Source organism: Gallinula chloropus, assembly GCF_964237585.1.
Source record: "Gallinula chloropus genome assembly, chromosome: 24".
NCBI classification, from domain to species: Eukaryota; Metazoa; Chordata; class Aves; order Gruiformes; family Rallidae; genus Gallinula; species Gallinula chloropus.
The window spans coordinates 6,740,819-6,810,107 of record NC_140109.1 but is presented as its reverse complement, the minus strand read 5'-3'; the positions used below and the strand labels follow the sequence as shown (position 1 = coordinate 6,810,107).

The window sequence follows — 69,289 nt, the reverse complement described above, 5'->3', positions numbered from 1 at the left end:
GGTTGCAGGGCCAAGCTCACCCCATGGCCATCACCACCACCAGCATGTGGAACAGGCTGCCCAGAGAGGTAGTGGATTCCCCGTCCCTGGAGGTGTTCAAGGCCAGGTTGGCTGGGGCCCTGGGCAGCCTTGTGTAGCTCCAGGCCTGGAGGTTGGTGTCCCTGCCTGTGGCAGGGGGTTGGAGCTCTGTGACCCTTGGGGTCCCTTCCAACCCAGACCATTCTATGATTCTATGATTCTATGTGCCAGGAGACAAAGCTGGCCGTCTGGTGAGGAGGAAGAGCCTGTCTGTGAGTGCCAAGGGGAAGAGCCCTTCGCTGACCCGCTCCGCTCGCCGCTGTTCGCGCAGCCCAGAGCCAGAAGGTGTCTGGGTCTTGGCAGCCATCTGGAAGGGAGCTGTAGGAGATGTGCCCCCCCTGCTCACCTTTGCTTTGTGTGTGGGGAAACTGAGGCAGGGCGGTCCCAGAGGTGGGGCACCACCTCCCCAAAGGGCTGCGTGCTGGCAGAGAGCAGAGGGGGTTAGAGGAATTAAGGAATTTCCATCCTGACTGAAATTCGGGTTCGGCTTTAAGTTCAGAAGCTCGTGAATATTTCCTCCCAGGTGAAATTCTAAGAGGAAATACTTCCCTCTGGCTTCACAAATAAGACAGAACCCAAGGGAGGAGTAAGGGCATGGCACAGGGTACTAACCCTCCTGCAACACGATGCTCCCATACCCCTGCAGAGGTGTTTGAAACACGCCTGCAAAACGCTGTCTGGCAAAACTCAGCTGGAAAAACACTGCCTAGCTCGCTCCCTCTCCAAGTTATCTCTCTAGACCTCATACAGAGTCTGATTTACTCTCCCTTTTCAGGTGGTCTCTGCTTCTCCATCTCTAGGTGTCCACAAATCATGATGCCTCTGGTGCTGGATGAGACCTCACGGGCTTTTCCCTTTCATTCTCGTTGCTCCTGTCCCATCTGGAGTTTGGTTCTTCCCCCTGAGCTTCTTTTCTTCTTTGGCACCTAAGATGCAAATGAAATTATTCAGCCCCAGCACAGGACACTGAGCAATCTCTGAATTTATCAGCACCCAGGTAGGGGTGTGCTGGTAAAAAGCAGCTCTGGGGCTGCAGCCCTGAGATGATGTCTGTAAGGCTCTGGGCAGGAGATTCACCCAGGAGGTATGATGGAGATGGGGCTGTGCAAGGGAGCAGCTCCCTGCCTCCCGTCCTGGGACATGGGGGCAGCTGTTTGGGACCTCTCTGCTTCAGTCCCTGTCTCCAGTGCTATTTCTGGCTGTCTTGGTACCCAGGGAAAGCAGGGGTCAGGAGAAGCCACGTCCCTTTTCCAGTGTGACCAGAGGGCTGGCTGAGGGATAAAGAGGTTTTTCAGAGTTTAACTGGGCTCACTGGAAGCCCAGGTCTGACTTTCTCACGGGAAGAGCAGACTTGGTCCCTCTGAAGGGGTCCAGGCCTCCAAATTACCCCCTGCCTGTGTGTGTTTGTCCTGTTTCCCTGATGCCTCTTCCCCCATGGCAGTGCTGGCTCTGGCTGTCCATCCCCCTGGCCTTGGGTACCACAGGTTACTCTGTGGTGGATCATTAGAGGAGGAGCTCCAACAGCACACTGGAGGCCTGGAGATTTCTCATTTCCCTTTCAAGGCTGAGGCTTCTTGCTCCATCAGCAGTGGGGTGAAACCAGTAGCTCCCACAAGCCAGTTGGTGGCTCAACTGGAAATAGATGCAGCCCCCATCCTACCCCCTGCCCCTCCCAACCGCGGTGTTGTTAGCAGGCGTCTTCAGAGGCCTCCAGTTGGGTCTGTGGAGGGCACAAGCAAAGGCAAATCTCACCTGAACAAATACAATGGGCTGTTGCCAACAGCTCCAATGCCCCAACAAGGGATTCACAGGGCCAGCCATTATCCCACGCTGGGTAACTGGTTTGACTGGTGGGTCAGAAGGACCTGAATCTTTGGTGGGTGTTTGCAGATGACACCAAGCTGAGTGGTGTGGGTGATACAATAGAAGGAAAGGAGACATCCAGAGCTGGGGCCCCAGGACAAGAGAGATGTGGGACTGGTGGAGAGGGGTCAGAGGAGCCACGGAGGGGATCAGAGGGCTGGAGCAGCTCCCCTACGGAGAGAGGCTGAGGGAGCTGGGCTGGCTCAGCCTGGAGAAGAGAAGGCTGTGGGGGGACCTCACTGCAGCCTCCCAGTCCCTGAAGGGAGCAGAGGAACAGGAGGGGAATCAGCTTGTTCAAGGGCAGAGACTGGCAGGACAAGGGGGCTGGAGTGAAGCTGGAGGAGGGAAGGGTGAGAGGAGAGATTAGGGGGAAGTTCTTTGCAGAGAGAGTGGTGAGGGGCTGGAAGGGGCTGCCCAGAGAGGGGGTGGGTGCCCCATCCCTGGGGGTGTTCAAGGCCAGGTTGGCTGGGGCCCTGGGCACCCTTGTGTAGCTCCAGGCCTGGAGGTTGGTGTCCCTGCCTGTGGCAGGGGGTTGGAGCTCTGTGACCCTTGGGGTCCCTTCCAACCCAGACCATTTTATGACTCCATGATTCAGGGGATAGTGCATCTTTCCTCCTTCTCCCAGCTCTCCCATCTGGGTGCTGGCATTGGGCTGGTCCAGGCATTACCCTTCTCCAGGGAAGGGGACTGCTACAGTCTCCTGTACACCCTCAGGAGAGCGAAGAAGTATGACACACATCACCTTTAAGGTGACATTGCAAAACCATTCATTAAAATAACTTGTGCCACCCAGAGCAGAAGAACCTTCAGGGAAGGATGTAGGTTTTCCCAGTGCTGGTATCTTCTGTCTTGACCAGGTACCAGGGCACAGGCTTTTGCTTCTTCCTGTGTGATATGAACATCACCAGTCTGGGTTGGGACCATCTCCACCACGGCACCAAGGATGCCTGTCATTTTCTAAGTCATCTTCACCTTTCTGGGTACCTCCTGGCACTGAGAGATGGAGGGGAGCAAGAAAGGCCATAAAGTGACTTAAATTGTGAGTAATTTTTCCTCCTTTAAGCTGCAGTGCCTCGTGCAGCACATGTCCCCATCGGTGCAAGGAAACGGCATTCCCAGCCCTCTTTTACTGCTCTCTCCCTGTTTGGTGATTAAGAAAATGGGTGGGGGGAGGGCTGGGGGCACTCATTCCTGACCCTGGGGAAAGCAGAAGGCTTGTAAAAACTCCAAGTGCTGCAGGAATTACGAGGCAATTAAAAAAACAAGGGGAAAAAATCAGGCCAGAGCTGAGAGCACGTCAATAAAACCCGAGAGGAACTGATGTCAGCGCCGTGCGGGATGCAGGGACCGATGCCTCTGCCCAGCAGAACTGGGTAGTGAAGGGATGCAGAGGCATCCCACACCTCTGGTTTAGGGTGTGAGCTCTAAGGAGGGACAGTGTTTATGCTCCACACTGACTTGTAAGATTTAAATCCGGGGAAGCTGGGTTTTCTTTAGCTAGAATTTTATCAAGACTCAGCTTGGGTTTCCTGACCTGATAAGGATGAGAAGAGGGAAAGCAAACCAAAATCATTTGGGATCAGTGGGAATCAGGATGCAGTGCTTTCCTGTCTCTTGTTGCAGCGTCGATCCCTTTTGGATCTGAGTCTTTCCAAGACCAGGCACTAATGTCCTCAGAGCAGGCTCAGCATGGTCAGGCTGGTGTTGGAACGTTTCTCTTCAGCCTAAGTGACTTCTCATGCAAACCACTCGAGTTTAAGTGCGTGGTGATGGGAGGCAATGCCTGTTCTCAGCTTCCTCTTAGGAAAGTCCCAGAGAACCATCGTCCCGCTCTTCGGCCGCGGTGAGAGCGTTTGCCAATATCCCTCTGACCAGTTTAAAATCAGGAGGAGGCAAAAAAAAAAACCCCACCCCAGAGGTCTGGCTTTCTGTCTGCATTTGCTAACCCCCTGCTCAGCAGGTTTGCTTAGCCTTAGTCATTTGTTTGCTTGTGTATGCTGGAGTGCTGGCTGGGCTGGAGCTATGTGAGAGTTATTTCTTCAGGGGCTTGGAATAAAGTCTGAACGTCTGAAGAGCATCCTGGGGGGAGTGGGGGGGGTGGGTGCAGTGTGAACCCTCCTGGGTTTAGGCTGGGTTCAGCCACACACTGCTCAGCAGCTGCCTCTGTAGTGTTTTATCTCTTTCTCTGGGGAGAAGGAAGTGGATTCACTTCACATGGAGGGGAATAACCTGGGAGTGAAGTGCTTGCTCAGGCTGCCATAGGAATACTTTCCTGTGAACTTCCTATTAAAGTACATAGGAAAGTACTAGGACCATTCCCTGGAAAAGGAAAGCTAGGAGCCCCAGGCTCAGGGGGACTGCTTGTGGGCTCCATAGGGAGGTTTCAGGCCAGCTATGTCTGTCAGTCCTGGCTCCTTTGGGTTGGGAGCTATTGCTGGACGTTTGGCATGTTTTGAATTGAAGGCTGCTCCAGTTGAGAGAATCACCTAGAGAGGTATTAGGAGGGTTCCCTGGCAAAGGAAAGGCTTGAGCCCCAGGGTCAGAAGGGCTGCTTGTGGGCTCCATGGGCAGGTTTCAGGCCAGGTATGTCTTTCAGTCCTGGCTCCTTTGGTTTGGGAGCTATTGCTGGACGTTTAGTGTGTTCTTAACTGAATGCAGGTAGAGCCTGTTACAGTCCATAGGGAAGTATTAAGACTGTTTTCTGGCAAAGGAAAGCCCTGAGCCCCAGGGTCAGAGGGGCTGCTTGTGGGCTACATGGGGCAGTTTCAGGCCAGGTATGTCTTTCACTCCTTGATGCTTTGGTTTGGGAGCTACTGCTGGACCTTAAGCATGTTCTTAACTGAATGCTGGTGAGTTCTGCCAGGAGAAACGCAGAATCACAGAGCTCTTAGGGACAGGGTTGTCTCAGAAGCAAAATGCCTTGTGAATGTGATTAGAAAGTCAGCTGTTAGGAGGAGCAGGGTGCCCCAAGACCAGAAGCAGACCGAACAGTCAAGCTGAGAACTCACACAACTCGTTGCATCCAGCGCTCCTGCTTTCCAAAGGGAGGGAAGGAGGAGGGCAGGTCCTGGGGGACACCAGCCTGATGCTGAGGGCCCACATAAGCTGTGTGTGGACATAACTGGAGTTACCCCAGCAGGAAGCGAGCGTGCAGGACACTTGGACCCCTCTGTGCTCAGCCAGCCCGGCTACAACGTCACAGGAGCAAAGCTCTCATTGAGGTCTGGTGTTCGCCGTGTCCCATGACCCTGCTGATTCCTGGCTGTGGAAATGAAATGCCTGGAGCAAATGGTCTCCTCTGAGGTCCTGCACAGGCTGGTTCAGAGAGGGGGAGGGATGGGAAATGCAGGCTTGCTGTCAGGTTGCTCCCTCTGCGGCTGCTGCAGCGAGCGATGCTTCAAAGCCCAGACTCTTGCTTGGCTTGTGTGTGCCTGCTGGGAGAGGCTGTCCTCCCACCTCCTGTGGGGGACAGCAGGGTGACCATGACCAGCTCTGTGCCCTCGTGGCTAGGAAGGCTGATGGCATCCTGGGGTGTATTAGAAGGGTGTGGTTAGTAGGTCAAGAGAGGTCCTTCTCCCCCACTGCTCTGCCCTGGTGAGACCCCACCTGGTATATCGTGGCCAGTTCTGGGCCCCTCAGGTCAGGAAGGACACAGAACTCCTTGGAAGAGCCCAGCACAGGGACACCAAGGTGATGGAGGGAGTGGAACCCCTTCCTTGTGAGGAGAGGCTGAGGGAGCTGGGCCTCTTCAGCCTGGAGAAGAGCAGACTGAGGGGTGACCTCATGAATGTCCATCAATATGTAAAGGGAGAGTCAGGAGGCCAGAGCCAGGCTCTGCTCAGCGATGGCAGCGACAGGACAAGGGGCAGCGGGTGCAGCTGGAGCAGAGGAAGCTCCATGGGAATAGAAGGAGGAACTTTGTCCCTGTGAGGGTGGCAGAGCCCTGGGACAGGCTGCCCAGAGAGGCTGGGGAGTCTCCTTCTCTGGAGACATTCACACCCTCCTGGATGTGTCCCTGTGGGGTTTAGTCTGGGTGATCCTGCTCTGGCACAGGAGGGGTTGGACTGGATGATCTTTGGAGGTCCCTCCCAACTCCTAACGCTCTGGGATTCTATATTTCCCCCAGCAGAAGCTCTGCTGCCTGAGACAGTGGCTGGGACAGAGGGTGGCACAATACAGACCCTGAAAGCACCCAACCAGCCCCAAACAGGACCACATAGACTGTCCTGTGCCTGGGGTCTGGCACCTCATGAGCCCAGCACAGCAGCCTTGGTTAGCAGACCCCCGCGCTGCCGGGGCTGCGTGGGCACCGGTCCCTCACCTGGGGTTAACCTTGCCTTTTGTAGCTGTGTTTTGTGGGCAGTGAGGCCCAGAGCAGCTCGTTACCTTCCCTGCTTGCTCAGTTTGGATTTGCTGGCTTTTCCCCTCCCTGGGAAACACGACTGTGCAAACGCAGGCGTGCGCTGAGGGAGCGGGTTAGAGGGGGAATGACCGTGGCAGGGTGGCTTTGCCACCTCTCCTGCAAAGACAGCAAAGCTCTCCCTGCCCTCACTTAGCCCAGCACAGGGTCCCCATCCTAGGACAGGGGTGTTATGTGGGGTCCCAGCACGGAGGGGACCATACCAGGGAGCAGAGAGCTCTTTTTGCGCACCGAGGAACGCTGTGTCTGGGTTACCCACATCTCCAAACAGGGTGATGGTTTTGAGATAAAACTCAAGGAGCTCTTTTGGCAGGAAGGGTTTGCTGCGTGTGCCTGGTTTGGAGGTGGAGAAGTTGAGGTGTGAAGCTGAGAGGGGATGCCTCTGCTGTCCTCTAAGGTGCAGGGAGGAGGATGAGGAGTTTATCCTGTGCACTTTAATGTCCCTGAGCCCTTCCTGCTCTTCCGTGAGTTGTTTGCCTTGGTTTAGGTGAGATTCTATGCATGTGTTCATAAGGAGATACCCACTTAACCAGACACCTGAAGGAAATACTGCTGCAGAGGTCAATGGAGAACAGCAGCTTGGGGTTTTTTAAACTGAAACAGAGGATGCTCTGAAGCCCCCTTATATCCCTGCTGTCCCCAAATCACCCAGAGATCTGCTACACCCCCCGGTACCCCGAGCCTGGTAGGTGCAGGAGATGGGGGTACCCAGGGGAGGGTTGTCGAAGCGGCTCCAGAGGAAGAGCCAGATCCTGCATCACACCCACAGGAGCGACGCTCCTGTCTGTGAACCCGTTGCAGCTGCTTGTCTCTACCTTGTGATGAATCCCAGATGGTTTCTCAGCCTGAACTGCACAGTCACTCGTGTTAGATTATAAACTGGAACTTTTACAGGCTGTATGTGGGGTTTGTGGCTTCCTTTCCCTCTCTCCGTCTCCAAAGTCCACGATTCTTAATAAATCATCCTCTAGCCAGAGCTGAGTCTAGCTGTTTTAAGTTTAACTAGCTTATGTTTTTGCTGATAAGCCAGACTTTGAATTCTTCCCAAGATCACGGGTTGGGGCCAGTAATATCACCAAGGAGAGACAGTCAATCACGATATATCATGTGCCAGTGGGAACAGCGTCGAGCGCTCCCTGCGAGCAGCGCGTTTGCCTTGTATCAGCATTTACAGGCAGAGCACTTGTATCTTGCAGAGCTGGTGGGAGGGAAGAGTCAGGGCTCCCACCAGATATAAATGAGGTTTCTTAGGGGAGCCAGCTCACCAGAATGGCAGGGCAGAGCTCTAAGTTGTGTGCAAGGGGTAAGGGGGAAATGGAGGCTGAGGGCAGGAAGATGTTGTAGTGTGCACCTATTTCTTAGCTTGAGCTCCAGGCTTTGAGACTGATTTCTCTCCAAATTCCTGCTCTTGCACAGTCTTCAGACTAAAGAGACCCAAACCCATCCAAGGGTTGGACCAAAACACAGAGAGAACCTGCTGCACCCTCTTGTTCTTTCTCTTATTCTACTTTGCCACCACCCTGTCAGCAAATAAATTGCTTTTCCTTGACAGCCCCAGGCAAACATGGTGCATTTTCAGATCCATCACAGCCTGACCCTCATTCTGGCCAGTGACTGAGCTCCTCTCCCAGTATCTCTGTTGACTTTGGCCAACTGCTCCAATGGCTGTGCTGCTCTGTGCACGTGTCTGCTCAACCCTCATCCTCCGAGCCCAGACCAGCTCCCATCCCATTGAGACTCAGATCTCAAAGTACCTTAAGTCCCTTCCACCCCGATCTGCCTTTGGGTTGGCTGTGAAGCCCCAGCCTGACTTACCCTCCCAGCTCATCCAAAACCCCATCCCCCCATCCCTTCAGTCCCAGCATCCCCCAGAGAAGCCCCTTGGTGCCGGGTGGCGACGGCACATCTTTTATCTCCCTTGGCCCAGCAGGCTGCACATTCCTGCTCCTTTGCCATGGGGGTAGGGGTGAGGGAGGGAGCATCTTGCTCGGTGCCCCTCTGCTCAGGAGGCAACTCCCCATGTCACACAGAGCAGCGGGTTTGTTGCTGTGGAAGATGTTTTGCTGCTCACCCAGCTGGGGGCTGGAGATCAGCCAGGCAGTGTTCGTGGGAAGGCGAGATGGGAAGACCCGGTGAAGGCACGCTCGGGGCTTTGCTGCCTTCGTGGGAATTCATCTCCCTTTCCCTTTCCTTTCCCTTTCCCCCCCCCCCCCCCCTCCCTTTTGGGGGATATTTTAAACCACAAGGATGCCATTTTTGTTTTTTCTACAGATCAGGAAGGTCAGCAGCTGTGTGAGCCGATGGCATCTGGTCCCATCCTCCTTGCCTTCTAGCCAAAGCTACCGGCCCGTACGGCACCACCACCACCACCTTCCCCTGGGTGATGTTTTGCAGCAGAAGACCAGTTTGGCTCCAAAGGCTTGGGACCACCTCAGAGTGGGGCTGTGCTCTTTGATGAATCACATTGGCAGGGATGTTGGCACGTTGGCAGCATCCTCTGGGGCTCCATGGAATGCACGACAGGTAAGCGCCAACGTCTCTCCCTCCCACCTCGCTTACAGCCACCACTTTGCAGTTGAACTCCCCAGGTGAATCCCTCAGAGAGGGGGAGAGCTTCACCTCCCATCTGCTGATGGATGGGTACGTGTTTACCTTGGCCATTCCCCACCAATGGGGATGGTTATCTGAGTGATGAATTCAGCCACGCAGGGACCCCCCCCCAAATCACAGGGGCAGAGGGGAAGCATCTATTAGAGTGGTTTGGCACAAGGGAGAAGGAATAACAGAGAGGAGACGGCTGGTGGTTGCACATCAAAGCCAGGCTGCTGCTTTCCTCCCCTATCTCCCAGATTTCACCCAGCCGTGGCGAAACCGCAGGCACAAGCCAGCGGCCTTGTGTGTGAGAGGTTGGTGTGTCTGTCCGCAGGGAGAGAAGGGAGTTTCTCAATTCAGGCTGTGCTGGGTGCTGTATTTCTTCCTTGCCTACCCTGCCAGGGATGGGTTTGTTGACGGGGTGGAGAGCCTTGCTGCAATTGCTGCTGCAGGGGGTGATGTGACTGGGTGCTTCGGCGTTGGGACCTGCATCATGTGTGGTGCCCAAGCAGGAGTGTCATCCCCTGCTTCCTCCACCTCACAGGGAGCCAGGAGGTCCCAGCTCCTGTGCTGCATGCCAGCTGCTGCTGAGCTCACACGTTCCAGCAGTGAGGAGAGAGGAAAGAGCTGGGACCCAAGGCTCCATCCCCAGCACCTTCTGGTGCTTGTCCCTGGAACAAGCTGCCCAGGGAGGGGGTTGAGTCACCTTCCCTGGATGTGTTCAAAAAAAGGGTTGATGAGGTACTTAGGGATCTGGTTTAGCATAGGATGGGAATGGTTGGACTTGATGATCTTCAAAGGTCTCTTCCAACCTTGTGATTCTGTGATTGTGCCAGTGTGGGATGGTCTTGGGGGCTTGCACGGGTCGGATGGCAGGGCAGTGTGGAGAAAAAGCTCTAAAACCCCCATGAGAGAGTCTCCTGTGAGGTTTCCTTCTGATGGACACGGGGAAGTTAGCTTGGACCTGGGTCCTTCTTCCCTTAAACCACCCAGGACACGCTGCCCTCTCAGGGCTGCAAATCCTTTTGCAGAGTCAAGAGTCCCAGCCTAAACCTTGAGATTCAAGGTGTGGGGCTCATGGGATTTACATCCTGCTGCAAGGGTCAGTACGGCACCAGCAGCTGGGAGGATGCAGAGGCAGTAACCTTCCTGGCAACTGAAACCCAAATCCCCCTTAGCAACAGGTTTTGAGGTGGCTTTGGCTCAGAAGAACTGTGTGGAATGAGCCCAGAAAAGGGGTGCAGGGCCACAAGGTCCCAAAGGTGTGGGTAGATGTGTAGAGCCATTTGCAACGATAACCAGACCCCCTGTCTCTGGGTGAGCACTTGTTTTGACCCCTTTTTTTTTGTACCTAAAGCCAAGAAACCCCAAAGTATGTCAGGATCCCAAGCAGTCTGACAGAGGAGGTATAGGGAACTGCCTCAGTTTCTCCCAATTACATCCCCAGGGTGGGTTGTCAAAGGGGTAAAAAAGGGGGTGGATTATTTTTCCTTCTTCCTTCCCCACGTCCTCACAGCTTTCAAAGCCTTCCCCACAAAAGGAGCCCTTTTGCCAGCGTTGCACAACGCTGGCTTGTGTTTTCCTTGAACTTTAGTCCTCTCTCAGTCTCTGCCACTGTAACCTCCAGGGAGAAAGAGCGTTGCTGCTTCCCCATTTCAGCCGCCGTCAGAAACCTTTCAGTTCCATCCCAGGCTGTTGTTCTGTGTCCCATCACCCACGTCATCCCTGGGGTAGGGAAGGAGAGGGTGAGGACAACTGCATAAGGTGGATCAGTGAGTGGTTCTCCATCAGATCCAACATTCCCACTGCCCATCCTCACAGGCTCCCAGCAAAGGGAGTCATAAGAAACCTCAGCGTCGTGCCCCCATCGCTCGTGGGCCCATGAAAAAGCCGTGTGGAACTTCACAGATAATCTGTTTGTTCACTTGTTTTGGCAGGAGGATAAAGGGCCAGGCTTACGTTTGGGGGGTAAAGGTGTCCCTCATCCTTCACCTCATGTGGTGGCTCTGCCTGTTCCCCTGCATCCCTGAGGTGGTTAACGAGGGGCAGGCTGCTGGGGCGGCGAAAGGCGTAGGCCGCACGTGGAGCTGCCGCAGTTATTGATAGCCTGGCTCCTGGGCAGCGTTTCTGGGCAGCACTGGATCCAGGAATCGTGTTTTTAGGGGGGTGGAGCACGTGTTAGCTCACCTGGCTAACTTAGGGGGGTGAGGGGTTGGGAGGTGTCTGCTTTTGGGGCGCAGGCCCCAAAAAGGCCCTGTTTCTGCCGCTGATGGTGGCTCCGCCAGCGACTCCGTTCTTGGGGGGTGTGGAGCTGGAGGAGAGCAGAAGCCCGTGGTGGAAACTTTCTGCCTTTTTTTGGAAAACTGGGAGCAGGAAAGGGGTTCACACAGATGAGGAGGGTGTTTGTGCAGCCATCCAGACCCAATTCCCCCTCCCTCCACCCCCAGCCAGCCTTCCCAGGCCCTTTTCACTGGAAACTACGCCTCAGCTGCCTCTTTCCTGGAAGAAGCCTTTGCCGTCCCACCCTCCCGCTGCCCTTCCCCACCCCAGATTGCTTCTTCCAGGGACGCCTCCAGCCCTGCCAGCTCTTCCAAAAACCTCTAAAGATCATCTGTTTCATATGAGGCCAGTTGCCTGCTGCCTGGCATCCTTCTCAGCTGGGGCGGGATGGTTTTGAGGGGAAGGGGATGTGATACTGGGTATTAGGACTGGGGTCCAGTTGGGGGTTTTTTCCCCCCCCTCCCTTAGTTGTTTTTGGGGTTTTTGGGTTTTTTTTTTTTTCTCCATCCAGATTTATTAACCCCCACAGGGTCAAGCCTCATGGATGGGATTCAAGCTGTGTTTGCATTTGAGTTGAAGGGCACAGAAGCAGCCGAGGATGACAAGCACTCTACTTAAGGACCTTAATTCAACTGCCAGGACAGATCTACACACAGGTACAGGTTCTCTGGGAGCATCTTTGAGTGGTGGTGGGGGATAAAACAGTTTCTGCTTTGTCTCCAAAGCTTGAAGGCAAACCCACAGTTTTTAAACTCCTTTAAAACACCTGCAGATGAGGAGAAGTCATCTAAGTGAGGCAAAACCATCCAAATGATGCAAAGGCCCTTTCCAAACTTGGTCCTTGGTTGGATAAATCCTGATTCCTGTCACTGGTCTTGGATCCTACAGATGCCCTAGGAGAAATTTGATCCCATAAATCCACCAGGACCAGGTTTTGGTGGGTTTACGTATTCAGACTCAGTATTTGTGTGTTGCACGTCAAACCAGGGTGTTTTGTGTCCCTCAGGCTTGACCAGGAAAGTGGGAATTCAGCCTGGAGGAAAGTATTGACACAAATAACAGCAGAAAATAGGAGATGCCTACAACCTCCCCCCCTATATGTCCTGAATTAACACGTGCATCCCCTTTCTGACCCAACCACAGCCACCCTCTGCAGAGCAGAACACCCACCACAGTGTGGTACCACCATCCTGCCCAAGGCTGGGGGTGACCATCACAGTCCAGACAATGGTCACAGAGCATGAATGGAAAATGATCTCCTGTGTTGGGCTGACAACTGGGGCTCTGTTCCCTGGGCAAGCTCTCTGCTGCTGGGCAAAGGGAGCGCTCCTACCTCAGGCAATCCCTGCTGGGGTCCTTCCTGCTGGCTGTATTGCTTTTTCTTCCCTGAATAATTCTCTGTGTTAAACAAAAATGCAAATAGAGGAGAGGAAAAATACTCTTTTACCACCTTATTTACTGGTTCCTCTTCAGGACTCCCCTGTAAAGCCTGATTAGATGAGCACAGGGAGGAAGGGAAGCTCTCTGGTATCCCCAGGCTGCCAGGTGATGCTTCCACAAGACTCACATTGACCTGAAACCATCTCAGCCAATTCTTACAGCAGTTGGGAGCCCAAATGCACCTTGGATGTGTAGAGGACAGCAGGCTTTAGCATCTTGATGTGCCACCTCTTGCACGTTTTTCGGGGCTATATGTGTGTTGGGGACCATATGTAAGTCTGGGCGATCGGGATGAGGTGTTTTCTCCTACCCCCAAATTGTTACAGACTCTCTCCCCTTCTTGCCCAGCCTGCAAATGCCAATTCACAGAGTCATAAGGTTGGGAAAAGACCTTTAAGATCATCAAGTCCAAACAATCCCATCCTAAGCTGAACCAGCTCCCTGAGCACCTCATCTCCCCTCTGTTAAACACACCCAGGGGCAGGGACTCAGCCCCCTCCCTGGGCAGCCTGGGCCAGGCCCTGACAACTCTGCCAGGGAAGAATTCTCTCCTCACAGCTGCTCTGACCCTGCCCTGGCGCAGCTTGAGCCCATTGCCCCTTGTCCCAGCTCCTGGCCCCTGGCTGAAGAGACCAGCGCCCACCTCTCTGCACCCTCCTGGCAGGGCAGGGGAGGTGGGGAGAAGGGCTCCCCTCAGCCTCCTCTTCTCCAGGCTCAACACCCCCAGCTCCCTCAGCCGCTCCTCAGAGGATTTGCCCTCCAGCCCCTTCCCCAGCCTGGTTGCCCTTCTCTGGACACGCTCCAGGACCTCCATGTCCTTCTGATGCTGAGGAGCCCAGAACTGGACCCAGCACTCCAGCTGCAGCCTCCCCAGTGCCCAGCCCAGGGGCACAATCCCCTCCCTGGGCCTGCTGGCCACGCTGGGGCTGACACAAGCCAGGATGCCCTTGGCCTTCCTGGCCCCCTGGGCACACTGCTGGCTCGTGTTCAGTTGCAGTCACCCAACACCCAGTCTCCCCCAATTGTGCCCAGCTCTCCCTGCATCCTGGAGTAGGGCAGAAAACAACTGTGGCAGAGTAGTTTGGGGGAAGGCAGGATTTTTGCATGACAAAACATTTGAATAATGGCCAGACCCCCTTTTCTCATTATTTCTACTTCTTAAATTTTTTTTTAATTAAAAAAAGCACTTTTGAGAAACATAAAAAAAAAATCTTCATCCCAAAAGGAACTTTATCCAAAAAATTTATGAGCAGCTTGAAAAGAAAAGGCATGAGAAGAAACCAATAGCCAGGTGCAGCTTTAGATGGCTTTTAGTTTAGTTTCCACTTCTGCAGGGGCTCTAACTGGGAACCCTGGGATTTCTACAGTGCCTGTAACTGGGTATTGAGGCAACTGTGAACTTTTATTCGTTTATTCCCTGGTCTTCTGCCCGTCTCTGAAAGGCAGTGTCTGACTGTCTCATTAAAATCTTCATTTTAGGTGCTGGTGTGAGAAAAAGAGCAGCAGGAACCAGCAGAAATGCTGTCAAATTCAGGCTTTGGGAGCCATGAAACACCCCAAGAGTCACAGAGACCTGTTTCTCTTCAAGACACATGCTGGGGACTCAGCTCTGGGGAAAGAAATTGTTCAAATGAAACAGGTAAGTAATGTCTTAGAGGCTGGACTGAGGTGGTCACATCTTCTTGGCTCAGCATCCTCTGCTGCCCCTTCTCTTCTGCTTTGTAGAGGAATGGAGACTCTCCTGGAGAGAGTCCAGAGGAGGCTACGAAGGGGATGAAGGGCCTGGAGCATCTCCCCTGGGAGGAAAGGCTGAGTGAGCTGGGGCTGTTCAGCCTGGAGAGAAGCAGCCTGAGAGGGGATCTGATCAATGGGTATAAAGATCTGAAGGGTGGGACACAGGGGGACATGGGCAGCCTCTGCTCAGTGTCTGTGGGGACAGGACAAGGGGCGATGGGCTCAAGTTGGAGCACAGGGAGTTCCCCCCCAATGTGGGGAAGAACTTCTTCCCAGTGAGGGTGAGGGAGCCCTGGGACAGGCTGCCCAGGGGGTGTGGAGTCTCCTTCTCTGGAGAGATTCCAGGCCCGTCTGGATGCCAACCTGTGTGCCCTGTCCTAGGGACCCTGCTTTGGCAGGGGGTTGGACCCCATGAGCTCTGGAGGTCCCTTCCTACCCCTATGGTTCTGTGACTCTGTGATTCTGGATGTGACAGCTGGTGGTATTGCTGCTGGGGGGGGTCACAGGGATGCAGGTTGTGCACAAACTGGGGTGAGAGCAGCCTCCTCCTCTCTCCCCTGCCCTGTACACTGAAGCAGCACCAGGGCCTGTTGCTCCCCAGTGTGTTTAACTTCACCCCAGGTTTGGCCAGAGCCTGTTATTAAGAAATAAGTCCTTTTGTTAATCATTCCTCTGAGCATCTGCCTGATGTCATTCTGTCCGGCAGCTGAGTGATCAAACAGCAGCTCCCCTGGGAGAAATTTCTCAAACAAACAGCCAGCAAGACAAAAAAAACCCACACACACCCACCCCAAAAAACCACCCCATTAAATATAATAAAATGCACAAACTGCAGCATCTCCCTGATAAAGGAATGGGCAGCATAACCAAGGCTCCGAGCGCAGAGATTCACCTCCTGTCGTTCACCAAGGGACAGATCATCCAGAGTAGGGACGTGCTGTGTCCTGAACTTACCCACTTTTTATCCTTAAGCAAAGTTGTTTCAGAGCCTGAGATCACAAAGCTCAAGCCCAGCATCTCACAGCACCACATTTCAGCCAGCAGCACCGGCTAGCATCGCTCCTGCCTTTGCCAGTCAGGCTGGGACCTGCTGATCAAACAGGTTCAGCTCTTAGTGTTTTTCAAGCAGGTTGCTGAGGTGGGATTTAGTCTCTTTCCCCTGTATAAGGCAAAGAATTCGCCTGTAAAGCAGATTCTGGCTCTGCTCCTCCATGCTGATTCTTCCTTGCGGGTTGCAAGGGTGACAAACACCCTGTCTCTCTCCCCAGCGAGGCCCTGGGATGTGTGTTGATCTGCTTGAGGGCAGGGAGGCTCTTCAAAGAGACCTGAACAGGCTGGATCCCTGGGCTGAGACCAGTGGGATGAGGTTTAACAAGGCCAAGTGCAGCATCTTGCACCTGGGACAGAACAACCCCCAGGAGCTACAGGCTGAGGGCAGAGTGGCTGGAGAGCTGATGGGATATGGGTTAGGGTAGTGTCAGGGGTCACAGCAAGCTCAGGGCACACCTCTACCATTTCCCAGGGTGGGAAAAAACCTTTGGAAATTCCCAGGAAATGTCTTTATTTTATATTTCTTCTTCCCTTGCTGTTGGAAGCCAGTTTCCTTCCTTGCAGATTGCAGGGTCCCAAGGCAGCATCATGCATCCCCTGCCACCAGCTATTTCCTTTGCAGGGAGAGGGGGAAACTGAGGCATGGAGCTGACCTTGTCCTTTGCAGGAGACCTTCTCTGGGCTTCTTGCAGCAATCCAAAGAGATGGGGCAAATTACCCCCGTGTGCCAGGGAGGGATTTCACTGCCCTTACATGGCCAGGATCAGGATACAGACCAGCCTGGCCACAATCAGAGTGACAAAGAGGTAGATGCAGATCAAGCTAAACCAGCCCGTGCAGAGAAGTGCAGGTGAATGATGACTGGGACACACTTCTGGTTGCTCGTTGCTGCCTCAGTTTCCCCTGGAATCGAGCTTTTTCTCTGTCTCCTTCCTCTGCTGTGGGATCCTACACAAATCTCCATTAGCTGCAAGGTTTTCCAATCATCTGTTCATGATAGGAAAGCAAGTTCTTTATTCCCTCTCTTCCCCAGTCTTGGCAGGCGAGGCGGAATGCGGCTCGCGAGAGGAGCAGCCACCTTTCAGGCCAACAGCTGCTTTGGGGGATGGGGTAGATAAATGCACAAGGATTTCTACCCAGCCCTACACATCCCAGCCAGAAGACATCACCGGAGCACGGGTTTTTGGGGGAATAGCTGACTCTGGTAACGCCCCACTCATCTCCGGTGATCCCGGCTGGCGAGTCCGCCGCAGAGACATCGGGGTCAGAGCTGAGAACGCAGCAGGAATCGCCTCTGAGACATCTAGTGCTGCTTAGGGATGCTGAGGGGCTGTCCCTGCAGGAGGAACCAGCCCTGCTTCCAGGCACGGAGAGACCCAGGTGTGTTTTTGGGGTGGGGTTCCCTTCCCACCTCCCCCAGCCCTTGTGAAAGGGGAGCAGAGGTACAGCAGGGCTGCGGCCCCAGCTTGTGCAGGGAGGATGCAGCGGGCTCAGGGACTACATTTTCCAGGTGTTTTCCCATCAACCTGATGCTGCTCCCTGCTTGGCCAGCCACCCGCTTTCCATGGCGACGATGGAGACACCCGGGCAGCAGTGGGGCCACTTCGACGCCTCAGTCAGAAGGAGGTGGCACCCAGGGAAGGAGGATTGGCAGCCCTGGGTGAGCTGGAGAAGCAGCGTGTCTCTGGACAGACAGACAGGCTCTGCTCCTCTCCTAAGCAGCACAGAACCATCTCCAAATGACTTTCCATCCACCAGCCGTGTCGCCGGGGCGCTTCCGCACGCCCCAGGCGCTGCGCAGCGAGGTGACACCGCTTCACGGGTGGAGAACCTCACACATCGAGCAGAGACCTTGGGGGAAGTTTGGATTTCTTCTTCTTTCTCCCTCCTACCCTCTCCCCAACCCCCCACCCTCATCTCCTCTTCCCTCCAGCCGCCCCCTCCCCACTTCCCACCCACCTGCCCGACTTCACGTGCAGTGGGAAAGGAAACAGCTCCGGGGAAACACGCCGGGCTGAATTTCCATCTGGGCACGGTATAAAACAGCCCCAGGAATGGCCAGGCACGCTATGATCTTCCACTCTCTCCAAAAATCAAAGCAAGGCAAAAAGCTGTCTCTCCTATTTTTTTTCCCCCCTCCTCTTGCCAAGGGCTAGAAATCTCACCGAGATCCGAAGCGCGGCATTCCAGGAGAGATTTATATCAGGGGAAGGGGCAGATTTGGTCATTTCATGATTGGGTTGGGGATTATTTGGGGGGGGGGGGGGGGTTTGGGGGGGGTTGTTTTTCTTTAAAGTCAATAATATCCCCCTTTTCTCCTTCCCTCTACAGCACAAATTCCCCTTTCCAACACACGCACGAGAGCGGAGCTGAGCCGTTCGCGCAGCAAACAGGTGATAAATCACGGGGCAAATTGATTCAAACCATTCCTGGGAATGGGAAACACATGGACTGGGCTCTCTAATTAACTGTTTGATACGGCTGCGGTGAGTTTGGGTGTAGCTTCCAATGTTTTTACATTTGGCTTGGCTCAGCCCTCTCCATGGTAACTCCAGTTGACTGGGGAAGTGAGAAAATCCTGTGTTCAAGAGAGCTAAAAGCGGCTTGGTGCGGTCCAGCCTGACCACAATAAAATAAAAATAACAATAAAAATAATAAAAGAGAAAGTAAATATGGTGTTTCCTCTGAGGGAACGTTCCCTTCTCTTTCTCTTTCCAGCTGGAAAAACAAAACAAGAGGTCCTTCTGCTTTATCTGGAACCCTTCGCTTTCAGGAGGGTTCCAGAGCACCTCCAAGGCAGATGCTGAGAGGTTTGCAGGTTGGGGTGAAGTTCCTCTGCCAACCCTCCCACCCAAGGCACCCAAACTGTCTGTCTGTCCCCTCTTCTGACTCCAGCTGCCCACCAAGAGATCAAAGAAGTGTCAGCTGGTGGATGTGGGACCCCTTGCTGCATCACTCCATGGGGCTCACGCAAGACACATCTTTAGGGTTTGGCTTTTTTTGTATCTGTAGGGTGGCATCTTGCACCCAGGTGTCACCGTGAAGGACCATCCTTGGGAGGCATCCGACCACCTGGAAGGAGAGGTGCTTTGGTGAGACCCCCCCACGGTGCCAGAATCGGGATGGAGCTGGGCTGGAGGAGTTAGAGGTGATGCAGGGTGAAAGGACTGGGTGCTGTGATAGTGGGTGAAAGGGGTTTGCAAGTAACTGGAGGATGGGGAAGGGTGGGCTGGGCAGGATGGGAATCTGGGCAGGATGGGGATGTGGGCAGGATGGGGATCTGGGTAGGATGGGGATCTGGGCAGCATGGGGATCTGGGCAGGATGGGGATCTGGACAGGAAGGGGATCTGGGCAGGATGGGGATCTGGGCAGCATGGGGATCTGGGCAGGATGGGGATCTGGGTAGGATGGGGATCTGGGCAGGATGGGGATCTGGGCAGGAAGGGGATCTGGGCAGGATGGGGATCTGGGCAGGATGGGGATCTGGGCAGGAAGGGGATCTGGGCAGGATGGGGATCTGGGCAGCATGGGGATCTGGGCAGGATGGGGATCTGGGCAGGATGGGGATCTGGGCAGCATGGGGATCTGGGCAGGATGGGGATCTGGGTAGGATGGGGATCTGGGCAGGATGGGGATCTGGGCAGGAAGGGGATCTGGACAGCATGGGGATCTGGGCAGCATGGGGATCTGGGCAGCATGGGGATCTGCCAAAGCCACCTGCATCCCTCCGGGACAGTCTCAGCAAGATGCCATGGGGACATTCACCCCAAAGAACCCTCAGCACATCCTGCTGACATCTCCTGAGTAGCCAGTGGGGTGAAATGTACTTTTAAGAGGAATAAAGCTTTAATCCCTCTGTGTTTGCAAACAGCCTTTTCCCACATCCTGCTTTCAGCACGGCCTCCCAGCTGGGGCATTGCACCTCGCTCCCTGACACAGGCACAGATGCTGTGGCCAGGGAGGGGAGCAGCAAACGAGGTTGGGGATGCCAATATTATTTTTTTTATTGGCTTTTTTTGGTTGTTTTTTTAAAAAATTTTTATTTTTATTCCCCCTCCCTGTTTTACCCTTTCTGCACCACGACTCCCTGGGGACCTGGTGAAACATCTGGCCAAGCCACTTCTGGTTCCATTTATTGGTGGGTAATTTATTGGTGGATCAGCCAGGGGGGTGGAAGGGAGAGGGGGAAGCAACCCAACCATTTGCTGGAGGCACAGTGGTTGACCCTGTGGTGATGCTCACTTCAACCCGGGTTCGTTAGGTGTTTTGGGGGCCTGATCCAGACCCAAGGAAGTCAAAGGCAGATCTCTCCTTTAAGATCCAGGGCTGTTAGATCTCAGTCCAAAAACACTAAGGGGAAATTAGTCAAATAAATGCTCTGTGAGTATTATTACATATTATTCATTCGCTGGGAATATTTTGGAGTATTATTCACTCCTTGTGCGTGTTATTAGAGCAGCTCCCACTCAAAGAAGGAAATTAAATCGTAAAACACAGTGTTTCTCCCTGTCCTTTTATCTTTTAGACTCTTTCTGCACCCTCCACCCTGTCCCCCCATCCCCATCCCTTCCTTCCAACCTTTCTCAGCGATGCTTCACCAGCTTGGGATGAAGCGGCAGCAGCTCAGCTGCCAGCACCCCAGCAGCATCTTCTGGATCCGTGCTGCATCAGTGACATGGATGATGGAATTGAGTGCACCCTCAGCAAGGCTGGGGTTGGAAGCAAGCTGAGTGGTGTGGGTGACAGAGCAGAAGGACAGGAGCCATCCAGAGGGATCTTGACAGGCTGGAAAGGTGGGTCTGGGTGAACCTGATGAGGTTCAACACTGCCAAGTGTCAGGTGTTGCACTTGGGCTGGAGGAATCCCAGCCATAGATACAGCCTGGGAGAAGAGCTCCTGGAGAGCAGCCCTGCTGAGAAGGACCTGGGTGTCAGGGTGGGTGAGGAACTTCCCCTGAGCCAGCAGTGGCTCTGGCAGCTGGGAAGGGCGATGGGATCCTGGGCTCCATCAGCAGAGGGGTGGCAGCAGGGACAGGGAGGGGATTGTCCCTCTCTGCTCTGCCCTGGGGAGGCCCCAGCTGGAGTCCTGTGTCCAGAGCTGGGGCCCCAGGACAAGAAAGATGTGGGACTGGTGGAGAGGGGTCAGAGGAGCCCCGGAGGGGATCAGAGGGCTGGAGCAGCTCCCCTACGGAGAGAGGCTGAGGGAGCTGGGCTGGCTCAGCCTGGAGAAGAGAAGGCTGTGGGGGGACCTCATTGCAGCCTCCCAGTCCCTGAAGGGAGCAGAGGAACAGGAGGGGAATCAGCTTGTTCAAGGGCAGAGACTGGCAGGACAAGGGGGAAATGGATTAAAACTAAAGGAAGGAAGGTTTAAGTTAACCTTGTGTAGCTCCAGGCCTGGAGGTTGGTGTCCCTGCCTGTGGCAGGGGGCTTGGAGCTCTGTGACCCTTTGGGTCCCTCCCAACCCAGACCAGTCTGGGATTCTCTGATTCTCTGATGATTCCACCTGCAAGGGTTTGCCTGTCATCCTCCCTGCTGCTTTATTTGTGCCGTAGCTGTGAGCTCAGCTCCTTGCAAGGGAGAGGTGTCAGCAGGCTAATACTCCCTTGTCAGCAGGCTCTTCAGAACTCTCTTAAGGCTTTCCAACGGCCATGGATCCTATTCAAATTCCCATCCCCATCTTTGGCTGAAGTGAGCCAGCTTTCAAAAATATAAAGGCTTTTACTGGGTTGAGGGTTTTATTTTTAATTTTCTTTTCTTTTTCCTTTGCAAAATCAAAAGCATGGGCTGCTTTTTCTTCCACTCAAAAGGCAGAAGCCTCTTCCAAGGAGGCTTTTTCTTTTTTTTTTGGGGGGGGGAGGGGGGAAAGAAACCACAAGAAAAAAATTCTGCAAATTTTGCAGCCAAAAGCAATTGACCCTTTTCCCCAGGGAGGAGTTTCATTTACTTCTGGCATTGCCACGCACATACCCGTGGTCAACCCCAGCGTACACGTGGCTAATCACAGTGTATGAAGTGAAAGGGGATTCTTTGCATGGGTTTTTTGGGAGCAGCTGGAGCCTGTGCTGTACCAGGAAGGCTTCACCATTGGGCATGTCAGTGCAGAAACCCTTCCTAACCTGCGTGGCACCGGGCAGCATGACAAATCCTGCTGCTTTCCCGGCGCCTGTGGAACCACCCTGTCCCAGGTCTGTCTGAGAAACACTTCCAAAAACCACTGGGGAAAAAAAAAATGCCATTTCCCCCCATTCCTGGGTAGCACCTGGGGACTGGTCTTTACTTTTACCACCTCAGCCCTCACGCTTCTCAGTCGCCTGCTTCTCAGGAGCACGTCCCCAGCGATGCCCCGTGCAGCATCCAATGCTGAATCCATGATGGAAATGCTTTGGTTTGGGGGGAGGAAGACCCCTTTCCTCCCAGGGGCTGTTGGAGGTCTGTCTGGACCCTACAGGAAAGCATGGTTTGATTTTTAATCTGCTGTGGGTAGCTTTTGGTGGAAGATCTGAAGGGTTTGGGCTCCTCATGCCCCTTGAGATGCTGGAGGCCAGGAGGAGGACACTGGTCTTTTTGGGTTCACTCAGGAGGTTGCCTTTCCACCTGCACAGCCCCAGCCTGGCATCAACTAGAATGAGATCAGCTTCTCCTGCTTATCCCCAAATCCAACTGATTAAAAACATGAAGAAGAAGAGAATAAGGAGAAGGAGGAGAAGGGAAAGAAATCCAAAGCAGGGCCAGGATCTCCACTTGTGTTCCTAGCTGGGTAGGGCTTTGGGATGGGTTTCAGCCCTGCTGTCCTTTGCCTTTCACCTCCAGCCAGGGAGGAACCGGTGGGGCTGTGTGGTGGAAGAGGCTGTGTACAGAAACATTCTCATCAGGCATCTACCCCTGTGATGGACACGTGTTTGGAAAGAGAGCGAGCTTGAAATGAGGGTGGATGTTGACTTCTGCATCTCCTTTGAACTCAGCACAGCTCATCCCATTAAGGACTTACCAATGAATGCAGAAACAGCTGAGAACTAAAGAAGAAACCTCTCTAAGCCAGAGGGACAACCAGCTTCTGCGTTCCACTCCGACACTGACTTACCATGTGACCTTGGTCATGTCACCTCACCCATGTGCACCCCCCTGCTGACTTGTCCATAAAACATAGCCAGAAAAGCTCGTGGAGATGATGCTGCTTCAAGCCCAATGGCCTGAGGAAAGCTGAGGATCAGGATCTTTAAAGACTCTAGCTGCAGCAATAGTTCCTTCTCAGGCTCTTTCTGCCTCCCGGCGTTTCTAAACCCTTGGCCCTTGTAATTTCTTGGGAAAGCATCTGGTTTCCAGCTCTGGGTCTCTCCAATCTGTCATTTTTACACAAATATACAAACATCTCTTTTTTGGATGATGGATTAGGGCTTGGAGCACACAGCCCAGACTGGGAAAGGAGCTTTGAAGTCCTGAAAATTCCGCATTTCCCTTAGTGCCAGCAGAACGGCGCGCGGGAAGAGACGGGCGCGCTGGGAAACACAGACCCTGCCTTATTTACACCGCCCCAGCCTCAGCCTGTACAACATCACACCACTACCTGACCCAAAGGGCAGCGCTCCCCTCCATGAGGAGCAGGAGGAGGGTGGAGTTTGCACGATGGGGAATGTGGTCCCAGCCTTTGAGGGAGCCCTCAGGGCTGCCGCTGCTGTAGACCCCCCTGTGTTTTAATCCCTCTAATAACATCTCATCCATCCCCTCTGTGCTCTGGGAGCTGTGCAATACCAGCCTAACTCACATGTTACTTACCTCCCCCAACAGAAAACGGCCTCTGTGTTCATTTCCCAGGGGATGTGTTTCAGACACCCCCTTTGCAGTGGCACCAGGAGCCCTGTGTGTCGGGCTTAGGAGATGGGTGAGAACAGCCCATGGTTTGTCTTGTCTCCCAAAACAAGCAGGAGGGTTCAGCATGCTGGGTCCCAGGACCTTTCACCTTGCATGGGAGAAGGCTCCCCTTGGAAAGATATTAGAATCATAGAATGGCATGGGTTGGAAGGGACTCCAAGGATCACAGAGCTCCAACCCCCCTGCCACAGGCAGGGACACCAACCTCCAGGCCTGGAGCTACACAAGGTTGCCCAGCAAGTGCTGTGATGATTTTCTGCTGATTTACTACCCAGAGCCATAAATCAGCACTCGTCAGAGGCTTGAGTCATGGGGCTGTGCCAGAGATCAGTGGAGCCAGCTGCCAGGAGGAATTAACCACACGGTGAACTTGAGTCCAAAATCTTTGTCTGAGGCTTCAGAGCGAGCTGAAATATCCAGGTGATTTATCCAGGAGGAAACTGCTTTGTGTCTGCTTCAGCTGGAGGCCTGAACCTGGTGGGTAAGGACCTGTAAAACCTCTTGGTTTCACTTGTGCTCTCAAGAAGGCCACCACCAATGGAATGAATTCGGGCCCTGAATGATTTGGAGGGCAAATCCTCTGAGGAGCGGCTGAGGGAGCTGGGGGTGTTGAGCCTGGAGAAGAGGAGGCTGAGGGGAGCCCTTCTCCCCACCTGCCCTGCCCTGCCAGGAGGGTGCAGAGAGGTGGGCGCTGGTCTCTGCAGCCAGGGGCCAGGAGCTGGGACAAGGGGCAATGGGCTCAAGCTGCGCCAGGGCAGGGTCAGAGCAGCTGTGAGGAGAGAATTCTTCCCTGGCAGAGTTGTCAGGGCCTGGCCCAGGCTGCCCAGGGAGGGGGCTGAGTCCCTGCCCCTGGGTGTGTTTAACAGAGGGGAGATGAGGTGCTCAGGGAGCTGGTTTAGCACAGGACAGGGACAGTTGGACTCGATGAGCTTAAAGGGCTTTTCCAACCTGATGATGCTGGGATTTGGTTTAGGGGTGAAGCCCTGCCCTCTGGGAGAGATTTTCTTGCCTTCACCTTCTGCTGAGCAACAGTTTACCTCATTTTTCTTCTCCCACTTTTCATGTTTGTTAGAGATGCTTCCCTTGTCCAGCACCCCTAGAAAGCCCCCCCACCCTGCAATGCCTTCGTGCACCGCTGCTGCAGGGGACGAGTGAGACCTGATGGGGAGAGGGTTTCTTTGGCTGTTCCACAGGGCAGAGCTGGGTGGATGAGGAGAAGGACGTGCCCTGTGGCACACACGAGTGAGCCAAAATAAACAAGGTGCCAGCAGATGGTGCTCAACAATTCGCAGCATCCTTGCTGGTGGGGGGGAGAGGTCCATCTCCAGCAAAAGGCTGTTCAGAAGGAGGATTAAAAAGCTTCAGTTGCACCAGAAGCAGCATGGCAGTTAGAGCATCACACTGTTGGTCCCATCGTGCTACCTTTATTTCAAGGAAATGCTTTCTAATTGCAGTCATGCACCTCAGACCCTGGGTCCTGCTGCTTGTTGGCATCCCCAGGGCTGTGTTTTTGGTCAGAAAACATATGGGGAAAGGGGGGGAGGTGGGAAATAACAACAAAAAAGACACTGCAACTCAGGGAGATTCCAAAGAATCTCTTGGTGCTCCATGAAGGTAAAACTTAGATCGTTTGCTTTATCTCCCTTGGATGTTCTACTTCTACTGCTGAGCTGCTGGGGTGGTTGCTTTGGGCTTTTCTTCTGATACAATGAGTGTTTTCCTTTCTTCTCTTTCAATGGCCTATGTGGTGGTGCTCTCCTGGATGTCCCTTTTCCTGGGCCACCTTTGTGCCTTGTCCCTGCTCCCTCCTTGCCTCCCATAACCTGTTCCTTGCACATCTCCTCCCACATCACCCCAAGATCATGCAGGAGCTGCCTGTGACATTGAATATCTTCCCTGTTCCAGCCTCAAGTGAGCATTTCACAACCCAGATCTTGTGGGAAGAGACCATTAATGAAAAAACTCCTCATTTAGACCCAGATCTCCTCTGGGGTCTGGGTGCAGGGACCAGATACCGGCTGCGTGGGCACCCAGCTCCCAAAGGATGCTCCATCTGGGTACTGGCTGCATGAGCACCCAGCTCCCAAAGGATGCTCCAGCTGGGTACCAGCTGCATGAGCACCCAGCTCCCAAAGGATGCTCCAGCTGGGTACTGGCTGCGTGGGCACCCAGCTCCCAAAGGATGCTCCAGCTGGGTACTGGCTGCATGGACACCCAGCTCCCAAAGGATGCTCCAGCTGGGTACTGGCTGCATGGACACCCAGCTCCCAAAGGATGCTCCAGCTGGGTACTGGCTGCATGGGCACCCAGCTCCCAAAGGATGCTCCAGCTGGGTACTGGCTGCGTGGGCACCCAGCTCCCAAAGGATGCTCCATCTGGGTATTGGCTGCGTGGGCACTCAGCTCCCAAAGGATGCTCCAGCTGGGTATCAGCTGTGTGGGCACCCAGCTCCCAAAGGATGCTCCAGCCAGGTATGAGCTGTGTGGGCACCCAGCTCCCAAAGGATGCTCCGGCTGGGTACTGGCTGCATGGGCACCCAGCTCCCACAGGATGCTCCAGCTGGGTACTGGCTGCATGAGCACCCAGCTCCCAAAGGATGCTCCAGCTGGGTACTGGCTGCATGACCACCCAGCTCCCAAAGGATGCTCCAGCTGGGTACTGGCTGCATGACCACCCAGCTCCCAAAGGATGCTCCAGCCTGCAAAGCACCACGTGATTACAAACTCGTGCAAACAGCTTAAAGCAGGAACGTGCTTTTTGGACAGGGCTGGTACCCGGTCTGCCAGGAAAAGCAGAGTTGTCCTGAGGGAGCAGTGTCATTAGCTCATTTCCCATCACTGTGAGGGGCAGGCAGTTTCGATGAGAGCAAAGTATTTGCAGCAGTACCTGCCAAGCAGCCAGGCAGGGGAAGAGAGGGAGCAGCACAGAGCACCCCAGGAGCACCCCGGGTGGGGAGCAGCATCCCCGTGTGGCACGGGCAGCAGGTGCAGGGATGGAGGCAGGCAAATGTTTATAGGGTTTAGGAAAAGCTGAGGTTTCTGGCAAGTTCCTGAGACATTGGGTTTGGCCCAGAGTTCTTTGTTGTATAAATTGTGGAATTAAAGTCAAACATGAAACTGGAGCAATAGGCCAAAGGCAGAGCTGGCAGCTGGCTTGAGGTTGGGGTTTTTTCCCTCCATGTAAGTGTGTCTGAGCCAGATCTTCAGAACAGGGAAAGGTGAGGAAGGGGGAAACAAAAGGAAAAGGAGCCCAGCAGCATGGGGATGGAAATAACCCCCCTAAGGATGAGGGATGGGGCAGCAAGGGAGTTGAGCCAGAGACTGTGTCTGCCAGACAAGGCTGGGGGAAGCCGGCACCTCCCTGGCGACTGTCTCCAGACCTGGCACCCATCCTTGGTGACACTGGGCACCGTCCCCCTCCCTGGCAGAGCTTGAACTCCACTGCTGTGTGAGCAGGAGGGTGTCTCTCCCTCCCAGGCCCACAGTTACCGCTGATCTTTGCTGGAAATGGGGTTCTGCTTTCCAAGATCAGGACCGTGCACTGGGTTGACCTCCCGCCTTTTTATTGCCGCGTGGTTTGGATTAGCTGACTCATTGTTTATGGCAGGGATTCACAGCCGTTTGGTGGGGCTGAGACACACACACACACACACAGACACAGACAAAATCATCTGTGCTGGGCACAGAGGGAGATCTTTGCCTGCAAAGCATCCACACACCGTGGGATAGGCAGGAGAGCAGAGGCATTTCTGGGAGTCTCTGAGAAACCTGTGATTTTTTTTTTCCTGGAGAATGTGGAACGTGCTGCAGGTAGCCCCCCAGGACCAAGGGGCTAAACAGATTTGCAGAGGCAGAAACCTTATCTCCTTCCTCCCAAGGCTTGTTTGCTCTAACCAGTTGTCCAGACGTGCTGGGGATAGAAGTCAGATGCAGTCTGAAGAGACAGGAGGAATTCAAGCAAGTCAGAGCGTGGGGATGAAACGGGAATTTGAGACCAGACCTGCTCAGTGCCGACATCACCTTCTTCTCATGGTTATCTCCTGAAGATCCCATCCTTTAATCAACCTCTCTGAGCTCAGCAATGGAGGGGATCTCAGGGGTCTCAGCATCCCAGCTCCCAGCTTGCTTCTTTCAGAGGCTGAGCAGAGCATCAAGACATACTTCTTGGTGGTGCCATCATCCTGCACATGGTCAGGGTGCCTGCAACCTCAGATGGTGCGATTGCACCCTGCTTCCAGGGAGGATTTTGCTGAATGAGCCCACTCCTCAGCTGCCACAGAGATATTTGAGGTTTATTCCTCCTGGGGTACGTGATGTCAGCTGTGGCTAAGGACCAAGGAGGAGGTCAGGTCCATGTCCAGATGTCCACAGGGTCTGTGGGCGTTTAGATTGCAGATTCCTTCCAGCCCTAACCCCATCCCTGTTGAAACTTGCAGGAGGTTCCCATTGAGTTCACCATGCTCTTGGCTTGCAAAACACCCCAAGGTTTAAGAGATGCAGCTGCTGTCACTGATTACCCAAAACCTGCAGGCACAAGGCTCCTAAACAACCAGGAAGGCTGTCCTCCCCCACTCCCCCAGCTCAAGGACCTTGCTCTTGCTTCTCTCTCCTTATGTCCATTTGTGCATGAGCACACATCAGGACCTCTGAGCATCGGTGGCCAATGATTACTGACACTGAGGGAGCAAGCTGGCAGAGCCCAGCCAGCTGCCAGAGCCCACATTGGTGTTTCCATGAGCCAACCTGATGTGTCAGGTGTCGTGCAGTTGTATGTGGCCTCCCCTGGGCTGAGGCTTGGCTTTGGGGGTGGGACTTGGGCAGCGTTTTCTCCTGGTTCAGGCTGTAAAAGGGGACGCCACTCCATACCCATTGCTCCAGATGAAAACTTGGAGGGGTTGTTTTTCACCTCTGAAGCCTGCAAGAGGCTGGAGAATGTGCTGGAGCTGGCAGATGGGAGGGCAGCTCTGGGTTTGTAAGCTCTGGGTGCTGTCTCAGCTCTGAGTTTGGGTTCAGATTGCGACAGAAACAAAAGCAAAAGCAGCAAAATTCAGCTCAGACCTGTATTTGGGCTCTGAACCACAACACAGAGTTGATCCCAGCACTGTGCCTGCCTGCAAACCATCTACGAGCCCTGATCTGAAGCAAAGGGCCTGGCAGTGCTCCCAGAGTTTCTTCAACCCCACTCATCCCTCCCTGATGGAGCAGCAAGGCGAGCTCTGGCTGCCCCATGCCTCTGCTGCTGTTTGCAACCTCTGAGACAGACCTGGGTCAGATGACACCTCCTGCACACCAAGCTCCTTCGTTAGGTCTTATCAGGCTTTATGGTTGAGCATTGGTGCTTTGCAGCTCACAAGCACAGGGTGTGCTGGAACTGGAACAGCACAGGTATCCCAGAATCCCAGCATCACCAGGTTGGAAAAGCCCTTTAAGCTCATTGAGTCCAACCATTCCTGTCCTGTGCTAAACCAGCTCCCTGAGCACCTCATCTCCCCTCTGTTAAACACACCCAGGTGATTTGTGGGTATCTAACTGGCCAAGTAGGTCACTAGTCATTTCCACCTGAACCATGGGAGCTTCATTCTGCTTTCTCCCCTGTCAGCCAGCTCATGAGGCTGAATACCCAGGGAACATCCTACTTTACTATTAAAGACTGAGGTAAAGAAGGAATTAAGTACCTCAGCCTTGTCCTCATCTATTGTCCTTAATGTTCCTCCTGCATCCAATAAGGGCTGGAGATTCTCCTTGTCCCTCCTATTACTGTTGATGTATCTGTAGAAGGATCTTTTTATTATCTCTTACAGAACTGGCCAGTCTGAGTTCCAGTTCTGACTTTGTCTCTACAAGATCTTATGACATTCCTATAGTCATGCCAGGACACCTGCCCCTTCTTCCAAAACTCATATTTTTCCTTCTTTTTCCTAATGTCCTCCCAGATTTCTCTCTCCTCAGCCAAGCTGGCTGCCTTCCTCACCGACTCCTCTTCTGACACACTGGGACAACCTGTTCTTGTGCTGCCAAGTTTTCCTTCCTGAGGAGCATCCAACCCTCTTGGGCTCCTTTTCCCCCAAGGGCTGCCTCCCACGGGATCTGCAGTGGAATGGGAAGTGTTAAAAACCTCAGAGCGACAGGCTCTTGGGTCATCTTTACATTCTTGACCCCCCACACCCCACCCCTCTCCTCTGCCACTGCTCCAGACCACCATATGCCACACAACTCCCTTCACAATGTCCCTTTGATTGCCCAAGGAGCTCATGCCAACGCAGAGGGTCGTGCTGACGCCCCGCAGCATCGCCGGGCCCCCCATCCGCCCTTGGAAATGCCTCTCACAATGCACAGACTGTGTGTGTGTGTGTGTTGGTGCATCACAGCACCAATACAATGTGGCTGGGGGGCTGCTGATGATCAGAGGCACAACAAAGGGTCTTGTGGTGGCAGGGCACAGGCACTCCTTTCTCAGGGCGATGAGCGTCATCGGTTTGTCCCTCTTCCTTGCTGGAAACAAGATGCCCTTTAAAAATGATGCAGAAAGAGCTGAACTGCCCGTGCCTGTGGTGTGAATGCCACCAGTTCTGTTCCCCCCACACCCCCCCCTAAGCGTGGCCTTTCTGTAGGAAAAAACCCTGGCTGGTGCTGGCCCAGGCACCCAGGGGGAGAAGGGAATTAGCACTTTGTATTTCTAACACGGGAGTTGGGAGCAAGAGCCCGGCTGGCATCCAGGCTGTCCCGTGCTGAAATTCCTCCTGCTCTTACCAATGGCCCTGGTTGGTTTTCCTCTTGAGCCCTTCTCCCCAGAGAGCTGGCATTGGCATCACCCCCAGATCTCCTTCCTCATGAGATCTGCTGGGGTGTGTGTGTGTGTGTGTGTGTGTGTGTGTGTCAAAAAGTGGATGTGCAGAGTAGGAACCGGGCGTTGCAAAAGGCTGGGTGAGATGCTGAGGAGAGCTCAGGTACCAAGGTCACCACAGCATCACAGAATCACAGGGGATGGAAGGGACCTCCAGAGCTCATCGAGTCCAACCCCCTGCCAAAGCAGGGTCCCTAGGACAGGGCACACAGGAGCCATGGCTGGGAGCCACGGGCAAGGCACTCCGTCATCCAGCACTGTCCTGCAGCAGAGGTTCATCCCTCAGCGCTGGGTAGTTGTTTGTTTGCACTTCTGGGCTTTTAATTTCTCTTTGGAGACCATGTTATTCTTGTGCAAGTCTCTTTCCAAAACATGGCCCATAAAACCTTCAAGTGATCCCACTCTCTCTCTCTCTCTCTCTCTCTCCTCCTGCCTCTTCTTCCCCAAGTAAATATTTTCAGCTCCCTTAAACACCAGACATTAAAGCACTCAGGAGCGATAACTGATTCTCTGGGAGGCACCACTCCAGGGGCAGCCCACGTTCTGCCCCATCCACAGTCACTCAAACCCCAAGCCCAGAATGACACCCTTGTTTTAGCACCTCCTCAGCCTCCCCCTTCACCCCTCAAAGCTTTCCTAGCACCAAAGTAAATCCCTGCACTGCCACATCCCTACTTAATTTTGACTTTTGGGGAAGCACGAGGAGCCACAGCGCTTCTCTGTGCTTCACTGGGGGCTGGTGCCCTGGTTTTATATGAATTGCACAAGGGGGGCCACAAAAGGACATAAATCAAGTTACCCACAAGCATCATTTGGAGCAGCCTGGGGAGAAACTCCATCCCAGTTGCCGGGTCGTGGCGTTCGACCCCGCGTTGCGCAACGAGCGGGAGGGCTGGGATTTGCACTGATGAGTGCAAGATGTCCCCAGGAAAGGGGACATCCAGAAAAGGCTGGAGGAAGCCAGCAGTGCCAGGAAAGGACACTGGGAAAGTCTTTGATGAGAGGAGATAATGACGTTGGCTTGGATGCGAGTCCTTTGAAGAGGCAAGGAGCTAAGGACGTGGCTTTGGGGCAGAAAGTGGCTTTCTCCTGCTGGGTTTGGCTGTTTACTCTGTCCAGCTCTGATCCCAGGGTGGCCTTGAGGAGCTGGGCTTAGAGAGACAGGCTGGGGAAGGGGTTTAGTGGCACAGCTTAAGTGGAGTGAGAGGAGAGCTGGGCTCCTGTCCAAGGCTCAGGGCAAGGCACAACTCTGAATTTCCCAAGCTACCCAAGCCTCCTAGGTTTCCAGCTTTGCAGCCTCCTGAGATCAGATTCCCATGGTGGATTCCCAGCAGCAGAGAGAGAAAGTTTCGCCAAGGTCCCAAATCCCATCTGCTGAGCAGCCTCCTTCCCAGGCTATTTGTGGGATTTGGATTCCTGAAGAAAGCAGCTCCCATTTCCCTCCTCCCTGGGGGACATCTCCCTTCCCCCAGCAGTGATACAAGTCTGGGGCGGTCCAACCCATCCAACTCCCCGTGGTGGCAGCTCTTCCCACCATCCCTCTGCTCCCAAAATCCCTCCTGCTGGGAAACGGGCTGGGAATAAGGCACGTTGCTTGAGCTCCCCTAAGCAGGGGCCAAACGCTCTGGAGCATCCCAAATTCTAGTTTGCACGTCTGGAGGGTCTGCATTAAGATTTCTTTCCCTCCTGCTTCTCTCCCACACCCTCACTTTCACCTTTATAGGAGAATAGTGGCATCTAAGAGGGTTTATGGACTTTGCTTCCCAAAGGGAAAGGGATGCTGAGTGCGTTTTGTACTCCAGCCCCAATAGCTGAACCCTTGAGCATCGTTTCCCTTCTTGTCTGCTTTCCCAACCCTGAGATTGAAGAGAGCTTGTCACCAATGGGTATAAACAGCAATGACATCAATTGGGAATGAAGTGCCTCTCCCTTCTCCGCTATATAATACCTATAGCATCTGCCTGCACCATTCCTTTTCCTCCCACCTCTCCCTGTTTTATTTATACACACACCACTGAAAGCCTCCCTTGCACAGCAGTGGGCTGCAGATTGGGTTTGCTGTCCCTAAAAAGAGGCAGGGTCAGGCTTGGGAAGCGATGTCAGGTCACCCTGATCCATCACAAAGCCTCACACATTCATTCTCCAGTCGAACGGGCTCTGAACAAGCCCGGTGCCAGCAGACAGGGAAGTGCAGATCACAACGGCTGTACAAACGCTCCCGGTTCACACTCAGCAGATGTTAAATGTTTAGCAAGCCAGGAGGGTAAAGTAAAAGGTTTCCTTCCATGGAAGGTGAGGCTGTGACTGCTGGAGCTACACACGTAGCGGCGGGTGGTCGGATGCAGGAGGGGAAGGGATGCAGCCTGGAGCATCCCCCAAGCCCCTTGCGCAGGCACCGTACCTCTTGTTTGGCCCCTCTTCAAGCCAACTCAAATCATCCATGGGGTGTGGTTGGGGTGGGCAGCACCTTTGCAGGGCATGCTCAAGGGGGTTAGGAGGGTTTGTCGGCCACGGCCGTGGAATCCCAGCATCACCAGGTTGGAAAAGCCCTTTGAAGATCATCAAGTCCAACCATTCCCATCCTGAGCTAAACCAGCTCCCTGAGCACCTCATCTCCCCTCTGTTAAACACACCCAGGGGCAGGGACTCAGCCCCCTCCCTGGGCAGCCTGGGCCAGGCCCTGACAACTCTGCCAGGGAAGAATTCTCTCCTCACAGCTGCTCTGACCCTGCCCTGGGGCAGCTTGAGCCCATTGCCCCTTGTCCCAGCTCCTGGCCCCTGGCTGAAGAGACCAGCGTCCACCTCTCTGCACCCTCCTGGCAGGGCAGGGGAGGTGGGGAGAAGGGCTCCCTTCAGCCTCCTCTTCTCCAGGCTCAACACCCCCAGCTCCCTCAGCCTCTACTCAGAGGATTTGCCCTCCAGCCCCTTCCCCAGCCTGGCTGCCCGTCTCTGCACTTGCTCAAGGACCTCAGTGTCCTTTTTATGGTGGGGAGCCCAGAACTGGACCCTGTACTCAAGGTGCAGCCTCACCAATGCCAAGTACAGGGGCACAATCACCTCCCCAGACCTACTGGCCACACTGTTTTTGATACAAGCCAGGATGCCATTGGCCTTCTTGGCCACCCAGGCACACTGCTGGCTCATATTCAGCCTGGTGTCAACCAAGACCCCCAGGTCCTTCTCTGCCTGACAGCTCTCCAGCCAGTCTCCCCCAGCCTGTAGTGCTGCCTGGGGTTGTTCTGTCCCATGTGCAGCACTCTGCACTACTCTCCACTTGAGTATCTGTAGGGGCCGAGCTGTGGCGTGTGTAGGGAAGCAGCCGCCGTCCTGCAATAATGTTATCTTAGCAAATGGGTTTGTTATGGTTATGGGCTTCCTGGAGGAGCATTTCTTAATCCAGAAGAGCAGCGGTCCCAGCGCAGCGGGAAGCTTTTCATTATCGGCTCCGAGGAGCTGGGAGCTGGGAGATGAGGGGGAGAGGGACACAAATCCACTGCCCCAGGGAAGAAAAACAGGGGAAATCTCTCTTCAGGAAGATGTGGAATTGCCTTGGAAATACTGGCTGCATCCAGGCATGAACTCAGGTAGCCCAGAGCTGTGTCAGGGAGGGGGGTGAGCAGATGTGGGCTATGAACCAGAGATGCTTTAGGAAAGAAAAGTTAATGGGCAGTGGAGAAAGGAGGAGCCCTGTACCTGCAGCAGCACTGCTACTCCCACTTCACAAACACAAATACATCATTTTCACATCATTTTGAGCCAAACCCGAGTATTTCTGCTCAGAGAAGCACAGCATTGGCTCTTTGTGTGTGCAACATGGGGCATTTGGATACAGAACATTTCCAGGACCTGCAGCCTGGTTGGAGGAACAGGGGGAAGACACATGAAGGGTGCAGGAGTTTCACAACATCATGGGATGCACCCAGCAGATCTTTTCTCTATTTTTTTGGAAAAATTAATTGTGTTGGTGTTGGTTTGTTGGGATTTTTTGTCCATCATGATCCATTATTTTAGGAGGCACCTGCTGAGACTGGTCCCAGGAAAAGAGGCGAAGCGGGGGGGGGTTAAAGGAGTGAATGTCTTCTGATCCAGCAAAGCAAGGTGATTTCTTGCAATGCCCATTTGTCTATCTGCTCCTTGCCCTTGTCTCACCATCCTGAGCCCTGATGGGTTTGGAGTTGGACCCACAGCAGCAACCAAGGTTTGAGCATCTGCAGGCTGGATTTGAGAGAGACCTTAGGGCTGCTTTGGAGGAGAAGGCTGTGGGGGAACCTCATTGCAGCCTCCCAGTCCCTGAAGGGAGCAGAGGAACAGGAGGGGAATCAGCTTGTTCAAGGGCAGAGACTGGCAGGACAAGGGGGCTGGAGTGAAGCTGGAGGAGGGAAGGGGGAGAGGAGAGATTAGGGGGAAGTTCTTTGCAGAGAGAGTGGTGAGGGGCTGGAACAGGCTGCCCAGAGAGGGGGTGGGTGCCCCATCCCTGGGGGTGTTCAAGGCCAGGTTGGCTGGGGCCCTGGGCAACCTTGTGTAGCTCCAGGCCTGGAGGTTGGTGTCCCTGCCTGTGGCAGGGGGTTGGAGCTCTGTGACCCTTGGGGTCCCTTCCAACCCAGACCAGTCTGGGATTCTGTGATTCTATGATTCAGAGGCTGTTTGGCACAAAAACCTACAGCCACAGGAGAAGAGAAGGTACACATGGAAGGAAACCAATCTGAGGAATGAAAAAGCCACCCAGAGAAGACTCAAAGGTGAGTGAATGGAAATAGCAGCCCGTGGGAAGCAGAACCAGAAGGTCCCATCCCAAGGGAGTTTTACCCCAGCACAAGCACAGATGGGCACCGAGCTCTCCCACCGCTGCTCTGTAAAGTGTTCATCCCCAAAGAATTGGACTCTCCCCAGAGAAAAGGAGGGTTTAGGGCCTTTTCCACGATGTTTGTGCTCACATCTCTCCCACCCAGCAGCCCATCACTGGCATCCACCAACAGAGCCCCACAGCCCCCCCCATGCCTGTCCGTCCCACGGTGTCGTTTGGTTTAGCGACGCTTTCAGCTCCCCCACGCTGCTCCGTGCTGTGATGGGAATGTTGTCAGGGTTGTTTTGGGGTTTTGTTTTGGTTTTGGGTTTTTTTTGTGTTGTTTTCATCTCCTTCCCACTCTGGTTTCCCCAGTTATTTATTCATTTGGGTTAATTGCTTTCCTTGGTCGGTTTGTCGTTTCGTTTACTCGGTTCCCCTTAAGGCTGCTGAGACGACGCACTGAACAAAGACAATACAGGGCAAATAATTATTGTGATGATGATGATTTGCATGTTCTCTGCAACAAGCCAAGAAGGAACCTCCAGGGAGAGGGTGGGATTCGCCTCTGTTTGTTTCTTCAGAGGAGATATTAAAAAAAGGAAGAAGGCGAAAAGGCAGAGTTAACCCTCGCCGGAGCCGCGTCCCCGCAGCACTGAGCGGGGCTGAGAGCTCCCAGCAGCAGGGAGGAGAGAAGGGATGAATCAGAAACAGGTTCCCTGGTGGGGTTGGGTTGGTTTTTTTTGGCTCCCCACCAGCAGGAACAATGCAAAAGAATCAAATGCAAGAGGAATCCCTGGCAGAGAGGAGAGAAAAGCCACGCAGGCTGGTACCCGGGCAGAGTGAAGGGCAGGGTTGGGGGTTTTCCCTATGTAAACTCACCCTCCCCTCTCCCCAAAAAAACCACACAGACCTCCCCAGTGGCATTTTTAGGAGCAAATTCCAGGCAGATTTGGTGAGTAATTCCCAGACCTGGGTGTGGAGGCAAGGGGATCTTGCATGGCACGTGCCGGGGCCGAGCGCCTGGCTGCGTGGGTTGCTCAGCATCTCCTCTGGGGCCAAAGAGCTTTGTGGCAGAGCTAATGTGGTGCCTTTTCTTGGGTTTGGGTTGGGTTTTGGTGGTGCTGGTTTGGTTTTTTTTACAAATCCCTGGCACAGGCATGCCACACATTAATTACAGCAGACTTATTTTTCAGGTCCAAATAGGAAACTCTGGCCATGGCTGGAAAACTCAAGGAGAGAAGGAAGGATGGACAAAAGGAGTTATGCAGAGTCATTTATACTGGATGCACTTTCTTTTCTTTCTTTTTTTTTAAACAAAAAGCAGCTTAAATGCCTTAAAAATTATCTGTTTCCCATTTTCTTCAGGATGTCAGGTCCCTGCTCTTGAGGAGGGAAGGGCTAAGGGCTGGAAGGAGGATACGCGCCGTCTCTTCTTGCTGCCTCTCCTCCTCCTCCAAGGCAGGGAAGCATACGCTCCGAAGGGTCGAGCCAAACATTTCCTCCTCCAAAAGACATGCCTCTCAAACGGTTTTACACAGCCAAAATAAACCCCCACACTGCAAACAACTTCAAACTCATTTTCCTTCCCTCCCCATCACCTTTTTGGCAGACGGGTTTTACCTGGTTCCCCCCCCCCCCCCCCCCCCGACTCCCTCTGCCCCAGGGATGGAGGCACAGACTCAAGGAGGGCCTCTGGCTCCTCTGTGGTGCTCTAGGGATGCAGAGAAGCCAAAAAACCCTGGGATTCAGGTGGGATAACAGCTGCTTTGCATTAGCATCCCCCTCTTGAGGTTTCCCTTGGTTTTTTGCTTCTTTCTCCTCGTTTCCTTTTCTCTCCACTCACTCCTTTTTTCTTTTCCCAGCCTTTGGGAGAGAGAAAAAACCTCAGCCCAGGTTCTCCCTGTCTTTCAGTGCCCATTTTCCCCCCTGTTTATTTTTCCACATAGTATGTCCTCACCTCCAAAGTAAGGCTGAAGCCAGGGGGGGGTTAATGGGCAACTTGGGAAAACTATGATCAAGGCCATACCTTGCTTCAGCGATCCTGCATGACCCCAAGTAAGACCCCTTAAACCCAGCTCTCACCTCCCCTTAAATCCCAGAGGTACCTGAAGATGGATGAAGACGTGGCCTTTAGTCTCCCTAATTTCATTTAACATCCAGCCTGGGGATATTGGTTGGGTTGGTTTTCTTTCCCAAGCTCCTTGGATGTTTTAAGCTGCCCAGCCAGACCAGGGGTAAGTAGAATCAGTCTGCTCTTTACTCATCATCTTGCTGCACCTTCATCTCCATCCCTTGTCCAGATGTCCTTCCCCTACCCCTCACGCCTGTGTTTCTGTAGCATATGGGGCTGCTTCTGGACAACATATGTCATCGAGAACAGAGAGCCCCTTAATTACCTCTGTCATGATGATGTGGTCCCTATAGTGTCCATAATTTCAGGAACATGTGTTTCTGCTATCCAGAGCCTGGGTGCTGCACTTTGAACGTATTCTGAACGCTGGAGAGTTGCAGGAGAGGCCAATGTGGTATATTAGCCAAAAAAAAGGGAGAGGAAAATCAAAAGCCTGTTCTGTGATGTGGGGAGGGATATATTTAGGATATTCTTCTCAGCTCTGTACACCCCAAAGGCTTTGATTCAGCCTAGGCAGAAACTTGCAGTGAAGCTGCTTTGCTTAGAGGCTGTACTGAGGCGCTGAGGCACGTGGCTTGAAATTAAGAGCATGCTTAAGGGCCAAGGGAAAAAGTGTGCTGTCTTTAAGCACAAATAGCAACTGAGCACCCACACGTGGCCCTGGGTGCCCCAGGAGCTCAGGGATGGAAGGTATTGATCAGCCAGCTCTGGCCATGCCCGATGCTTCACAGAATTATAGGGGTCAGAAGGGACCTCCAGAGCTCATGGGGTCCAACCCCCTGCCCAAGCAGGGTCCCTAGGACAGGGCACACAGGTTTGTGTCCAGATGGGGCTGGAATCTCTCCAGAGAAGGAGACTCCACAGCCCCCCTGAACCACCTTTCTAGGTGGCTTCGGCCACCTAGAGAGTCTCTCAGCTGCTCTGTGGAATCCCTGCGGTCTCTATTTTTGAATTTAGAGCAAAAAAACCCAGCTGTTACTGCAAATAATGACCCTTACGCCTGGATTACGTACAGCATTGTTCCTTCCACGACTCCAAAACACTTCTCCTCCAGAGAGCTTTTATTTCCAGAGCTGTCAATCCAACACCTCTCACTCACCAGCGTGAAATTCGTTTATAGAGGGTGGGTGTGGTTGGGGGGGGTGGGGGGAAGAATTTTTACAAAAGAAGAAAAAATGCTTAAAAAAGTGTAAATAATCAAGTGACATTAAATAACCATTTGGGAGACCATCCACCTCCTGAGCTTGCTTGGCTGGACTTGATATTAATTAGGCTAAATCCACATGCAGCACCTTCCCCAGGAGCTGGCTGGAAGGCTCTCCCTGCTCACACCACGGCTGCAATTTCCAAGGGCTTTTTACCTAGTTAAGGCTTATAAATCTTTAACAGCTGCCTGATTGACTCAGCTCATTCCCTGGGAGATGCTGACGCGGTTCTCAGCCGACATACACCGTCTCCCTCCTCCTGCCATCGTGTCTTCAAGGGATCCTGTGTTTATAGGAGTGAAAGTATGTGATGGAGACCTCCAGAAAGATAAAATCCTGCTCAGGCCACCGCTCAGCAGGGAGGTGGGAGTTTGCATGCCATAAATCCATGAGGTCTGCTTGCCAGATTGGAGTTGGCTGGACAGATTTGGCACTCAGGATAATTAGAAAAAAAAAATACTTTAAAAAAAACCCCCACAAAACAAAACCAAACCCCAACAATGACCCAAAGCAGCAGAAATACTTGTGGGAACGGGTCGGTTTCGCTGCTGGGGAGGACGACAGGGGGAAGTTTAGTCTGCTGCAAGGAACCAGCCAGGGTCAGGGTCAGTATGGCTGGGAGGGGGGGGGGTTGGCATCTCTCCCCAGCCCCTTGTGCAGCGGTGCTGGAGCTTGTCTCCATTGCCTGGCTGTGGAGAAGCTGCCTGGGCTTTTCTGCAGGCCAGGGTTAGGATCAATGACACATCCTCAGAGCCGCCCGAGTGGGAAAGATGCCTTTTCTGCCTGGAGAGCAGGATTTTTCCGGCCAGATTCAGTGGAAGCTGGCTGTAGCCAGCACAGTCTGTCCTCTGCGATGGGCTTCACCTCGCTTATCGCTGCCATCGGCGCCGGGAGAGGTGATGGGGGAAAGCAGGAAGAGGGGCTGGAATCTCCCGTCCCTGCCCTGCAGCAGCACTTGGTTCTACAGCCCCATTTTGCCCATGTGGCAGGGGGAAAGTTTAAAAACATCCCAGTTTATTTCCCTCTCCCTCCCCAGGAGAGATTCTCTGTGGGACGTGTGTTAGCAACTAGGTCCATCTGTGCAACCCACGTCTGGTTTTGCTTTTGTGTCCTGGCAAAGCTTAATAATAATAATAATAATTAATAAAAACAGCATTTCTTCTCCAGGCTCAACACCCCCAGCTCCCTCAGCTGCTCCTCAGAGGATTTGCCCTCCAGCCCCTTCCCCAGCCTGGTTGCCCTTCTCTGGACACGCTCCAGGACCTCCCTGTCCTTCTGATGCTGAGGAGCCCAGAACTGGACCCAGCACTCAAAGGCAGGGAGGCTTTTCAAAGAGACCTGAACAGGCTGGATCCCTGGGCTGGAACCAACAGGATGAGGTTTAACAAGACCAAGTGCAGCATCTTGCACCAGGGACAGAACAACCCCCAGCAGCTACAGGCTGGGGGGAGACTGGCTGGAGAGCTGTCAGGAACAAAAGGACCTGGGGGTGTTGGGTGGCTGCGACTGAACACGAGCCAGCAGTGTGCCTGGGGGGCCAGGAAGGCCAAGGGCATCCTGGCTTGTGTCAGCCCCAGCGTGGCCAGCAGGCCCAGGGAGGGGATTGTGCCCCTGTGCTGGGCACTGGGGAGGCTGCAGCTGGAGTGCTGGGTCCAGTTCTGGGCTCCTCAGCATCAGAAGGACAGGGAGGTCCTGGAGCGTGTCCAGAGAAGGGCAACCAGGCTGGGGAAGGGGCTGGAGGGCAAATCCTCTGAGGAGCGGCTGAGGGAGCTGGGGGTGTTGAGCCTGGAGAAGAGGAGGCTGAGGGGAGCCCTTCTGCCCACCTCCCCTGCCCTGCCAGGAGGGTGCAGAGAGGTGGGCGCTGGTCTCTCCAGCCAGGGGCCAGGAGCTGGGACAAGGGGCAATGGGCTCAAGCTGCGCCAGGGCAGGGTCAGAGCAGCTGTGAGGAGAGAATTCTTCCCTGGCAGAGTTGTCAGGGCCTGGCCCAGGCTGCCCAGGGAGGGGGCTGAGTCCCTGCCCCTGGGTGTGTTTAACAGAGGGGAGATGAGGTGCTCAGGGAGCTGGTTTAGTTTAGGATGGGAATGGTTGGACTTGATGATCTTAAAGGTCTTTTCCAACATGGTGATGCTGGGATTCTGTGATATTTCCATGGCTTCAGGCTTGATACAGATGCAGGACATCACCTGTGACACCCTCCCAGTCCCAGGTGCTGGTGGTTGGCTCAGCACCATTAAGTCTCCAGCACTTTTCCCTGAGCAGGGAGCCTGTGCTTTGGCTGGGTGTTGGGGAGTCTCTTGCACTGGGTTTGGTTTCTTCTTTGCCAGGTAAGTACTTGGGGCTTTATTTTTTGTCTCTGGATGATTTTTAAGGGCACCTGGTGCTGGAGGGGCAAGGTGTTGGCTTTAACTGAGTTTTCTGCTTCTGAAGCTATGCCACAGGGTATCAAGCTGGGTGGGAATCTCCCTCTCTGTTCCCAGTAAAGCTTTTTGTAGCTGGAGCCTTTGCAGTGTGGGATGTTTTTGGGGCTGAACCTGAATTTTCTTGTAGGGAAATGTGTGTGTGTGGGGGGAATCAGTCCTTTATTTCTCTGTAGGAGCTGGGGATGGTGCTTGGTTGGGTCTTCCATGTGTGTTTCTTTCTGGGAGTGAGAAGCAGGATGAGCTTCCCCACCCCTAATAAAGTGCATTCAGCTTCCCAGATCACGACAACCACTGAGCTGGATCAGGCTGGCTGGTGTGGGGGGTGGCTTTTTTTGTCAGTAACAACTCTTGTAGCAGAAGCAAGTCAGGATAAACCCATTAGGTTTCCAAAGTGGAGGTTGTTTGGCTTTGGGGTGGGTGTTTTTGCCTTGAGTTAGTGAAGTTGGGGCTTCAGAACCAGCAGCAAGAGAAGAAATGCCCCGCAGCCGTTAATTAAAGGACGTAGCCATGACCCCCATCCCTTTGGGGGAACAGGTGTAAGTTTAAATATGGTTTTATTTCAGGTTTGCTATCAACGCACAACCAGCAGAGATCGATGTTCAGTATACATGGTATACACAAAGCAGCCAGGACGGGCGGCACCTCCGTCCTCCTGCTGCACGCTCGGCAAAAGAACAGCAACACAAGAAAGCCCTCCTTGCCCCATCCTCCCTGTCAACAAGGGTGATGACTTCTGGGTGGGCTTGGGAACCACCTGTGGGGATGGCAAGGCGCGAAAGGGCAGCTCCTCGGAGCTCTGTCCTCAGCTGCAAGCTCAGCGGGCTCGGCTACGCAGGGGAAACCCTCCAAACACAGATGATACATTCATGGGATTGGAGACCTGGAAGGGATTTCCTAGAACATGAAATCCCAGCTCCTGCTGTGCAGAGCAACCACAATATCTGCTCCTGGCTCTCTTGAGCACCGTGGAGACCCAGAATGTTATTGTGTTCGCAAAGGCATTGCATAAATCCATGGAGGATGGATCCACAGACGTTGTCATGAGTTTATTAAGCAGGTGGAAAGGTCTGACAAGGAAATCCTTGTGCTACTGCTGTCCTGTTTCTTAGGATCTTCCTCCCTTTGCCCACAGCTGGAGACTTTTTGGAGCAGATCGAAGGGCACAAGGAGTTTCCACGCTATACCTGCATGGGACTGAGCGAGCAAGGTAGGCTCCAAGTCTCCAGCTGCTGAGACAGCATCTTCTGCCCACCCATCACCTGTGCATTGTCCCTACAGTCCCTTTCTGTGGATCCCAGTAACAGTATGGCTTGACTTGGAGGCACTGGCTGGCTCACAGTCACAGCTAATTGATTAAGAGGCACCTTCACCAGTGGAAAAAGCAGTAAGTGAAGTGGTCCCTGATGATATGATCTAAGCAAGAGACCAAAGTGATGTGCTAAAGGGTGGTTGGGAAGCGGGCGGTGTGTGAGGTAACACAGCCTCCAACCAAAACAGGCATGATGTAGTACATACCCCATGCACCATCTGTGCCATCAGTAAACCCTTGCACAAAACCCCAGGGGGGAAAGCTGGACCAGCAAGAGGTTCAACACCCCCCTCCCCCCTTCTTTTCCCTGCATGCCTGAATCCCATCAAGCCCCTTCCCCCCCAAGAAAACCCAAGACCTGAATTTTTCATCTTCTCTGGCAGCTCAAAAGTGGTGCCAGGGATGTCACTCCCCAACTCAGGGGCTCTTAACAAGGAGGAAAAATAACCCAACCTGGCCTAAAGGTTGGAGGGAAGAGGCGGTGGGATGTCTGGGCATGGCTTACTGGTCCCATTAAATAGTGAGCACCATTTCCAGCGTGGAGTCAAGTACCAGCGACTCACAGGGCTGGGTCGTGGTACTACAGTACAGTTGCTTTTTTTTTTTCCTTTTCTTTTTGGAATGACAGCTCAAATCTCAGGCCCCCTTTTAGCCCTGAGAAGTTTCAGGAGTGGCCCGGGGTGTACAGGAACACCCATCCGGATGCTGGCGCAGCCCCATCCCAAAGCACCATAGGAAAACCTCAGCCAGGTGAGAGGGAGCCCACAGGGAATGACCCCCCTCCCCACCCCGTGCTGTTTACCCCCATCATGGGGGAGGAAGGAAGTTAAGAAAATAACAAAAAAAATTAAAATACAGAGTTAAGCACCATAAAATCTACACTGGTCAGACCATAGACGTGAAGAGCAAAATGAAAGCAAAGCCACCGCCTTCCAGCCTGGTTGGGCGATGCCACTGGGGCTCTCCAGGCTGAACAGCCCTCACCAGCCAGCCCCAGAGGCATGAGGCTCTCCCAGCATCTCTTCACGCCCATGGATGGAGCAGTATCCTTTGCCATCGTTGCATTGGTAAATCCTTTTGGTCCCATTTAGCACGAGCGTTGGGGAGCCCGGGGAGGGGGGGCACATAGGCTTGGCTCTGGGAAGACAGGGGAAGCTTCAACTGTGCAATTTAAGGGCATCTCCCTGCCTCTCCTTGGATCGATCCTGGGCAGTGATCCCCTTTGTTTCCATCCATCCCCCCCTCCCCCCCAACTCCCAGCCTCGGTCGGTGGGTTTCTGCATCATTCGGTGGCTTCGAGGTAGACGTTGGTTCCTGCCCTGTCTCCGAGCAGCCTGGTCAGTCAAATCCCTCTCTCCCGGGTGGTATTGGGTGTGCATGCTCTGTCCCCACACCCAGGTCCCCCCTTTTCTCCCCACCCCTCAACAGAATTCCTCCCCACAACAGAATTCCTCCCCCCCCCCCCCCTTCCCCCCAACACCCCTCCCCACCCTGTTTGATATGTGCTATGGACATCTCCCAACCCCCTGGCTTGCTGCTCGGCTGCACCCAGCTGGAGGGACACCACGTCCTCCCTTGGAAACAACCCCTTGGCTGGCTCAGCACGGCCTCAAGGTGCAAAAATCCAGTTCCTGCGGCTTCCTCCGAAAATTGCAACTCTCCCGAGGCAGCGAGCGCCCGGCTGGCGCCGCGCACTTCAGCGCCCGCCGCTTGAAACCCCGACCGCAGCTCTTGGAGCAAGGAGACCATGGTCCAGCTTCCCAGCCCGGGCAGGGCTCCCCGCAGAGCCGAACATCTGCCGGCCGTTGAGCTGCGTCGCACTCGGCAGCCGGCTGGCCGTAGGAGTCGCGACAAGCCACCGAGCGCTTCTGCAGCCCGTCCCCGCAGGTGACGGAGCAAGCCTCCCAGCCCCCCGCCGCCCACTTGTAGGAGGGACGCTTGTAGCTGGGTCTCCCGCCGTCCAGGCGGTTGGAGACGCTGAGGATGCTGTTGTTGAGGTCCGGTGGGGTTTTGCTTTCCTTCTTGTAGGAGGACTTGTCCTCCTTGCTCTCCTTGGGGAGGTAGAAGGAGTAGCGTACCCGAGGAGGGGTCATCTTCCCCACGGAGAGCACCTCCAAAGTCAGGGGTTCTTGGATGGGCTTGAAGGATTGGAGGCTCTCCACGGCGGTGCCGGTGCCGCTGTACCGCAGGACGCTGCCCTTCACCATCAGGTCCCTCTCCACGGCAGAGACAATGAAGTGGCCGTTTAACAGGTACTTGCCCTGCCCGTTCTTCAGTGCCAAGTAGTTGTCGTCGCTGATCAGCCCTTTGTAGCCCCGCTGCCTGATGTCGATGTTGGAGGCGCCCGCAGGGATGACCACCACGAAGTTGTAGCCGTGCCTGGAAGGGAAGAGCAGACAAGGACAGGCCATCAGTCAGGGGGACATCCCACCACGATGTGGTCTCAGCTCGAAGGTCCATAGCTACAGCCCAGAGATCATCCCACCACGCTACAGTTACCTCCTCCTGCCCGTGAAGATCATTTTGAATCTCCTCCCTGTGCTGAGTTTTCTCTAAGCTGAGGTCACCCAGGTGTGAGGTGGTGATGTGTTGGAGAATACTCCATCAGCAGAAGCCCAGAGCACATTACATGTGTCCTGCTTCTCCTTCAGAGCTAGCCCAGCCCTCCACACAGTGATGCACACTAGCACCAGGAAGGTTTGCTCAGGACGGACTTAACCCCGGTCACCATCTCCACCACCCTCCAGCATCCACCCCAAAAACCACACAGAGCTAGGAGAGGGAGGAAGAAGCACACGTGGTCCTCTAACACTTACATGGGCTTGGTGAACAAGCCTGAGACCTTCTTGCAGCTCTTGTTGTCTCCTCCACAGACGCTGCACTTGTCAAACTTCTTCTTGGAGCCCAGCTTCCCGTCGCACCCGGCCTTGATGCATTTGCCCTGGACGCAGACAGAAGTGGAGTCTGGGGAGCAAGGGGTGCCATCCACAACCTGCAGGAGGATGAGAAAAACGAGGTACTGTGGGTCCCTGTGCCACCCTACAAATACCCCCTGGCTGCAGCCCTCACTACCTGAACCCATCCAACAGGCCCCAAGGAGACGCCAGCAGGCACCACGTCGCCCTTTGCTCACACTCTGCTTTGCAGTCAGGATTTTTAGGGGCTCTGAGAAGAGCTGTGTAGGAATTTATCCCTTTTCCTCTCTGGCTACATGATTTTCTGCCCTTTCTGTTGCAATGGCAACAGGCTGCATTGGGGAACCAGCCAAGACCACGCTGCTCAGCCCCACATCTGGCCACCTGCCCTGTCCAGCACGCACATCTCTTCCCTACCACTGTAATTATCATCCCAGAGACACTTCCACAAACCCAGAGGAAGACTTTCCATGGAGTGTCTCCAGCTCTGAAGTAAATAAGAGGACACATACAGGGTGATTCATACCAGCCTGGTGGATCCCCCTCCTCTCCAACCTCACGCAACACCAGCTGCCCACCAAACAAGGACAACGCATTCACCGCCAGGCACACCAGACCCATCCTGCAGCCCAGATGCTGATGCTCAGGATACCTCACCAACCTTGGGTGCCAGCACGTAGAAGTAGCCAGTGCCATTAGCCCGACAAATGAGCTTGCACTTATCCCGGGGTGAGACACCAGAGTATTTGGGGACCCAGGAGACGGAGGCGGTGAGGCGGTTGGTGCTGTGGCTGTAGCCGTTGAAGGCCTCACACTGCTCTTCACGGAAGCTCTTCCCAGGCACTGGGGAAAAAAAAACCAAACCAGGGATGTGAGTGAGACTGGGGAACCAGAGCTCTGGCACTGGTTTTACAGGGTTGCCACAGGTCTCTGCACACAGCCATGAGCAAGCTGAGCTCGGGGGGGGGGGGTTGGGGGGAGGTTGGACCCGATGATCTCTCGAGGTCCCTCCCAACCCCTACAATGATTCTGTGAGCTCCAGCCTCTTACCTGCAGCAGGACAGGGCTCCAGGTTGCAGGAGCGGTACTTGACGCGGACGCCCTCGCAGTAGGAGCCCCCGTTGGCAGGCAGGGGGTTGGAGCACTCCCGCCTGGCCAGCTGCACGCCGCCGCCGCACGTCCGCGAGCACTGGCCGTAGGGCGCCCACTTCGCCCAGCCACCATCCACCTGCAGGGATGAGGGTGGGGTGAGGTGCTGCATCCCTTTCACTAACGGTTCTCTCCTGAGCAAAACTCTGCCAGCTGCCCCCCAAACCTGCCCAGGGCCGGATGCAGCGCAGCAGCAGCATCCCTCCTTGAGAAACACGCGACACCCAGGGACCTCCATCTCCCTTTCACATCAGCATCCCCCGCTGGGTCTCCACCACCAGCCGAGCACCCATGCAAAAACCCCCCCTCAGGGTGACCCCCAGGGCTGATTTTTGGGGCCACAGTGCAGGTACTCACCCTGTACTTACTGATGTTATGCCTCTCAACGCAGGCACCCTTCAGGCAGAAGCGTCCTTCGCCGCAGGCGGTGCCGTCGGCCCAGGGGAAGTGGCGGGTCTGGCAGACGATCTGGCCACGCGCCTTGCCCGTGCACCAGAGCTTGGCACAGTACTGCATGTAGGGGCAGGGCTTGGAGCCCACGCCAAAGGCCAGCTCACACTGCTGGTTCAGGTTGTAGCTGGTCCCTGGCAGGTCTTCGGGCAATGGGATGGGCTTGGCCGGTTGGTCCAGCAAGCAGTCACCTGTGAGAGTGGGGAAGGAGGGGGGCTACTGGGGGCTTGTGGGGGTGGGTGTATGGACCAGCATGGGTGGGGAGAGCATCGCTGTATGGAGGTGAGGGATGGATGCAGGTAATTTGGTCGAAACTATCCCATCAGGAGCAGCATCCCAGGGATGCTCGGGAGGTCAGCTGCATCCCAGACCCAAGTGGCTCCATCTCTTGGTGACACTGGCAGCCTCAGGGCAGGCATCGCTGCTGGGGGCACTGAGGAAGCCCAGCTGATGCAGAAATGCTGCCAAACTCCCTGTTTTCTTCTACCTTTGTTTGCAGAGGGCAGGGGGAAGGATTCACTCTACAGCCCATCAGACCCTCCCAGCAAGCAGCCCCAGGGATGGATCCCGTTCCTGGAAACACAGGTAAGAGGGTGAGAGGTGCAGGAGGGCTCACCATGGCCGCTGTCGAGGAAGTCTGTGATGATGGCAGCGCTGCAGGCTGACCAGGGGTTGGCACGGTCGATCTGGATGAGGGTGGGAGACATCATGTGGTTGGTCTTCAGCCGACCGAAGACCTCCTCACAGGCCTTCACGTTGTCGTGGGGCATGTTGAAGACGTGCCCTGGGGTGGGGGGGATAAAGGTGGGGCAGGATGAATAAACCCTTTTGGCACCCAGAATAGTGCCCCTAAAGCTTCTTGAAAGGGGGGGGGGGGCGGGCGGAAACTGAGGCACGAGGTAGGGAAGACCCTTGTAAGGGTCGCAATGGCAGCCCAGGAGACACCTGGGGATGGATGATGCTTGCACAGAGCCCAGTTGAGACCACATGTGGATGCTGGGAGCATGCAGGACTGGCACACGCAAGCCCTGCTGCCAGTGCAATCCCCATGCCAGCACACTGTCCTGGAAGGACTAGGGAAATCATGAAGAGAAGGAAATTCAGTGCTCAAGCCCTCCCTCCTCTTCCTCCCACTGAGCACTGCATGTCTCTGGAGGTAGGTTTGCCCTCCCCCTGTTATTTCAGGACCCCCCAACCCTGGGAAACCTGGAAACCATCCCAGCCTTTTGCTTTCTCAGCAGCTCTTTCCCATCTGGCTTGGGGTGGGGGTCTCATGCTCTGAGGTGCAGTTACTCCATCACCGGATACTGGTTACTGTCTGATGTTCCAGAGGGGGAAACCAGGGTTATTTAGAACCTCAGCAGCTCCTGGAGTTCCTCCTGAGAGGAAGAGGAGAGAGCAGGGAGCCTTACCCAGCTCGTGGGCGGTGGTGAAAGCCGACGGCAGCCCATCGTCCTCGATGACGGAGCAGCTGCGCTTGGGGTCACACATGGTGCCCACGTCTGCCATCCCCAGCGTGTCACAGGTGGTGGCACCACACAGATCCTGTGAGGCATGGAGGCAAGGGGTTAGTCTCAGGGACAGCACGGGGGTTCCTGTCCCTCGTCCCCACCCCTGTACCCCATGGGGAGCTGATCTCAGGCTTCTCAGGGCGAGGGGGGGGGAGGGAGGTGGGGTGAGGGAGGGGAGCAGCCCAAAGGGATGGAGCCTGCACCAGGCTGAGGAGGCAAAGGAACCTCAGCCTGCCCTGGGCTGGGCTGTAGTGATGCATTTGCATTTAACCAGGGATGCTTTTTGTGCAGAGCATCCTTCTGTGCCATCCATGGCAGCTTCTCCCACAGCCTGGTTCCCTTCTTCAGTCCAAGCTCAAAGACTGGACCCAGATGGGTGTGTGGACAGGAAGGCACCTGGCCTTGGGCTCAAAGCTGATCCATTTCTCCACCTCAACAATTTCCCTAGGAACAGGGAAGCCCCTGGACTCAGAGGTTCCCAAGGCTGAGGGAAGCACTCCTGTCTCTCCAAGACACTTTGCATCCGTCCTTCGAAGACGAACCAGCCCAGCCTTCCACCCTCAACACGAGGACTGCTGAACCCCAACGGAGCTCCAGCCAGGTCAGAGGATGGGACAGGTCCCATTGCAGGTGGGTCTGCCCTTCTTTGGGCTTTCAAGGTGCTCATGCAAATAAAAAGCCTCTGCTTGAAGAGGCACCACCGCCGCAGCCTGGCAATACCATTGTCCTCAGACGCCTCCTTCCTCTCCTGTGGTCTCTTGGTGGCTTGGGAGGCTCCCAGCCTCATCCCTATCCCTTGGTGCCGTCCTGGCTGAGCTGGGGAGGCTGTGCAGGGGGCAGGGAGCAGTTTGCCACATGAAAAAGAAGACGTAAGGGGCTCGCCGGGCGCTCCCGTGCTATAAATAAGCGTGATTCATGCTCGGCGCTCGCTGAGCCAAGCGCCTGGGTTGCTCAGAGTCTCACAGGAGGCTCTGCCAACATTTCCAGTGAGGTTTCCGAGCTGAAGGCATTCCCATGCAGGCAGGTTCAGCTGTGGGTAAAAAAAAACCCCAGTCCCAATGACTTGAGAGAGCCCCAGCCAGGGCTGAGATGGCTTTAACAGGAGAGCTGTGGCTTACGAGGTCTGGAGGTGCCGAGGAGACGGTGGGTCGCTGGAGAGGTGAGGTGGAGAAACACCTGGGTTTGGGGCATCCAGGTAAGTGGAAAATCTTGTTGGGCAACCAGGGTCAGCTCCCCACTCTGCAGCAGCTCTCCTGGTCAGCTGCATCCCTGATCCCACTGCGCATCGATGCTGGTGGAGACCCCCCCCCCCCGCATCCACCGTGGCAGGGCTGCTGCTGGTGAGTGCAGGGTGACTGAACGGGGCTGCCAAGGGTCCTTTGTCCCCCCATGCCACCATGAGTCAGTGGCACTGCCATGCTGAGCTAACCCAGGGATGCAGCTTGCCCAAGTCCATCCCACCTCCCACCTCGGTGGGTTTGCAGGGCTGGGGCTTTGGGGGGTGAAGGGGGGGGCAGGGTGGGGGGGGAGATGACACAGCATCCTTGGGAAGAGGTGGCTGCTTGTGGGTCCCCTCTCACTGCTCTGTGAAGAGCTGCTGTTCCCTGGCTGGTGAGGAGAGCTTTTGGCTCCCAGCCCACCACCTGCCCTGACACACTGACCCACTTCTTGCTCCCAACCTCTCCTGTGGGGATGTCTAAACAAGCAGCTCTTAATGGGGTGGGGGGGGGTCCTAACCCCTCCAAGCTGCCCTCCTGAGGCAGCCCCCTTTGAAAGGCTGGGCAGTATCTCTAGGCTCTAAGGAGGGGTCCTGACCCTTCCCAAAACACCTCCTCCAGCTTTGCCTCCAGCCTGCTCAGGGGTGGGGAGGCAGTGTGAGCATAAGGATGGGGCTATGGAGGGGAGGGGAAGGAAACACAGGAAGTTTAAGGTGGGGAAGGGGCATGCAAAGGCTCTGCTCTGCCTTTGCACCGTGGGCTCACCATCACCAATTACCTCCTGCTGCCAGCCCAAATAAAAGGAGGGCACCCAGTGCCCCTCACACCGTGCCAAAGGGCTGCAAGCAACCTGCTTGATGCACCATCAGGGATCTCCTGCCAGCCTGACCTTCATCTGCAGGCACTTCTTCATCCCCTGGCCAACTCAAGACATTCTCCAGCCCACTTGGGGATGATCCTTCTCAGTATCACACTAATTCCCCTGTGCAGAGACCGTCCTTCCCACATCCAAAGCAACCCCACGAGTCCTGAGCTTTGGGCTATGGAGAGTGGGCTTCCAAATTCCACCCCCCCAGCATCTGCTGCACGCTGGGCTGCAGCCAGGTGTTCCTCAGTCCAGTGTCCCTTTGGTTTTGCAGCAGGCCAAAGCTCTTCAGCAAGCCTTTTCTGGCAGGACATCAAGGCTCAGGGCGGGTGGGATGCTTGGCCCAGGTCTGTGATGTGGGGTGTGATGCTATTTCCAAGAGGCAGGAGTGCAGCTGAAGGCTGGACGATGCTCTGAAGGACCTTCCAAAAACAACCAGCTCAGGTAACAAGGTGAAGGTCCCACAAGCTGCTGATCCTGGCAGATCCACACCCACCAGCTGAGCAGGACTGAGCTCCCCAAAGGCACATCCACAAGCCAGCGTCGGGGCTGGGACAGCCCCGCTCATCCCCCCAGTCGCTGACACAACTGGAAACTGCCTATCACCCAGGCTGGAGGTGAAATTGAAGTCGGGGGCTTATGTAACAGCTTTTTGGCAGGGAGATAAGCCTGAGGTGTCAGGGGACCACAGCTGGATGCACTCAAGGAAGGCAGATGTGTCCTCGAGCGTGTGCGTCTGCAGCGAGCTTGCTTTGGGATCTCAGGGATGGATGGATGGGATGGATGCTTTAGCCATGTGTGTGAGATAATAAATGCCCAGCCGTGATCCTCAGCTCGGGGAGTGCTTGGGACCGACTCCTTCCCACGTGCAGCGCCGGTGACCTCACCAGGTTTCCAGCAGAGCTGGCGCTGGCTGGTCCCCGCAGGGATGTCAGCAGGCTTCCTCCTCTCTGCAGCCGCCCCAGCAGGCAGGAGCTGCTCCAGCAGGCTGGGGTTCAGCCCTGCCTGAGCTGCGGCAGGGTTTCTGGCTGGCTGGAGGACACGGTCCCTGCCCAGGGATGGGGATGGGGGTGAAGAGAACGGGTGGGCTGAGGTCTCACACGGTCCCTGCCCCGGGATGGGGATGGGGGTGAGGAGAACGGGAGGGCTGAGGTCTCACACAGTCCCTGCCCAGAGATGGGGATGGGGATGGGGATGGGGATGAGGAGAACGGGTGGGCTGAGGTCTCACACGGTCCCTGCCCAGGGATGGGGATGGGGGTGAGGAGAACGGGAGGGCTGAGGTCTCACACGGTCCCTGCCCAGGGATGGGGGTGAAGAGAACGGGTGGGCTGAGGTCTCACACGGTCCCTGCCCAGGGATGGGGATGGGGATGAGGAGAATGGGTGGGCTGAGGTCTCACATGGTCCTTGCCCAGGGATGGGGATGGGGGTGAGGAGAACGGGAGGGCTGAGGTCTCACATGGTCCCTGCATAGCATCATTCCTGTCTTGGGTCACCATCAGCCAGTGCTGACCCCAGGATAGGGGCAGCTGAACTGAGCTGGATGCTCCATCCCTCCCACCCACCAGCGTTTGAACTGGAAAGATGTTTTGGGAATGATGATGTCCCTGCTTGGGGCGGGGGGGAAGGGAGAGGAGGGTGTCCTGGCCTGTCCCTAATCCAGAGACATCTGGGCAGAGCTGAAGGAAGGAGAAAACACAAGTTGCTCTTGCTGGCAAAGCCTGACATGACAGTCCCCTTAAAACCAGGCTCACCCTTCTCCCCTCCCCTTAGCAATTTGGGGGTGCAGGCTGAAAGACCCCACCCCAACGCTGGCACCGAGACAGGACCACAGGGAAGAGGAGGAGCATTTGGGGGGCAGACTCTGGGAGACCTGTCCCTGTTTCAGTGTCACCTGGGTTTTCAGGTTGGGGGGGGATGGCACAGCCTCACCTGGCACAGCATCACCTGGCACCCCACATAGCCACACAACAAAGCCCCTTTCCCACTGTGAGGGTGCAGCCAGCTCACCACAGCAGTGGGGGAGACTCTGGCCTCCCCTCACTCCCCCCCCCCCCCAGCCCCCTACAAGCGCTGGCTGTGTCTCTGCTGCTTTTCTTCCAGCCCTGAACTGGATCCACACAGAGCTGCCAGCGCCTGGAGCAGAGGTCCAGGTTCTCAGGAGGACCATGAGTCAGAGGAAGCAGGGAGAGGTTTTTCTTTCTTGGCAGGTGGCACTGTGAGCTGTTCCCAGCCTTGGAGGGGGATGTGGGGGCCACACTCCTCCTCTTCTGGGCTCGGCTCCCCATGTTTTGGGGTGGTGGTCGCAGTGCCATGGGGTGCCAGCTGCTGAGGGTCCTGCCAGCGGGCAGGGGAATGGAGTGGCAGCTTGGGGACAACCTGCCTTTGCACATCTGGCATCGTTCACCCCCTGGCAGGGCTTTCTCTGGGCTGCTGGCCAAAACCTACCCAGAGGACAGCAAGGGCTGGTTCAAAAGGGCTTGCTCCACACCTCTGCTCCCCCTGCCCCGAGCATCGGAGGGTCCTTTAGGAAAAGGGGGGGTCAGGCACAAGCCCAACCTCCTCTGATCTGTGCCAGAGGGGCTGCAGGTGGCCTTAAGCATCATGCTGGGCACTTTGAAATTGGGGACAGCCCCACCAGCTCCTCCTCCCCCTAGTGCACCCACCTGCTTGGTGAAGAGGATGGCCGTGTCCCAGTACTCGGGGTGCTTGTCGCTGACCTTGTTCCACTTCTTCTGCCAGGCGCAGAAGTTGCGGAGGGTGAGGGCGGCGTTGCCGGTCACCTTGGGCCCTTTCTCATCCTGCCCGATGAGGAGGAACTTGACCACGGCGATCTGGATGGGGTTGCGGATGCTGGGGTGCTTGTAGAGACGGGCGGCCGTGGCCATCAGCGTCAGCAGGTAGTGCTGCAGGTCATCCCCGTGGAACTTCACCATCGACTCGTCAGCCACCACCAAGGTCTCCACGTAACGGGGGACCGAGGCAAAGCGCTTGGCTCGACCCACTTTGCCCCCACCACGTCCCCGGTACTTATCCAGCGCCTGCAGCACCCCTGGGGTGAGCCCGGAGCCCACGGCGCAGCGGGATGCTCCAGCCCCGACGGGGCGGCCGGGGCTGCGGCGCTGCAGGAGGTGGGCTCCGCCGGCCGCCGCCCCCCCAGCCAGCGGGCTGATGATGTACTCGGCTCCCCGGTAACCGAAAGCCCCCCGGAGCCCCCCGCAAAGGCTGAGGGCGGCGAAGGATTCCCGATCGGCGTTGACATCCCCCGAATAAAAACAGTGGCGGAGACCGGGGAAGGGGCGGGAGGCACCGGGCGCGACCCCCCCAAGGTACTGGGCGGCGAAGGCGGGCGCGATGAACTGGGCGTCGGGGGAGAGGTGGAGGTAAAAGTCCTCCCCGAAAGCCGAGAGCTGGAAAACCACAGCTTGCCCTCCCCGGGGGGGTTCGGCGGGGCCCCGCCTGAAGTAAGGCCGCCCGTTGATGTCGGGATCCAGGCGGAGGGGGGTCACCACCTCGCTGTCCTCCGGGGCTCCCCCCGAGGGCAGGCTCAGCCCCGGGGCGCCCAACAGCAGCAGCGGCAGCAGCGGCAGCATCGTCCCGGCGCGCTCAGGCGGGCGGCATCGGGGGCTGCGGAGGAGGGGGGGGGGGGGCGAAGGGGGGGAGAAAACAGGAGCCAGCCAGCCCCCCCCTTCCTCCCTCCTTCCCTCCTCCTCCTTCTCCTCCTCCTCTTCTTGAAGCTCGGAGGGGAGCGGAGCGGCCGTGCGAGCCGCCTGCCCCGCCGCTACCTGCCTTGTGGGGCGCATCGGGCTTATGTACGGCAGGACCGGGGGGTTGAGGGGGGGTTACGGGGGGCGGAGGGTGGGGGGGGATCGGGGCGCGGTTTGGCCCCGCAGCAGCCACTCGGGTGCGGGGGGCCGGGAGCGGCGGAGCGGAGCGGGGCCGGCGGAGGAGCGGGGCCGGGAGAGCCGCGCTCCGCCCGGGGCTGCCGCCGCCTCCCCGGGGCGGTGCGGGGCGGTGCGGGGCGGGGACACACACACACACACAAGGCACAGCGATGGGGGGGAGATTGGTTGGGCGAGGGGAGCTCTTACACTTGTGTTCTTGTAGGGGAGAGGGGTTCCTGCATCCCACACCCCCCCCCCCCCACCATCCCGGGGATGCCCCCGTCTGCCGGGCTCTTGGGTCCCGCCCTAAGGGGAGCGGCGGGATGTGTGTGTGCGGGGGGGGGGGGGTAGGGGGGGTAAATCCAGAAAGAAGGGGGTGCTGAGGGTGGGCTCTGGTCGGGATAGGGGTGTAGAGTGGAGATAAGAGTTCCTCCGGCCTTTCAGCAGAGTTTGGGAGCTGCCTCTTGGCAGCTGAGTGTTCAGTTCTGGAGCCCAGGTTCAATTCTCACAGCCCAGGTGAGGCTAGCAGAGATCCAGGCACCTTCAGACCCAGCATCCCTCCGTGCACCCACCACCCACAGCCTTCCATGCCTCCAGACCGTGGGTATCCCCCCCACAGGAACTCTCCTCACCAGCCAACTGGGTTTCGGTGCATCCCTCACTACCCCACCTCAACCCCACTGAGTGGCTCCAAGGATCAAAGGGGTGATTTCCACCTCTCAGAAAGAGCTCAGCCTCCCTGCATCCCCAGGGCCATCAAAGGGAGCCCTGGGGAAGTGCTGATACCCACCACATCCCTGGGAGACCCCAGCAGACCCTGCATATGAAGGGTATGGGAATCTCCCCATGCCCACCAAAGTCATCATCAGAAGAGCGTTGGGGACCAGGGAGGATGCTGGGGCAAGGTGCTGCTCTTGGGAGGCAGAAAGAGCTCATCATGGGTGGGATTATTCTTTTTTGGAGCAGGACAGCCAAGAGGAGAGCAATGAAGAGTCCTCAGTAACCTCCTGGGGCTGAGGAATCGATTTACTGACAGCGATTGGCACCCCGACACCGGCACGGGCTGCATGGGGAGGTGCCCAATGCGTCTTTTCTCCCCTGTGGCAGGTCTCCTTCCTTGCAAACTGGGTTTGCACTGAGGAGGGAGGATGGATGCTCCCAAGGTAACGCTCTGGGCACCCAAATCACACATGTCTGCCCAGCCCATGCTCCTTCCCAGCACCCTGGGTTGGCTTAATGATAAAATGAAGGGCTGGCAGGAGGGTGCAGAGTCCCTGCCCCTGGGTGTGTTTAACAGAGGGGAGATGAGGTGCTCAGGGAGCTGGTTTAGCACAGGATGGGAATGGTTGGACTTGATGAGCTTAAAGGGCTTTTCCTTTGCTGGGATTCTATGATATTCCTGTGGCTTCAGGCTTGATACAGATGCAGGACATCACCTGTGACACCCTCCCAGTCCCAGGTGCTGGTGGTTGGCTCAGCACCATTAAGTCTCCAGCACTTTTCCCTGAGTAGGGAGCCTGTGCTTTGGCTGGGTGTTGGGGAGTCTCTTGCACTGGGTTTTGTTTCTTCTTTGCCAGGTAAAAACTTGGAGTTTTATTTTTGTCTATCTGGATGATTTTTAAGGGTACCTGGTGCTGGAGGGGCAAGGTGTTGGCTTTAACTGAGTTTTCTGCTTCTGAATCTATGCCACAGGGATTGTGCTAGGTGGAAATCTCCCTCTCTGTTCCCAGTAAAGCTGTTTGTAGCTGGAGCCTTTGCAGTGTGGGATGTTTTTGGGGGTGAACACGAATTTTCTTGTAGGGAAATGTGTGTGTGTGGGAATCAGTCCTTTGTTTCTCTGTAGGAGCTGGGGATGGTGCTTGGTTGGGTCTTCCATGTGTGTTTCTTTCTGGGAATGAGAAGCAGGATGAGCTTCCCCACCCCTAATAAAGTGCATTCAGCTTCCCAGATCACAACAACCACTGAGCTGGGTTTGTTTGTCAGTAACAACTCTTGTAGCAGAAGCAAGTCAGGATAAACCCATTAGGTTTCCAAAGTGGAGGTTTTTTGGCTTTGGGGTGGGTGTTTTTCCTTGAGTTAGTGAAGCTGGTTTAGCACAGGATGGGAATGGTAGGACTCCATGAGCTTAAAGGTCTTTTCCAACCTGGTGATGCTGGGATTCTGTGATTCTCATGGCCAGGCTGGCTTTAGGGTGACCTCTACCTCAAGGAAGGCTGAGGAACTTGTGCACAGAGGAAAGAGGAGCCAAGGCTGTTGCTGCCAGTGCAGAGCCTGCAGCCTGGCTCGGTTCTGTGCCAGCGCTTCCCCACACGACAGCTCACTCAGTCGTGTGCCTTGTGCCTGAGCTTGTGGCCCATAATAGTCACCTGACTGCAGCAGGCTCAGGGAATCAGGGATTGTGTCTGCTGGCCAAAGTGCAGCGTGTCCAGGGATGTCACTGGGACCACAAAGAGCAAAGGGGCAGCCCGGGGAGTGGAGGTGCAAGGGGGAAAGGACACGACCTTGAGGTGCCAGGAGGGAATTTCTCCTTCCCTTTCACCAGGATGGGATTATCCTGGAGAACACAGCAGCAGCATCCAGCTCTGGGCTGAGCCCATGGCTCCTGGGGAACATTTCAGAAGTGAAGCTTGGTTTTGAAGCCGTGCCAGGTACCCAGGTGGGATGGGGAGGTCGCTCTGCTTTCTCCCATCCTCACCTACACAAGGTATGCTCTCTGTGGCCCTGTGTTTAAAGAGAGGCAGACACCACAGGCTGGCACATCAGCTGCAAGGAGCTCTTGGAGGGGGTGTCTCTGCTCCAACCCCTCTATCTGGTAGACCTTCTCCAGGAGAAGAACCAGTGGGACTTTACCTCCAGCCTGGAGAGCATCTGATTGCCTCCTGATGGGGCAAGGTGGGCAGAAAACCCAAGTGAGCTTGAGCTGAGACCCACTCCACCCTAGCAGAGTCCCTGTCACTAGACAGGACCCAGACACAAGCCTTGAGCAGTGCCAGGGTTGTGCTGGCTGCTCAGGGAGCTCCAACCTCTGCAACACATCCCAGGGTGGGCAAAGGGGAATCGTCTCCTGCCAGCACGAAGCAGGGTGGGGGCCAGGAGAGCAGGAAGATCCCTTCTTTGGGGACCTGCCAGCAGCTGCTTGCACCCCATGGTACTTTACATGGTGCAGGAAGGAGCCAGTCCAAGACAACACCATGGTCTCACCCCACATGCCTTTCCAGGCACTTGGGGCTGATCCTGGCTGCTCTTCACACCCCATAGTTCACCTGGGTTTCATGGGTACAGGCTGGATGGAGATGACCTAAAGGAGAGTGTGTAGTTAAGTGGGGAATGGAGATGGAAGATGCCTTTGGACCTGACCAAACAGCTGTGGATAGAAGGTATATTACAGTCAATTTGGCTCCTACTTTGTTTCTTGCCCAGAAACCCCTTTGAGGTACAAATACTCAAGAGCTGGCCTGCAGTGGGGACTCTCCTTGTCCCACCTTCATCCCAAGTGCCTCTGGGAAGTGCTGACAAATTATTTTCTTTCTCTTTTTTAATTTTTATTTTAATTTTTATTTTTTTTTTTATTATTTATTGCATCCCTATGATGATGCCAAGGGGGCAAATTCAACCCAACCCCAACCCTCACCTACCTCCTGGATGTTCCAGCTCCCAGAAGAAAGAGTCTAAAAAGCCTGCCTGAGAGCTCCATGCCAAAGATAGAGTGGAAAGGTTGTAAGCAGGGACAGGCTGGCGTTGGGAGCCGTTCACTTGTCTTCAGCTGAAAGAAAGGTTGGCAGATCAGAGACCTGGGCTCTCACCCAAAAGTTCAGGCTGTGCTCTCCCAACCACATGGGCAGGAAGGAGGATCCTCTCCAGGGACTGGAGATGAGGCCAAGCCAGTTGTTAGGCGGCTTTCCAGGGAAGAAAAGCTTGGAGGAGGGAGGAAAAGAAATCATAATACGTGTGGCTGGGTATAGATAGTGTCATGCCCCATCCCTGGGGGTGTTCAAGGCCAGGTTGGATGGGGTCCTGGGCAACCTTGTGTAGCTCCAGGCCTGGAGGTTGGTGTCCCTGCCTGTGGCAGGGGGTTGGAGCTCTGTGACCCTTGGGGTCCCTCCCAACCCAGACCAGTCTGGGATTCTATGATGGAGGGAAAGATGTGTATTGAGGTCTTTATAACCTAAACCCAGCTGCATCCCTGGTCCAGGAAGATGCTGGATGTGATTAGATTTATTCTGGCTCGGGTGATGGGGATGGGAGATGAGCAGGATGCTCTGCCCTGAGTCTCCCACGCAGCCCTTGCGGTTCTTCTGCACAAGGGGGATGGCAGCAGCACTTTGCCAGCTGGGTGAGAGCAGAGGGGATGTGCTTTAACCATCTCCAAGCACACACCAAAAATAAAACCAGGCAGCCTGCTTCCCCCATTCCCAGCAAGGATGCCACCTGTGCCCTGTCTCCTTGCTCTCTGCTTGCCTGCTCACGTGGTCCAGGAGCATCGTGTCACCTCTGATACCTGTCAGGGCTTTGATACAGAGGTACCAAGGTGTGTAAAGCTTTGGGTCCATCTGATTTCCAGCTGGTATTGCAGGTCCTGGGGTTGCTGCTAGTTCATATCATAGAATCAGAGGATGGTCTGGGTTGGAAGGGACTCCAAGGATCACACAGCTCCAACCCCCCTGCCACAGGCAGGGACACCAACCTATGCCCAGAAAGCATCCAAAATCCCCCTCTCTGTTCACCCCCTCCCTTGGTATTTAAGGCTCCATCGTGTTTAAAGGATGAGAGAAGCAGGTTGGCTTTGGGGGTTCTTTTTTTCCTGGATGCTCTAAAACAGTAAGTGGAAATTTAGAGGTCCCACATATCTCTTCCCCCAAAAAAACCCCATTATCACATGTTTCTTACACACCTGAAGATTCATGGCCCAGGACTACACAGCTCTGTATCACCACATACCTGCCCTAGATGGAAGGGGGGGTTGCCCATCCTTGATTAATTAGCTTTAAGTGATGCTTATGTTAGAAACACAGAAACCAGAAGGAGCCCAAGCTTGTGGAAGGGTGAAGCTGCAGGGCTGGGTAAGCCTGCAAGGCAGCAAAACTGACACATAGCAGGACTAAACCTGGGGTGATGGAGGTTCATGAGGATGCTCCTCCCTCAGACAAACCATTAATGAAGCTGATGTGGTTTTGTCAGCCCATAAAACCGTGTGGGGATTTGGATGGGGTGGGGGGTTCATGTGTGAGAGGCTTGTGGAGTTTTTCTTAGAGAAGAATAATTTGTGGTAACTTGCTGTATTTCTCCAGTGCTGCTTATGGGCTGGATCCTGGGAAGGGCAAGATTGAAGGGCACTGCTAAACTGAGAGGTTTTTAAGCCCAGGTTGGACACAGGGGATCCTCTCTTTGCAAGACCAGGTGGTCCTCAGAGGCTCTTCTCACTCATGTGCTGGTCTTGGGACACCTTGCAAGCTTCAAAACCCAGATGGGGTGTGGAGAAGCAGCTCCTTAACCCCGGGAAAGGGGCTGTAGTGCTGGAGACAGGGTTTAGCCCTTGGGTTTAGCAAGCCACAAGCCTGTTGCCCTCACAGCCACTGGAGCTCCGAACCCTCCCTGAAGCAAGGTTGCCCTCTGGTGAGAGCTTCCCGCCCTGCAAACCGAGGTATCCCGTGTAATTACAAATCCAAACGCGATTAAAACCAGGGAATAAGTCTGGAGGTGCCTTAGAAATAAGAGCTGGAATCCTTTGAAACCAGATCAGACCCCAGCAGTGACCCTTTGCTCTTGGTGCACCCAGCTCACGGTGCCTACAGCACCCAGGATGTTTGGGGAAACACCATCAGCTGTTAAACCAAGACCCAGCCTGGCTGTCCCTGCCCTTTTCTAAGTCCCCCAAACCTCTTTTCCCCACGTTTAAGGGACCCATAACCAGTAGGGATGAGGGTTTCCCCCAGCATCACCCCCACAGCTGCTGAGACTCTTGCAGTGCTGCTGCAGGGTCCTCAGGGATGGAGCCAAACCTTGTGTGAAGGGGAAGGCAAACCCAGGGGGTTTTAGGGGGGCTCTGAAGGTTTTGAGGTGCCAAATGATAACTGAGAACCCCCTTGTAAAGCAGCATCCCCTCCTCCCACTCCCCTGAGGCTGTGGTGGGTGGTTACTGGGTTCTACTGGGATGGGTTTTCCCTGCGTTCACAGGTTCTGCTGCACCTGGGGGTTCTCCCCCTGCTGCAAATCACCCCCAAATCTCCCTCCCTCCCTCCCACCAAGCTCAGGTGAGCAGCCATGTCCCCCAGAGCCTCACCTGCCAACCTTGGCAGCTAAGGTGGTTTCAGTGGAGATGCCAACTTGGCAGGACCCTAATTTCAAGCCCAGCTGCTTTACTGGGAGAGATTTCCTCCCAGCAGCTTATTTTAAAGGGGAAACTAAGGGAGCGGCTTCTTTCGTGTACCAAGGGAGGGTTTTGTGCTGGCTGCGGGACTTCCCTCTCCTCTCGCTGCTGCGGGATGTGCTCCATGGCAGCCAACCCCAAGGATGCTCCTCGATGGATCCAGGGTTTCCCGGGATGCAGCGTAGGGAGGCACTGACATCTAGCGGTGAAGACCTTCTGCAGACCTGAGATGCTGCCTTGGCAGCTCGAACAATTCCCACCTCAAATCAGTCTCCCAAGTAATTCTCCCAAATCATTTGGGGGGGGGAAAAGGGGAAAGGCAACGAGGGAAGAGCTGAGACACCAACCTGGCACCAGAAATTTCACAGAATCCCAGGATTTCTGGGGTTGGAAGGGACTTCAAGGGACCAACGAGTCCTGCCAAGGACCTCAAGAGATCATGGAGTCCTGGCAGGTTCCCTAGGACAGGTCACACAGGTAAATTTGGATGTGACTTTATTTGCAGGGCCAGGAAGGAGCAGAAAAGCATCCCAGAGATCCCCCCCAAAATGGGCAGATCTGGCTGCTGCAGAGCAGGAATAGTGAATGTCTTGTGGGCTTCATCCTGACAACTGAAACTCCCCTGGGTGCTGGGTGCTGGGTAGCTGGATCTTGGTCCTTTGGGAAGGATGAGGGAGGGAACTGCCCACTGCCTGACCTTGCTGGGCTGAGGGCAGGGAGAGGGGAGTGGGGAGTGGGGCAAGCATGTCTGTTTGACCAAAGGGTCTTTAAATCGTGGTGATGAGGGAGTTGATGGCTTTCAGACACCCTGACAGCCCCACAGGAACCAGAGCCAGGCCTGAGGGTTGGCAAGGTTCAGTGGCAAGGAAGCCTGGAGAAGAGAAGGCTGTGGGGGGACCTCATTGCAGCCTCCCAGTCCCTGAAGGGAGCAGAGGAACAGGAGGGGAATCGGCTTGTTCAAGGGCAGAGACTGGCAGGACAAGGGGGCTGGAGTGAAGCTGGAGGAGGGAAGGGGGAGAGGAGAGATTAGGGGGAAGTTCTTTGCAGAGAGAGTGGTGAGGGGCTGGAAGGGGCTGCCCAGAGAGGGGGTGGGTGCCCCATCCCTGTGGGTGTCCAAGGCCAGGTTGGCTGGGGCCCTGGGCAACCTTGTGTAGCTCCAGGCCTGGAGGTTGGTGTCCCTGCCTGTGGCAGGGGGTTGGAGCTCTGTGACCCTTGGGGTCCCTTCCAACCCAGACCAGTCTGTGAGTCTGTGATTCTATGAAGTGGGAACCCCAAAAAGTCTCAGGGTGCCTCATCCTCTGCTGGGAGGAGACACAGAGAGGCAGCACAGTGATGCTTTGCTATCCCCAGCGTGCCTTCAAGCTGGCTCCTAAAGAGCCCAGCAAGGCTGATATTGGCTCTAACCCCCCACCTCCCAGCTACTGTTTGTGTCCTCTGAGATCAAAGAACAGAGTGGAAAGCTGGGAATATACTGCATCCTGTCACAGAGACAGGCCCTGTGTCACCCACAGCCTCACCTGCCCCAGCTCAGGGCACCACCTCCCCTCCCCTCCCATGGCAGAGGAGCGAGACGTGTGTCCACACAGGCGCCTTCAGTAAGGTTTGGGCTTGGGGGTGGGGACAGATTCAAGGCTCAGTTTTAGGTTCTGGTCCAGCCTCTGCTGCTTTCCTTCTGGCAAGCTGTTGGGGGCTTTTGGTTTGGTTTTCTTTTTATTATTATTATTTTCATAGAATCCCAGACTGGGCTGGGCTGGGAGGGACCCCAAGGGTCACAGAGCTCCAACCCCCCTGCCACAGGCAGGGACACCAACCTCCAGGCCTGGAGCTACACAAGGTGTTGCCCAGGGCCCCATCCAACCTGGCCTGGAACACCCCCAGGGATGGGGCACCCACCCCCTCTCTGGGCAGCCCCTTCCAGCCCCTCACCACTCTCTCTGCAAAGAACTTCCCCCTAATCTCTCCTCTCACCCTTCCCTCCTCCAGCTTCACTCCAGCCCCCTTGTCCTGCCAGTCTCTGCCCTTGAACAAGCTGATTCCCCTCCTGTTCCTCTGCTCCCTTCAGGGACTGGGAGGCTGCAATGAGGTCCCCCCACAGCCTTCTTTTCTTTTATTTTCCCTCAGCCTGGTGAAGACACAGAGGAAGGAAAAACCCACCCTGGGTGCTCCAATTCCAGCTCCAGGCTGAGCTCCCTGCCAGGAGAGGAGGGGGCTGCTGCAGGAGAACACTCAAGGTGCTGGGTGTTGAGGGACCCCATTCGATACACAGCCCTGGAGAGATGACATCCCAGCCTGAGCTGCACCATGCCCAGGGTTGCCTTTTATTATTATTATTATGATGATGATGCTTTAATTATTATTCCCTCCCCTCCTGGAGTTGCATAAACCCCACGCTTTAAAAAGCCAAAGTAACCAGAGCCTTGGCCCTGAGGCAGCGCTGCTATTTAGAGCTGGGGCTGTGTTTACTATATAGGTAGGGATGTGGCTTTTAAGTGGAGATAATAATAGAGAGGCAGATGTAAATACATTCTGGAGTAAAGGGAGAGCAGCCTTTAACTCTCTGCCTCGTTGCTCAGCTGTGCCCAGACTCTGCTTTCCTAGGAATCCCCAAAGTGCCAGATGCTGCTTGACCCTTCTGGATCTTTTTGGGATTAGGCTAAGGTTAAAACCAAAAAAACAACCTCAAAAAACAACCCCTCATACCCATACACACCCCCCCAACCCAAAGATAAGGGGAGCTGGGCCTTGGACGTGCATCCCCAGCAAGGTGAAAGGAGCATGAGCCCAGTCCTGAGCGCCTGCTGGTGCCTCTAAAAGGTTTCAAAATCAGGGTATGGAGCAGAATAGGACCCACACCACCCTCCCCCCCCACTCCAGGATTTGACAAGGAAGTCCTGGGATATCTCAGTGCCACACAAAGGGTGTGCAGAGGCCAGGAATCCTGTGAACTAATGGGGAAGGAGGGCTTAAGAGGAAAGAATATCTAAGGGAGTGATTTCCCTTTCTCCCTTAGTGCTGGTTGTTCCCTGGTGCTGAGTGGGTTCCCCACCAGGGACAGCATTTTTCTGCCCATCTCCTGATGTTTACCAGCAGGAGCTACCTGGGTTTATGGGCTGAGGCTTTTTTGGGGGGGGGGATTTTCATTAACTGCAAGGGGATGGGAAGGAAAAGCAGATCTGAAAGAGGGAGATCAGGGGTTTAAATGAAGTTGCACAACATCCTCTTCCCCTCCCCGCCCCAATAAAACCCAAAACACAACCACCCTAAAGACAACAGGAGGATCTGGCTGGGTTGTGGGATTCCCACAGGTATTCTCCACAGGTCTGATTTAGCCCCTTGCCTTATTCTGGCTGGAAGAAGCCCCACATGGAGCCAGCTGTTTGGCCATGGTGTGGAAACCTCCTCAGATGTGACACTGGCAGAGCTTTCCATGGGGCCCTTGGCCCTCTCTGGCCCTGGCTAAGCAAAGGATGTGGAAACCCAGGGGCAAAACCTCAAACCTCCCCTCCTCATCTCCCTTGAGGGCTGAAACGAGATGCCCTTCAGCTGTGAAGGGATACTGGGAGGAAACAGGTAGAGGAATCAACCCCCTGGGGTAAATCCTCCCATGGCTGAGAGGTTTGAAAGGAGGGGGGACACACACACATGACCAGGTGCAAGACCTTGAGGCAGGACCACCGCCCAGCTCCCCTGGGGCAGGATGATGCCCCGGCGGGCGGGCAGGGCTGGGCTGAAGGGGTTAAATGCTGGGAGAGTAACAGGCTGGAGTTGACACTTGGAGGCAGGCGGGGCTCCCGGCGCCTGATTGGCCTCACATCGCATCCAAAAGTGGGCTGGGATTTTTTTTCTTTCTTTTTTTTTTTTTCTCTCCTGTTTTTTTTTTTTTCTCTGCCTTTTTTTTCTTTCTTTTTTTTTTCTTTCTTCTTTTTTTTTTCCTTCCTTTTTTTTTTTTTCCTTTTTTTTTTTTTTTTTTTTTTCTCTTTCTCTTCTCCTCCTCCCCCAGGCTCTGGCTGGCAGGGGAGGGGAGTGGGGAGCAGCGAAAGAGAGAGAGAGAGAGAGAGAGAGATCAAAAATAAACCTCTTATGTCAAAGCCGGGGGGAAGAAAGTATAAATACAGCGGGCTCCGCAGCCGGCGCGGAGGCTGCGGGGGAGCCGCCGAGAGCCCGATGGGGCGGCGGGCGCTGCTGGGGGGCCGGGCGCCGCTCCACCTGCTGCTGCTGTGCCACGCCTGGGCTCTGCCGCCGCCTCCGCGGGACACCCAGGCGCTGCTGCCCGCCCGCCTGCCCGCGCCGTCGGGGCAGCTGGCCCTGCGGCTGGCCGCCTTCGGCCGCGCCGTCGTCCTCCGCCTCCGCCCCGACGCCGCTTTCCTGGCCCCGCGGCTTCGTCTCCAGCGTTTGGGTGGGAGGAGAGCGCCGGGACGGCTCCAGCCCCGCCGAGGTTGCTTTTACGCGGGGACGGTGGAAGGCAACCCCGACGCCCCGGCGGTGTTAAGCCGCTGCGGTGGGGGTGGGGGTGGTGGTCTCCGCGCCGCTTTTCTCCTCGACGGGGAGGCTTACGAGCTGCAGCCGCTCGGGCATCCTTCGCCCGGCCCGCCCTGGAGACGCCTACACCGCCTCCAGCGCCGCGCCGCCCCGCCGGGCTCCCACCCCGCGGCCGCCGCCGGCCCCGGGCAGCCGCTCCGCAGAGCCAAGCGCTTCGTGTCCCAGGCGCGGTACGTGGAGACGCTGCTGGTGGCGGATGCCTCCATGGTGCGCTTCTACGGGGAGGATGTGGAGGTAAGGGTCCCCCGTCCCCGCTGCCCCCCCCCACACACACACCCCCCATCCCTCCCTGTCCCTCTCCCGGCTCCTGCATCCCTCCACACCCCCCCAACCCGCACCCCCGGTCCCCGTCTCCGCTGTCTCTCCGTCTCTCCCTGTCTCCAGCCCTCTGTGTGTCCGTCCTCGCCTCTACCGCAACCCCCGGGGACTGCCCGCCTCTGGCCCCTGAAAGGGACGAGCACCCCCCGGAACGCCAAGGCCACCTTGGGTGAGGCAGAGCTGGTGATGGGGTGGGAGACCTCGTCCCCCTCCCCACCTTTCCTTGCTGTGTAGGAGCCGTAAATCTCTGGGGCAAAAGCTGCAGGGTTGATCGATGGGGGTTCAATCATTTTGGGGGGTTGGGGGGGTAAACCTGTTCTCAGACCCAGCATCCATCCTGGGGAGCTTGTGCCTGGAAGCTGTGGTGTCCCATCAGTCCCGTGTGTCCCCCCCCCCAAAGGAGGGACAGAAGGGGTTAATGCCTTTCCAGCCACAGGGGAAGAGCTGTGCTGCGAAGCGACGGGGCTTAACTCCCTTCCGGATAGGAGCTCGGGCCAGATAGTAAATAAACCAGGGGCTGAGTAATGCGCAGCCCGGCTCCTGAGCCACCTGTTAGCAGCCGAGCAGATGCACCAACCGCCCCCTTCTCCCAGCCACCGCCACCAGAAACTCTTCCCCCTCCTTCAACGTGCTCTGGCTTTGCAGAGACCTTGGGATCCGGGATCCTGGCCTCTCGCCCCCCACTCCCCTCATCTCTCCCCCCCTCATCCATTCCCAGGGCTGTTAACCGGTTGCTTTCACCAGCACCAGGTTATTTTCCCTGCCTCTCACAGCCCCAGCTCCCCACCCCCGCGCTCCCTGCAGCGATGGGGTGAGTTCTCTGGTCCCAAAGTCAGGTCTGAAAGGCACTCAGGGCTTTGTAAGGGTACTTGTGCACCGAAGTTGCTCGTTCTCTGCTGTGGGTTGGCTGGGTATGGGACGGGGCTGTTAGAGGAGCTCAGCAGGGAAGCAGTCGGGCAGCTGAGAGCAGGGGGCTGCGCTTTGGCAGCCTGGCTTTGCCACTTCTGCCTGTTTTTGTCCTTCCTGGGGTGGGGAGGGGGGCTTCATCCAGCTCCTCCGCTCCTAATAAAGCAGGGCTTTAATTCCTGGACCTTGAGAAGTGCCAAAACTCGGCGCTCCAGCTGATTTCAGCTGTTGAGCATCGCTCAGCTTTCACCCGGTGCTTGGCTCTGCCAAGGCTGGCAGGAACACCGCAGAGGGGTCAGGGTGCTGCACGTGGGGGTGACCCCCTCCGGGGGACCTCACAGCAGCCAAACCCTGGAGCCTGCGATGGGATAACCCGAGTTTTCCAGCGGTGGCAGGAATCACCCTCCCAGTAACACGAAAGGGGAGAGGGGGAAACAGGTCATTGTGTCTCTTGCAGCCGGGTGGGCACCCTACAGAGACATCCCCGGGTCGGTTTGGGATGGGGTGTGGAGAAATCCTGTTAATGCCCAGTTTGAGCTGGGAGGGGGGAAAGCAACAACCCTCTGGGTAAATCTGCGCTGTGGCAGCCCTCAGGAAGCTGCTGAGCTGCACGTATGCACAGCCAAGGGCTGAGGCGCTGCTACAGCCCCGGGGTAGGTGATGCTGCCTGGTAGGTACGTGACAGCTCCCTCCTCCTCCTCCTCCTCCTCCTCCTCCTCGGCTATCAGGGAGCTTGCAGAGTGCCTGGCTCGGTTCTACCATCACCCCCCGGCTGTCCCCAGGAGCGGTACCTGGGTATTTCTTGGTGGGAGGGCAGCCTGGGGAGGTCTCAGAGCAGCAGCACGTTTACGCGCTGGGGAGAAAACTCCAAACAGGCTCTTGCGCAGCAGTAAAACCAGCAGCCACCTGCTGAGTTCCTGCGTCCTTTGTTCTCAGCAGCCAAAAAAAAAACCCGCCTGGAGAAGCCCGGTCGCTGGTAAGTCGGGAGAGTGAATAGCTCTTCCCCTTCTCCCCAGCTCTTTGTGGGCTCAAACCAAAAAGCAATGGCTTGCTCCTGGTGATGAGGTCTGTGAGGTCGGACTTGGAGATGCCCAGGGAGCAGAAATGTTGAGTCAGAAGAAACTATATCGATAGAGTGAGCTCTCTTCCTGTAACCACACTTGCATTCCCAAATATTTACTGAGGGTCACAAGCGTTGTGTGTACCCTGGGGTTGTTTCTTGCACAAGCAGCTCGAGTAGCAGGTCCTCATCTGCTGATCAAACGTTGCAAGTTATAATCAATGTCACAGTGCTATTAGGAAAATGCTATTGCTTGCTAAGCAATCTGAGCCATTACAGCTCAGCTGCTGACCTAATTTAGATAACAAGAGTTTAATTCCCCCTCCATCAATACTCGGGTAAACCAGGAGGAAATGGTGAAGTGGAAGCCAGACCTGAAATTCGGGGGTTTAATCATTCTTTGGGCTTGATGATCAGGGGAGCTGGGGTATGGGGAGGAAGGGGGGAAGGTTAGCAGCAGGGCAGTGCTGAGCAATGCCACCTATAAGGAGCCAGAGGGATCTGTAGGGCTTGGAAGGGTGAGACCTGCAGTGATTTAGAAGACACCCACCCACTTAAGGATGGGGGGTGAGACCCTAGGCTGGGTACTTCAGTTATCCTTTGCATTTTTCCTGTGGAGAATCCAAAATGCTGCTTTTTTTTTTTTTTTTAAATAAATAAAATAGGACAGTGAGCATCACTAACAATTGTGTGGGGAAACTGAGGCAGGAGGGGCTAATCCCTCTGATGCACAGAGCTGAGCACCTGCTGTGGGTCTTGGGGAGATGTTTGCTGAGACACCTAAAGCACCAGGCGGTTACAGAAACTGTCCACAGCATCCCCAGCCAGTTGGCAGGGGAATGGGATTCCTGTGGTGGGATTTCTCTGGTCTCTTGGGTGCAGATGAGATGCATTACCAAGCTTTGCTCTGCAAGTGAGATGGTGATGATCCCCTTCCCCCTTCCCTCACCCCCCTGCCCCTCTTGCAAGCAAGGAATCTGCCATCCCCAGCTCTGAGAGAGCCTGTGATGAGCCAAGGACTGTGGCAAAGTCAGACCAGGCTGGTTACACTGGGATTCCTTGCCTGACTTCTGTGGTTTTCCCAGGCAGATTGATGAGGTTTCAGGAATGTTGTGGCAACCCCTTCCCTCGAAGACCAGACGGGTGCTGGGCTCTGAGGCACAGGGAACCTGCTGCCAGGGGATCCACCCTCAGAGTGACCTTGGGGGTAGAGCCAAAGCCACCTTGGGAGACTCAAGCCCCCTCGTGCCTAGCTCCCTGGCTCACTTTAGGATGTTTTTCAGCTTGAGAGGGTGAGTTTTTCTTAATCCCTTGACAAAAGGAGCCAGCCCCTCCTCAGCACATCCTAAAGGCAACCAGGGTGGGATTAAAGGGGAATTTAGCACAGCAGAGAGGGGACCTGCACACCTACCACCCTCCACCAGCATCCCTGGTGCTTTTCCTCTGGGGTTTGGCCCCCGGGGCTGTGAACCTGAGCCTCCCATCCTCCTTGGGGCAAGGGGTCTGAGGAGAGGGCAGCCTCCCGAAATATTCCCCTGGCCGCTGCGCTCGCTTCCTCGCGTCGCCCCGTAATGTTGAACAGCTGCTGCTTCTCAGCCCTGGCGCGGTGACCGACCATTATCAAGGGCTTTGGTATGAAAAGCACAGCGTGGAGGGAGCCAGCTCCCACCAGAGCAGCCCAGGAGCTGTTGCAAACCGCAGTGCTCCTGCCCCAGCATGTTCTCATGAAGGGGTTTAGCTTTCCTGGTCATCTGTGCCTGCAAAGAGGTGGTGCCTCAGTTTCCCCTGCTGTTGTTTTTTTTCCCTCTTTTGTGGCTCAGGCCCAAATATCCAGGAAAGGCTGGAGCAGGGTGGGGGGAGAATCATAGGGTGAACAGAAAAAGGATGGGGCAGAGAGCTGGGAGGGCAGCCAGGCACAGGTGTCCCCCCGCCTTGCCTCCAGCTTGCACCCCATCTCCCTTGGCTGCCACCCACGTTTTTGGCAAGGAAATTCTTGGCCTGGGCTTGAAACCCTGGGAGGAGGTTGGCAGGGTGGACACGGGTATCCAGTGCAGGGAGTTGGGGGGGGCAGCACGCAGATGTTGCTC

General features: G+C 55.4%; 2 protein-coding genes and 1 long non-coding RNA gene across 4 annotated transcripts in view; 2 read left to right on the top strand and 1 right to left on the bottom strand.

Annotated features, from left to right (window-relative positions):
- The first annotated feature begins 17,739 nt into the window (after nucleotides 1–17,739).
- On the top strand, nucleotides 17,740–36,498 carry LOC311200565. Of its 2 annotated transcripts, none has more exons than XR_014617832.1 (5): nucleotides 17,740–17,850; nucleotides 18,470–18,605; nucleotides 19,984–20,251; nucleotides 34,809–34,908; nucleotides 36,321–36,498. It is a non-coding gene; the product is annotated as an uncharacterized lncRNA (long non-coding RNA). The 2 variants fall into 2 exon arrangements; XR_014617833.1 differs by having other exon boundaries at nucleotides 17,788–17,850; nucleotides 18,176–18,605.
- A 7,120-nt stretch (nucleotides 36,499–43,618) lies between these two features.
- ADAMTS15 (ADAM metallopeptidase with thrombospondin type 1 motif 15) lies at nucleotides 43,619–53,721 on the bottom strand (the record flags this gene model as incomplete). Its single annotated transcript, XM_084274887.1, has 8 exons — nucleotides 43,619–44,399; nucleotides 44,837–45,012; nucleotides 45,597–45,778; nucleotides 45,986–46,163; nucleotides 46,442–46,725; nucleotides 47,151–47,318; nucleotides 47,947–48,079; nucleotides 52,795–53,721. 8 exons carry the CDS (start codon nucleotides 53,719–53,721, stop codon nucleotides 43,619–43,621), a joined length of 2,829 nt encoding a protein of 942 aa, XP_084131013.1.
- A 10,822-nt stretch (nucleotides 53,722–64,543) lies between these two features.
- The window catches only part of ADAMTS8 (ADAM metallopeptidase with thrombospondin type 1 motif 8), a gene marked incomplete at both ends in the record, with an annotated part of 13,624 nt that continues 8,878 nt past the window's right edge, over nucleotides 64,544–69,289 (top strand). Inside the window, one exon of the mRNA XM_084274906.1 lies at nucleotides 64,544–65,152. Coding sequence (XP_084131032.1) covers nucleotides 64,544–65,152 — 609 coding nt within the window. The remainder of the gene's footprint in view (nucleotides 65,153–69,289) is intronic.